The sequence below is a fragment of the Nicotiana tabacum genome, chromosome 11, assembly GCF_000715075.1.
Source record: "Nicotiana tabacum cultivar K326 chromosome 11, ASM71507v2, whole genome shotgun sequence".
NCBI lineage: Eukaryota > Viridiplantae > Streptophyta > Magnoliopsida > Solanales > Solanaceae > Nicotiana > Nicotiana tabacum.
This window is the reverse complement of record NC_134090.1, coordinates 166,641,603-166,713,691: the sequence shown is the minus strand read 5'-3', so window position 1 is coordinate 166,713,691 and position 72,089 is coordinate 166,641,603. Positions and strand designations below refer to the sequence as shown.

Here is a 72,089-nt window from a genome sequence, read left to right as displayed (position 1 = left end):
TCTTCCAAAAAAAATCCAAAAATATTTTCATTCTTCTTTCAAAATTGAAAAGAAAATTCAAAATTAAAAAATATTTTTTTTGGAAGCATTTCTTTCATAAATTGAAAGTAAAATTTAAAAAATATTTTCTTTCTTCTTTAGAAGTTTTTCTTTCGAAATTCCAAAAAAAAAAAATTTAAATCTTTCTTCTTTAGAAGTCCTTCTTTGCAATAATGCTGAAGAAAAATCAAAATCCAAAGATGTTCCCTTTCTTCTTTATAAGTCTTTCTTTCGAAAAATAAAATAAAATTCAAAAAAAAGTTAGTTTATTTACTTTATTCATGATCGCCCGAACTTGTGATATTATCTTGCTCCCTTGTTGGGATTACTTGTGATATTATGTTGGATTGAAATGGGAGCGGGTGGTACGCCTACCACAAATGTTATTGAAATGGGAGCGGATGGTACGCCTACCACAAATAATATTGAAATGGAAGCGAGTGGTATGCCTACCGCAAATGATATTGAAATGGGAGCGAGTGGTACGCCTACCACAAATGACGTTGAAATGGGAGCGAATGGTTCGCCTACCACAAGATATTGATTGAAATGGGAACGGGTGGTATGCCTACCACGAGTCATGATGAAATGGGATCGGATTGCATGCCTGCAACAAGATGAATTGAACATGAAAGTTGTCTTATTTCCTTTATTCTGTTTTAGAAGCTAGATTGTAGATGTTTACTCTTTTATCTATGATATTTTATTTTTATTTGCTATCCCCAGAGCATGTTTCCCCTCCCCAGTTTACTTGTTATTACCTGTTATCTCTTTGCCGTATATCATATAACTGCACAGGTTTATCTGGAGTCTGGTCCTAGCTTCGTCACTACCTCGTCGGGGTTAGGCCAGACACTTACCAGCACATGGGGTCAGTTGTGCAGATGCTATACTTTATGCTCTTTTTCAAAGATCACGGAGTTAGAGCAGCCTTTGGGCAGCAACAGTAGATCGGGAGCAGGCCTTCAGTCCAGAGACACCGAGGTAGCCTTGCTGACGTCCACGGGCCCGGAGTCTCTCTCTCTTTATTCAATTTGTTATTTTTTGTACCGACACAAACAGTTCATAATTTTCTTTCAAACGAATGTATTTAGTAATCTTAGAAGTTTGTGAGTATTGTGACACCAATCTTGGGTTGAGGATTTTGTTAAACTTTTCCGCAATTCTATTCAGTTTTTTATATAATTTAAGACTTTCGCTTGAAATTTTTAATCATGTTGCCTTTATTACATGTTGATAATTATGGAAAAAGAATATGTGTTAAATGGAAAGTAATTTAAGTTGGTTTGCCTAGCTCCTATTAGTAGGTGCCATCACGACCCCCGAGGGTGGAAAATCCGGGTCGTGACAATGAATCAACCCCAATGCATGAAAATGAGTTTTTCAAAGTTTTACCCCAAAAAGTCAAAATTTGCCCCCGGGCCCACATGGTCAAAACTCGAGTTTCAGACCAAAACCCGATTACCCATTTCCCCACGAGCTCAGATATGTAATTTGTTTTGAAATCGGACCTCAAATCAAGGTCCAAATCCCCAATTTTTGAAAATCCTAGGTTCTACCCAAAGCACCCAATTTCCCCCATTAAAATCATTGATATGAAGTTGAAATCATGTTAAAAGATGCTAATGATTGAAGAAAACTAGTTAAAAATAACTTACAATTGATTTGGAGAAGAAAGGTCGTTCGAAAAATCGCCTCTTATGTTTTTGGGGTTTTGACAAATGAAAAATGACTGAAAATCCCGTCTATTTATACCCCTCTCAGGCCCTCTGTGCGGACCGCACAAAGTCGACTGCGGTCGCACACCAGCGCCCTATGCGGACAGCACAAAGTCGACTGCGGCCGCACAACAGTGCCCTGTGCGAACCGCACAAAGTCGACCGCAGCCACACAGCCTTCACCGCGCACCGCACAAGGTCGACCGCACTAGTGGGGTTCAGAGACCTGCTGTGAGCACGTGATTTTTGCCCTATATGAGAATTACTCCCAAAAATTCAAAATAAAATGATTTTCCTTGGTGTGCAATTTTTAGAATTTTGTGACATTTTTGGATAATTATTTGTATTTGTTTGTGCATGTTTATTTGTTAAATTAATATAAAAAAATACAAAAAATATGTCGCATTTGCATTTAGGATTTGGTCCTACAATTGTTAGTAATTAAGTTTGTTTTACAAAAATTTAAAAATTACAAAAATAAGCATCTTTTGCATTTTTAGCATTTAATGTCCAAATATACAATTTTATGCTTAATTGCTACTTAATTATGCGTTAATTGTTATTGGGAATTAATTTGAGCTTTTATAACTTAACTTAGTTCTTAATAATAATTTAAGTATTTTATAATTTAGTTCTAGAAAAAATAAAAGAAGAAAGAGAGCAAAAATACAAAGAAAAATCGGATTGGGCCATTTCTTCAAATTTCAACCCCAAGCCCAAACAATTGTCCAATCTTCCCCACGACCCGGTCCATTTTAAACCGTGTCAACCCGGTCCATAACCCAACAACCTATTATCTTGCATTTCAAAAAATAAAACAAAAGAAAACAAAAAAAAAAAATGAAAAAACCCTAAAAACTATACTAACTACCCGCACCCCCCCCCCCCCTTTCTCTATCTCTCTTCTTCTTCTTCCTCAAGCAAAATACCCAAGACCCAACCATGGCCTCCCCTCCATCCTCACCTCCAAACAGACCCCTCCAGCCCTTCCCCCTCACCCCGTCACTCTCACGACACACACACACTGTTGCGTCATCTTCCTCCTTCAACCAAGCAACCTTCGACGAATTGCTTCATTGTTGCGTCGTTTTCTTCTCCATGTCGCTGCTGCCTTCATCGACCTCGTCCCAAGCTTCATCAACAACTTTATGACGAGCAGCTGCCCCCCCCCCCCCGACGTTGATGCAGCTACTATTTCATCGTCCAAACGGACCCAGCTACTTCTTCTTCATGTTCGTCGTCGCTGCGTCGCCGCTGTTGCTGCTCCATTTTGCTGCTGCTCACGTTTCAGCTTCTGCCCCATAGTCCATCGTCGCGTCCAGCTGCTACGAGCATCCATGGCTTCTCCAAATAATGTTGATGCATCACGTGTTGCAGTTTGTTTCAGCTGCGTCCAGCTGCTGATTTTGGTTCGTTGTCCGTCGACCTCACCTACTACTTCATGGAGCTTCTTCTTCCTCACTCGACGCACTGCTGTTGCTGCTCATCGCAACAGTTGTTTAGGCTTCACGTTGCTTCATCTTCTTCGAATCGTCAAAGTTCGAAGGTCTTTCGTTGAGTCGAGGCCCGGACACATTTGTTTACAATCGTTGCTCGTCGTTTTATTTCCGGTTAGTTGGGTTTTGAATCTCATTTATCGTCCATATTTTTGTTTGGTATTTTTCGGATCCAAAATCGATAAATGATTCAATTCTTGTTTGGTTTGTTCGTCGTTGAAATAATTTTCTAGTTTGTTCATATGTTAATTTTCAGATTTCAAATGGAAAATTAATTAATTTGTTTTTCATATTTATTTCATGTTTGTTTTTTTGTTTAGGTAAATATTTGTTAGTTTGATGTTTGTTAGATTCAAATTGAAATTTAATTGATTATTTCTTCAATTTGTTTCATGTTGTTATATATTTTCCAGAAATTATTAATGTTGTTTGAGCCGTTTAATCCGTCATGTTTGTTGTTTTAAAAAAATAGATTCATTCATGTTCATACTTTGTTTGGTTGATCTTGAATCCGAAATTTGTATAGTTTGATTTCTTGTTTATCATTTATGATTATTTCTTGAATTTGTCTCATAATCTTATTTAAATTTAATATAGGAATTGTTGGTTGTAATGTTGTTAGAGTTAATTTTAAGTTCAATATGATTGAATTTAGAAATCTAAATATACTTGTTTGTTGTTGTTGTTTGAATCCAAAAATAGGATTGTTTGTTGCTAAAATATTGTTCAATCAAATTTTAGTTGTTCTTTGTTGTTCAATCATGTTCATGTGATTTGTTGTTGAAATGTTGAAGAAATCATGTTCATGAGATTTGTTGTTTGAATTTATGTAGAAATTGGTCATATTGACTATATTTTGGTTGAGTTTGATTAATTGATTTGTTATAGCTGATGGGGTAATTTGGTAAATCGCAATACGTTTGGGGGTAAAATAGTAATTGCAATAAGGTCGGAGGGGTAGTTTAGGAATTGTACATTTTGTAATTTTTTATATGAAGCATGGGGGACAAAATGAAATAGGGTGGGTTGTGATATAGTTATTTAATATAAAGGGGGGACAAGACAAATATTAGTGTGGGGGAATCTTGTATTTGTTTATGTTAAGCATGGGGGACAAAATATAATGAGGTGGTGTGATATATTTATTAAATGTAATGGGGATGAGTGGGAACATAATGAGTTTGGTAGAGAAAATAGGTTGATTTTAATTGATTAAAAGATTTATGGGATGGAATATATATAGAGGTCTTGAATACAGATAAGGGAGAACAGAATACAGATAGGAGAGGAACGAATCTGAATATAGAGAAGAACAGAAAGAAAAATAAGAGAGAGAAAAAAGGGCTGAACATTTAAGAGAGAAAATTCCGAAAAATATTTAAACTTTCAAAAATAAAAAAAAAAAACTAAAAAAAAAATCTTCTGCTTTCTTTCATTGTTTGAAATCAGAATTAATTGTTGTTTCATCAAAGCTTGAAGCTTTTATTTTTTTTGGGGATTACTGCTCCACTGCTTTGCAAACTCTGTTCCTGAGTTGTTACTGCTATTAGACTTTTGTTGTTGTGCTGTATTGTTATTACTGCGTGGCTGACTTTCTTCTTCTTATATTGGCAATACCAGGTACACAACTGTATTTTTGGCATTTTGTACGCTGAAATGAAGAACGGAATGTTAAATTTTTAATTTAGTTTTAATTTTTTTTGTATTGTATTTAGATTATTCATGTATTATTATTCTGTAAATCACTGTCATTTGGCATAATTAGGCATGTTATAGCGATATATTAAATAACGCCTTAACCGGATTATTAGGAAATATATTTAAGCCTGATTACTAATTAAAACTGTTTAATAATCAAAATAGAAGAAATAACGTAAAAAATAGCGTTATTGAATCAGTTTGGCAAAAATTGACTGAGTTCCTTATTCATAAGGTTTTTTTTGTCAACGTAAGGTTTTTTTGTCAACGTTAAGTTAATCTGAATCATGTAGTTAATTTCAGTTAAAACATGAATTAGTTTGCCAATCAAGTATTAGGACATGATGTGAATTAAAACAAGGTTAGTTAAGGTTAAATTGTTTAATTTTTAGAAATATAGTTTAGTAACCAAGTTTTTTTTTTCAATTTTCAGTATTTGTAAATAATTAATTTCAATAAGCTTAAATCATACTAATAATATGAATTTTAATCCAACTATGGGATAATTAGTTTTTATTTATTTATTTATTATTTTTTGACAATTCCATGTTGTTTGTAATTATAATTTTAGTAATATTACTTTCCATTAATATTCGTTTTAAATTACTAATTAATATGTTATTTTTAAGTATGTAGAGATTGACTTCATAATTATATACAAACTTAGTAATAATAAATATGTAGTCATGAAAGGGTATTCATAAAAATAAGGGAGGATATCGCTAAAAAATAAATAAATATAAATAATACAAAAATTGCAGCCCTCCAATCTTATTTTTTTTAATATAAGAAAATACCTAGATTCCGAGATGGGCGATTTAGTAAAATTCACAGCCCTACATAATAGTATCATAACGCGTAGTATTTTGGCGCATATTTAATAAGGTTATTTTCTTAAAAACGGGTGTACATTTATGTAACCCAAATCACGATCTTGACGAAGTCAAAATGCGTCAAAAATCACGTGTGTACTGGTTGTGGCGTGGTTCGAGATGCGTTTTCACGACGTTGCAATTTTGTATAAAATAAATAATGATAAAAGCGGTTTTAAAAGTTAAATTTGCACATAAGTTCTTAATTGTTGAAAAATCAGACAAATGAACCAAATATGACAATTGAGTGACCGTGCTAAAACCACGGAATTCGGGAATGCCTAATAGCTTCTCCCGGGTTAACAGAATTCCTTATCCGGATTTCTGGTTCGCGGACTGTAATACAGAGTCATTCTTTTCCTCGATTCGGGATTAAAATTGGTGACTTGGGACACCCTAAATCTCCCAAGTGGCGACTCTGAAATAAATAAATAAATCCCGTTTCGATTGTCCTTTAATTGGAAAGAACTCCCTGCACCCCTCGCGGGGGCGGAAAAAAGGAGGTGTGATAGCTCTGGCGACTCTGCTGGGGATCGAACCCAGAATCTCTGGTTCAGGGTTCAGAATTCGAGCTTAGATAAATTGTTGTATTTAATTGTATCTGATTTTCCTACGTGTTTTGTGCTGAATGTGCTAAATGTTACCGTTTTGATATTATCTGAATTGTATATAAATTGTGCCGACACCCTTCTCTCTTCACCCCCGGGGATGTGCTTACTGGTTGAGACTCCCTATTCTGTTAGTGTCATACCTTGAAATAAGAAAGAGGCCGGACAAGTTACGAAGCCGGATGGCCTTTTGATTCCTGGTAAGTTGCCCCCTCCTCGATTCGAGTTGTCCGCTCGGGTACACAGTCTAGAACACCGACCCAGGTTTTGAACATAGAATAACGTGACTTCATGCCGGATCCCTAGTAGGAATGCTTATTTGCATCACATTGCATTTGACTTAGGGGACTCAACACAGGGGTTGGGTCCGTCTAGGACTAGCAACCTGAAATGAAAAGACCATCCTGATGCATTCTCTTGTGTTGTGCATTTATTTGTTCCGAACTTGCATGTTGACCGGTTTCTGGATCTCGAAAATGTTGGACAATTGAGGAAAAAAAAAGAAAAAGAAAAAAGAGAGAAAAAAAGAGAGAGATAACAGTTAGGGAGTTAAAAACCCAATGCCCAAACACTGTCGAAACTCTGCCGAAATTTTGAGAAAATGAAAAAGGAAAATGCTTCATTTCTAATAATCTGTTTTACTAAAAGCAAAAGAAAAAAAAAAGGAGGAGTCTTTTATTTTGGAAAGTGTTTGTTGAAAAAAAAAGTCTTTTATTCTTACTTTGGAAAATAGGTTGTTTATTGTTTGTTGAAAAATTGAAAATGAAAAAGAGTATTGTTTTAAAATAGTTCGGTTAATTTGCCCGAACTACGCATGGTTTGATTCTCACAGGGCGTGAGATACGTAGGCAACCCTCATCGGGTCCAACCTCCCCTTTACAAAAATAGCCCAAAAAATATCAAAGTTTTAATTTTTGTCATAAATAAACCAGGTGATGCCGTTTTTGTCAAAAATAGCCAAATGTTCCCAAACGGGGCGCCGGAAGGCTGACTTTGCATAAACAGCCACCTTTGGTCGTATTTTGATTTTTGACCGTCACAGCCTTAAAATCTTCGCCCCGAGGCGCAGGAAGGCCGTATTTGCAATACCGGGTCATTTATTTTAAATTTTGAAAAAAACAAGAAAAGAGTCAGTGGTCAAGTGAATACCGTTCGGATTTTTGGGTCGAAGTTGGCATATAGGGGAAGGAATCTGTCATTTCGTTTTTAGGTTGTATTTCTTTTGATTAGAGTATATGGGTCGTTTGATTTTCGAGTCTGTATTGCATCGTTAAGTTGGTCAGTTTTGTCGTTATTATGAAAATGGAAAATTCCAAAAAATATTTTATTGTCGTTTACCTTTTATTTGCAAGAACTACGCACGGTCTGATTCATGCGGGGTCATGATATGTAGGCAATCTCCATAAGATTCGACCGCAAAAAAAATGAAAAATGAAAAATGGAAAAGAAGAATTGAAAAAAATGGGAAAAGATGTTGTGAATAATGAGGACCGACCCAATCCATTCTAACATGTTTTGTTTTGAATTGTGAAAAAAGTTGAGGTGGTCGGTTGTGGTAAGCTGGAAACACAAGATCCAAAGAAAATGATAACCGACATCGAAGCTGTTACGAGTGCTCAAGAGACTCAGGGTCAGAGGGTTCAACAAGGGTCTACTGTGGTTGAGGAAAATAGAACACTGAAACAACAAATGACCAAAATGCGTCAAGCCTGTGCCAATGGCCAAGGACAGCCTTATCACGAGTCACAATTTGCTACACAGCAACAACAATACCACTATCCCGAGTACCACTCGTACTCGTTTGAGCTTCCTGTAAACATCGAGAAGCCTGCCCGAAAGAGGGTACAGGAAGAAATAACCCAAAGAGTGAAAAGATTATAACAACGGTTGAAAAACACGCAAGCAATGGCAGGTCAAAAGATCGTTGCCTTCAGAGATCTATGTATGTTTCCCGATGTCCACTTGCCGCCTGGTTTCAATGTTCCCAAATTTGAAAAGTACAATGGACATGGAGACCCCATAGCCCACCTGAAAAGGTATTGCAACCAATTGAGAGGTGTGGGAAGAAATGAGGAATTGCTTATAGCTTATTTTGGGGAAAGCCTCTCGGGAGTAGCATCTGAATGGTTTTTGATCAAGACACATCTTGTTGGTACGTCTGGGATGACATGGCACGAGCCTTTGTCAAACAGTTTCAATACAACATCGACATCGCCCCAGACCATATTTCCCTTTCTAACCTAAAAAAGATACCAACTGAAAGTTTCAGGGAATATGCCATCAAATGGAGAGAGCAGGCAGCTAGAGCTAAGCCACCCATGGATGACCACGAGTTAATCACTGTCTTTCTACAGGCTCAAAAGCCAGATTATTTTCAATACATGACGTCCGCAGTGGGTAAATCCTTCCCGGAAGCAATCAAAATGGGAAAAATGGTGGAGAACGGTCTTAAGACAGGCAGAATTATAAGTCAAACAACTCTCAAAGCTACAGTTCAAGCTGTCCAAATTGAATCTGGTAACACGACTGAGAGGGATGAAGAAATCATGGTGATATCAGTGTCGAGAAGAGGTCCAAGGAGAACATCCCGAAGGTATGTGCAGCCTCATCAAGTTTCCCATGACCCCCTTAAACATTACTATCCACCTCCAAACCCCCCATACTCTATTGATCCTTCCCAGTATGTTGCCCAGTCATCAAATCACCCAAGAAAGCGAGCACGAGTATCACAAAATCTCGACCAGCCTCCGCAAAATTTTCAATTACCTTGTAACCCACATCCAAGCCAGGGGTATAGAAGGGAACAAAAGTTGAAAGATAGTTTTACACAAATAGGAGAGTCCTATGCAAGCTTATTTGAGAAGTTAAAACAACATGACATGATTGCTCCCATTCCTCCAAATCAGGTGGACCGACGTGCGAGACGCTTTAACTCATATAAAATTTGTGAATACCACTCCAATGCTCTAGGGCACAATGTGGAAAATTGTCGGGATTTGAAAAGAGAAATAGAAAGGATGATCCAGGAAAATTTGATTCAAGACAGTGACACCCAAAATATCATGATGCATCCCTTACATGAGGAGGCACACTTGGTGGGGATGATGCCCCGTGACATGGGGTATGAGAATACTCTTGGGAACTTGTTGAATGAAGTTGAAGATACTGAAGCAGATAATGGTCATGGCAATATGGATGCGAAGCTTAGTGGCTAAAATGATGTGCTTGGTAATTGGAAAGATGCTCCATCCCTAAGTCAGCTGGGGAGGAGCTTTGGTGGTCCATTTGCTGTCATTTCTGTTGTCAGGGTTATTTGCAGGGTTGTAATTCGATATTGTCTTGTGATCAAACCCTCTTATCCTTTCATTGTTGTCTAGCTTGTTTAGTCGTAGTGGTTCGTTTAGTGTTGTCCATGGGTGTTTCAGGTTCATTCTAGGGTTGTACTCCAGTTTGTTTGCTTGTTTTGTTATTTGAGTTATTTCACCGTTGTCTAATGCAAATTCCGGTCTTTTGTTACTTCCAATCATTGTTCTTTGTTTAGTTCTTTTCTATCGTTTTGTTTTGCCTTTTGTCGGTTCTAGTGACATGACATGCATGCATAATTCTCAGTCTGATCTTCAAAAGTTGCGAAGCAATGAGACCATTTTGAAAACGATAAGGACACTTGAGGAAATGAGAACAGATTGAGGCATTTTGAGATTGTTTGACGCCCGAACCATGTGAAACTGGGGCAAGTAAAACATAAAAATCCCCGTAAAAGCAAGTTGGCCAAATTGACAGGGGGTCGGTCGTGGTAATAAGAGTAAGAGTATTGTCGAATGGCACATTATATCTGATAGATGTAGAAGGAAAATGTGTGGAAATGGCCGTCAATTCCGATGCGGTCAAGAGATGATGTGTATGGTTTTTTATTCTGATTGTACTTGTTTGTATTTGGCATATTTTGAAGTTTGAAATGATGAAGGCGTTTTGTTCTGCTATCTAAATACTTTACCCTTTTGTCAACCTCTTTGAGCCTTATTTGTTTTCTTTCATACCCCTCTTTCGGAATCAACGGCACAATTAAAGAAATGCAAGTGCCGGTGATACGCAAATGGAAAAAGAAGGAAAAAGAAAAGGAAAGAAAAAAAAGGGAAAAGGAAGAAAGGAAAAGGAGAAAGAAAGAAAGAAAGGAAGAAAGGGAAAGAAGAAGAAAAAAAGAAGAAAAGGAAAGAAAAGAAAAGAAAAGAAAAGAAAGAAAGAGAAGAAAGAAAAAGAAAAATGAAGAAAAGAAAGGAAAAAGAAAAAAAACAAAAAAAAAAGAAAGAGAGAGAAAGAAAATCGCAACAACGTAGTTTCTATGACGTGAACAATGTTTGACTTGATCCCGAAAGGGTACGTAGGCAGCCTCTCTGAGGTTCAGTCATACCAAACAAAAATCCAAAAGCCCTCAAGCAAGAAACTGGGGCAGAAATTGTGGTTGTTGTGAGAAGTTGGATTCCGAAAGTTGTAATTTTAACCCATTTTGAAATTGTTTTGAGCCTTTTATACCCTTTCTTTCTAACCGATCCAAAAGCCTACATTACGATCCAAAGAAAGACCTTCTGATCAGTCTTTGAGAAATGCCAAGTCAAGCAGGTAAGGTAATTCATGTCAGGGGTAACACTCCGGTCCAAACAAGGAAAATGAAAATGAGAAAATCTTATTGATAAAAATCCTCATGGGTATCGCAAGGTGATGAAAGCTGAGAAAAATAAAAAAATGAAAGAGTCTTATTGGTGAAAACCTTCACGGGCACCTTGAGGCGACAATAAGTTGAGAGAAAGAACGAAATGAGAGAGGTTTGATGGTGAAAACCCTTTGGGGCACTACAAGCCGAATAAGAAATGCGAATCAAATTGGATAAGTGGAGCAATGAAGCCCAGTTTCACGGCAAAAAGGAACAAGAGATGAACATCAGATTTGCTTAACAGAATAGGTCGCAAGTGCATGTCAAGGTCATTAGTGTCGGTATCCACATCCGATAGGTTTCTACTGTGTAGTTTTCTTGGTAGGAATCATCTCTTTCTATTGTCCTTTACTCTGTTCCTTTTGTTTTGTTTATTTCCCCTTTCTGAGTCTTTTGGTCGTAACAAGTGAATGACTTCAAAATTGGCCACCAGCTTTCCAATTGCACAAAATGGGGTCACAAGTCAGGAAAAATAACAAGAGCACTGAGCTGGTAATAATCCACATAGTTTGGGATCTTTATGAAACACAAAGTTTGGTAGATGTCGGTTCAGGAATAATGCAACAGATAGAGGGTATTGGGATTGAACGGGGAAAAAGGGTATTTCAGTGACACAGATGACGGGGAAAGTGGTTAATCGGTAAACATGCAAGACCTTCAAGAAGAATCAGTTGTCACAGAAAACATATGGGGTCAGATAAGAAGACTAGAAGTAATAATTGAGAGATAGCCATCAAGAAGGGCGGAAGTTATCAGCCAAGTTTCAAAGATGGTCGAACAATGCAAAGCATGGAAAGGAGAAAAGGAAAGTCATCCCAGCGGGAGTACCACAACCAACCACCGTACTTTTAAACTGACAGAGTTTTCTTTGATTTGAAACAGGGGCATGGAAATATTATTGATGGTACAAAGATATGCTACAGGAGGATTATCAAACTGGGGCAGAAAATTTTCTGTCGTGTTGAAAATTTTCTTGAAGTCGGGTACCCATCTGAAGAACATGAAGGTCAATACAAGTGTTTTAAAAAGATAAAAAAAGAGGGAAATAGTTTTCAGGAAAGAAACATCGGTTCTAAGAAAAGTAATTTTTGGAGGAATGAAACACTAGTTTTTAGGGAAGTGGTTTTTGAAGGAGGACAACACCAGTTTTTAGGGAAGCAGTTCTGAAGGAAGATAATTCAAGTTGGTGGGTAGATAAAACAAATTTTGAATGAAAATAGTTAAAAGAAATCTTAGTCTGATGAATTTTTCACCTAAGATAAAGAAATCTTAGTCTGTTGAATCTTTCACCTAAGATAAAGAAATCTTAGTCTGTTGAATTTTTCACCTAAGATACAAATCTTAGTCTGATAAATCTTTCACCTAAGATAAATGCAAAAGTTGGAAAAAGGAAAGGAAGGCATAATTTGGAAATAGATAAAGGCAGAAGTTGGAAAAGAAAGGAGGGCATAATTTAGATAAAGGCAGAAGTTGGAAAAAGAATGGAAGGCAGAATTTGGGAGCCCGCCCATATAACAGAGGAATACATTTCAGTCTTTTCTAATATATATATATATATATATATATATATATATATATATATATATATATATATATATATATATATATATATATATATATATATATATATATATATATATAATCTTGTGCTTTCTTTCATTGTTTGAAATCAGCATTAATTGTTGTTGTTTTATCAAAACTTGAAGCTTTTGTTTTTTGGGATTATTGCTCCACTGGTTTGCAAACTCTGTTCCTGGGTTGTTACTACTGCTGGACTGTTGTTGTTGTGCTGTATTGTTATTACTGCTGCCGATTCTCATCTTCTTTGGTTTCCAATACCAGGTACACGACTGTAATACTAGCTATCGCAAAGCTAATAATGTGGAAAGCATGAATACATATGAAGAATGAAATTTTGAAGTTTTAATATCATTTTTATTTCCTTTTATCGATTGTATTTAAACTATTTCATGTATTACTGAATAATAATTGAAATAAGAAAAAAATAACATAAGTTAGTCTTTAATGAATCGGTTTGGCAAAACGGGTTAATTCACTAGTTATGAAGGTTTCAAAATTATCAACAGTAGGTTAATCATGAATAAGTAGCTAAATTTAGTTAAGGCATGAATTTGAATTAATTTTCGAAAATTAGGCATTAAGGCATTTGAGTTCAGGCAAGATTAGAAACTTCGTTTAAGTCTAAAAGACTTTCTAAAAAGATTTAGTAATTATGGTAAAAATCTAGTTTCAAATGGTTGTGAATAATTAATCTCAATAGTTTTTTTATAACAATGCCGAGTTTTAATCTAGCTGTATTTGATTCTTTTGAATATTAGTTGTCAAATTTTTATTTTATTTATAATTTCGATTTTTTTTTTATTTTTTTTTAAATAAAATTCATTTTCATCAATATTTGTATTAATCTAGCAATTAGTATGTCATGTTTTCTTAAATAAATAAAATAAAAGATAGTAATTAATTAGGATTTTCTTTCTTTATTTTAGAGACTAATTTTTTATAGAAAAATGTAGTCGCTTTAAGATTTGTCCATTTAAAATAAATGAGATGAGCCTCGCTTAATAAAATGTATAGATTGCGGGGCCCTCAATAAATGTACATTTAATTGCTTAGAATTCGTGAGGAGCCGTTTAGCAAATTTCTCGGCCCTACCCAAACTAATGATATGCTAGTCGCTTTAGGCGCGTATTTAATAATATTATCTTCTTAAACTCGGGTGCGTATTTCATGCAACCCAAATCCAAATCCCAAAACATTGAATAAAAATGTGTTCCGGATTGCGGGAGCATTTCATGTGATATAATCCAAAGACATGTTTTAAACAATGTTCACATTCTGGTAATAATAATAATAATAATAATAATAAAAGCGGTAAAAAGATAAAAATTGCACATGAGCTCATAATTGTATAAAAATCAGATATTTAAGCCAAATATGACAGTTGAGCGACCGTGCTAGAACCACGGAACTCGGGAATGCCTAACACCTTCTCCCGGGTTAACAGAATTCCTTATCCAGATTTCTGGTGCGCAGACTGTAATACAGAGTCATTCTTTTCCTCGATTCGGGATTAAAATTGGTGACTTGGGACACCCTAAATCTCCCAAGTGGCGACTCTGAAATAAATAAATAAATCCCGTTTCGATTGTCCTTTAATCGGAAAAAACTCCCTTGTACCCTCGCGGGGGCGGAAAAAGGAGGTGTGATAGCTCTGCCACACCTCCTTCTTCCGCCCCCGCGGGGGTACAGGGAGTTTTTTCCGATTAAAGGACAATCAAAACGGGATTGTTTATTTATTTCAGAGTCGCCACTTGGGAGATTTAGGGTGTCCCAAGTCACCAATTTAATCCCGAATCGAGGAAAATATTCGACTTTCCAAATGAAGTCTGCGAACCAGAAATTCTAAGTAAGGAATTCTGTTGACCCGAGGGAAGGTGTTAGGCACCCCCGAATCCCGTGGTTCTAGCACGGTCGCTTAAACTGTTGTAATGGCTAAACTATCTGATTTTAATACGTGTTCAAAAACTATAGCGCAATTTTAACTTTTAACCGCTTTTATTGTTATTATTATTATTTTTACAAGAATGTGAACATTGTTTAAAATATGTCTTTGGATTACGTCACATGAAATGCACCCGCAATCCGGAACACATTTTATTCAATATTTTGGGATTTGGATTTGGGTCGCAAAAATGCGCACCCGTGTTTAAGAATGTATTATTATTAACATCGTGCCTAAAGCGATTAACGTATTATTATTTATGGGTAAGACCGTGGAATTCACTAAACAGTCTATCCCGAATTCTAAATACTCAATTAAACATTTATTGAGGGCCCCACAATTGGTGCATTTTATTGGGCGAGGCTCATCTCATTTATTTTTAAAAGATAATCCTAAAATGCCTACATTATTTTCTATTAAATCTGTCTCTACAAAATAAACTAAAAAAAAAAGTCTTAATTTATTTACATGCTGAAATTAACCAATAATATTTACTCTAAACAATATTTCTACCAAGTTCCTACTAGATGGCCTATTCGTTTGATTTTTGACTCGACGAAGTTACTACACCATTTATTTATTTAGGCAATATATGAAGATAGTTCAACTGTTAAGCTATCGTCGAATGTTCCACTATGTGTATTAAATAGCTACATGATTCTGATTTTTTGCAAACTAAATAATTTGTTTAAATAGCTACATGATTCTGATTTTTTGCAAACTAAATAATTTGTACATACAAATAAAAATCAGAATATAATTAAAGCTAATTCAGAATTTCAACTCTTCATTTTTCGTATTCATGCTTCATATTCGGATTACAATAACCAGCTTTTCAGTTGTGTACCTGATATTGGACGCAAAAGAAAATGAAGATGAGAATCAGCAGCAGTAATAACAGTACAACACAGCAACAACAATCCAGCAACAGTAACAACCCAGGAACAGAGTTTGCAAACCGGTGGAGTATTAATCCCAAAACAAAAGCTTCAAGCTTTGATGACACAACAACAATTAAAGGTAATTTCAAACAATGAAAGAAAGCAGAAGAGTTTTTTTTAGTTTTTTTTTATTTGAAAGTTTAAATATTTTTCGGAATTTTCTCTCTCCCTGCACCCCTCGCAGGGCGGAAAAAAGGAGGTGTGACAGCTCTGGCACAAGAAGGAGGAATACATTTCAACTTTCAAATGTATTCCTCTGTTATGTGAGAGGAAAAAATCTGACAGAAAGAGAATAAGAGAGAGAAAAAAAAGGGCTGAACATTTAAGATATCCGGATTTCTGGTTCGCGGACTGTAATACGTAGTCATTCTTTTCCTCGATTCGGGATTAAAATTTGTGACTTGGGACACCCTAAATCTCCCAAGTGGCGACTCTGAAATAAATAAATAAATCCCGTTTCGATTGTCCTTTAATTGGAAAGAATAAGGAATTCTGTTAACCCGGGAGAAGGTATTAGGCATTCCCGAATTCCGTGGTTTTAGCACGGTCGCTCAATTGTCATATTTGGCTCATTTGTCTGATTTTTAAACAATTAAGAACTTATGTGCAAATTAACTTTAAAAACCGTTTTTATCATTATTTATTTTATACAAAATTGCAACGTCGTGAAAACGCATCTCGAATCACACCACAACCAGTGCACACGTGATTTTTTGACGCATTTTGACTTCGTCAAGATCGTGATTTGGGTTACATAAATGTACACCCGTTATTTAAGAAAATAACCTTATTAAATATGCGCCAAAATACTACGCGTTATGATACTATTATGTAGGACTGTGAATTTTACTAAATCGCCCATCTCGGAATCTAGGTATTTTCTTATATTAAAAAAAATAAGATTGGAGGACTGCAATTTTTTGTATTATTTATATTTATTTATTTTTTAGCGAGATCCTCCCTTATTTTTATGAATACCCTTTCATGACTACATCTTTATTATTACTAAGTTTGTATAATTATGAAGTCAATCTCTACATACATAAAAATAAAATATTAATTACTAATTTAAAACGAATATTACTGGAGAGTAATATTACTAAAATTATAATTACAAACAACATGGAATTATCAAAAAATAATAAATAAATAAATAAAAACTAATTATCCCATAATTGGATTAAAATTCATATTATTAGTATGACTTAAGCTTATTGAAATTAATTATTTACAAATACTGAAAATTGAAAAAAAAAAACTTGGTTACTAAAATATATTTCTAAAAATTAAACAATTTAACCTTAACTAACCTTGTTTTAATTCACATCATGTCCTAATATTTGATTGGCAAACTAATTCATGTTTTAACTGAAATTAACTACATGATTCCGATTAACTTAACGTTGACAAAAAAACCTTATGTTGACAAAAAAACCTTATGAATAAGGAACTCAGTCAATTTTTGCCAAACTGATTCAATAATGCCATTTTTACGTTATTTCTTCTATTTTGATTATTAAATAGTTTTAATTAGTAATCAGGCTTAAATATATTTCCTAATAATCCGGTTAAGGCGTTATTTAATATATCGCTATAACATGCCTAATTATGCCAAATGACAGTGATTTACAGAATAATAATACATGAATAATCTAAATACAATACAAAAAAAATTAAAACTAAATTAAAAATTTAACATTCCGTTCTTCATTTCAGCTTACAAAATGCCAAAATTACAGTTGTGTACCTGGTATTGCCAATATAAGAAGAAGAAAGTCAGCCACGCAGTAATAACAATACAGCACAGCAACAAAAGTCCAATAGCAGTAACAACCCAGGAACAGAGTTTGCAAACCAGTGGAGCAGTAATCCCCCCAAAAAATAAAAGCTTCAAGCTTTGATGAAACAACAATTAATTCTGATTTCAAACAATGAAAGAAAGCAGAAGATTTTTTTTTTAGTTTTTATTTTTTATTTTTGAAAGTTTAAATATTTTTCGGAATTTTCTCTCTCTTAAATGTTCAGCCCTTTTTTCTCTCTCTTATTTTTCTTTCTGTTCTTCTCTATATTCAGATTCGTTCCTCCCCTATCTGTATTCTGTTCTCCCTTATCTGTATTCAAGACCTCTATATATATCCCATCCCATAAATCTTTTAATCAATTAAAATCAATCCATTTTTTCTACCAAACCCATTATCTTCCCACTCATCCCCATTATATTAAATAAATATATCACACCACCCCATTATATTTTATCCCCCATGCCTAACATAAACAAATACAAGATTCCCCCACACTAAAATTTGTCTTGTCCCCCTTTATATTAAATAACTATATCACAACCCACCCCATTTCATTTTGTCCCCCATGCTTCATATAAAAAATTACAAAATGTACAATTCCTAAACTACCCCTCCGACCTTATTGCAATTACTATTTTACCCCGAAACGTATTGCGATTTACCAAATTACCCCATCAGCTATAACAAATCAATTAATCAAACTCAACCAAAATATAGTCAATATGACCAATTTTTACATAAATTCAAATAACAAATCTCATGAACATGATTTCTTCAACATTTCAACAACAAATCACATGAACATGATTGAACAACAAAGAACAACTAAAATTTGATTGAACAATATTTTAGCAACAAATAATCCTATTTTTGGATTCAAACAACAACAACAAACAAATATATTTATATTTCTAAATTCAATCATATTGAACTTAAAATTAACTCTAACAACATTACAACCAACAATTCCTATATTAAACTTAAACAAGATTATGAGACAAATTCAAGAAATAATCATAAATGATAAACAAGAAATCAAACTATACAAATTTCGGATTCAAGATCAACCAAACAAAGTATGAACATGAATGAATCTATTTTTTAAAACAACAAACATGACGGATTAAACGGCTCAAACAACATTAATAATTTCTGGAAAATATATAACAACATGAAGCAAATTGAAGAAATAATCAATTAAATTTCAATTTGAATCTAACAAACATCAAACTAACAAATATTTACCTAAACAAAAAAACAAACATGAAATAAATATGAAAAACAAATTAATTAATTTCCATTTGAAATCTGAAAATTAACATATGAACAAACTATAAAATTATTTCAACGACGAACAAACTAAACAAGAATTGAATCATTTATCGATTTTGGATCCGAAAAATAACAAACAAAAATATGGACGATAAATGAGATTCAAAACCCAACTAACCGAAAATGAAACGACGAGCAACGATTGTAAACAAATGTGTCCGGGCCTCGACTCAACGAAAGACCTTCGAACTTTGACGATTCGAAGAAGATGAAGCAACATGAAGCCTAAACAACTGCTGCGACGAGAAGCAGCAGCAGTGCGTCGAGTGAGGAAGAAGAAGCTCCATGAAGCAGTAGGTGAGGTCGACGGACAACGAACCAAAATCAGCAGCTGGACGCAGCTGAAACAAACTGCGACACGTGATGCATCAACATTATTTGGAGAAGCCATGGCTGCTCGTAGCAGCTGGACGCGACGATGGACTATGGGGCAGAAGCTGAAACGTGAGCAGCAGAAAAACGGAGCAGCAGCAGCGGCGATGCAGCGGCAGCAGCAGCGGCGACACAGCGACGACGAACATGAAGAAGAAGTAGCTGGGTCCGTTTGGACGATGAAATAGTAGCTGCAGCAACGTCGGGGGGGCAGCGGGGCAACTGCTCGTCATAAAGTTGTTGATGAAGCTTGGGACAAGGTCGATGAAGGCAGCAACGACATGGAGAAGAAGACGATGCAACAATGAAGCAATTCGTCGAAGGTTGCTTGGTTGAAGGAGGAAGACGACGCAACAATGTGTGTGTGTAGTGAGAGTGACGGGGTGAGGGGGAAGGGCTGGAAGGGTCTGTTTGGAGGTGAGGATGGAGGGGAGGCCATGGTTGGGTCTTGGGTATTTTGCTTGAGGAAGAAGAAGAAGAGAGATAGAGAAAGGGGGGGGGGGTGCGGGTAGTTAGTATTGTTTTTAGGTTTTTTTCATTTATTTATTTTTTTGTTTTCTTTTGTTTTATTTTTTGAAATGCAAGATAATAGGTTGTTGGGTTATGGACCGGGTTGACCCGGTTTAAAATGGACCGGGTCGTGGGGAAGATTGGACAATTGTTTGGGCTTGGGGTTGAAATTTGTAGAAATGGCCCAATCCGATTTTTCTTTGTATTTTTGCTCTCTTTCTTCTTTTATTTTTTCTAGAACTAAATTATAAAATACTTAAATTATTATTAAGAACTAAGTTAAGTTATAAAAGCGCAAATTAAATCCCAATAACAATTAACGCATAATTAAGTAGCAATTAAGCATAAAATTGTATATTTGGACATTAAATGCTAAAAATGCAAAAGATGCCTATTTTTGTAATTTTTTAATTTTTGTAAAACAAACTTAATTACTAACAATTGTAGGACCAAATCCTAAATGTAAATGCGACATATTTTTTGTATTTTATTTTAATATTAATTTAACAAATAAACATGCACAAACAAATACAAATAATTATCCAAAAATGTCACAAAATTCTCGAAATTGCACACCAAGGAAAATCATTTTATTTTGAATTTTTGGGAGTAATTCTCATATAGGGCAAAAGTCACGTGCTCACAACTGCCCCTCTTTGTCCGAAAACCCGAAGGGTTTTCGTGCAAAGATAAAGTGAGCGAATACGAGCGATTTTTGCCCGTTCGAGTACTCCGTGTGAAGCATTTTTTTTGAAAGATTTTTGACCGAACCTTTGCTTCAGAGGTTTCCTACATATCCTGGGCTGAACAGGAATCAGGTCAACGTAGTTCGGGAAGTCTTGGTAGCTGGGACTACCGTGGGACTGCAATGTTACTGTTGTTGCATGCTATTACCACTGCTTACCGATCTCCTTGTTACACCGTGCTTAAAAGAAAACAAGAAGCTAGGCTAGACTGCAATTTGTTCTTGTTGCCTTGCTTTCTTGTCTGCTTGCGTTTCTTCCGGTGCTTTTCTTCCTTTTGACACATGCACTTGAGTTTGTGCTGGGACCTCTTGTTGCAACCTTCTGCTTCCCAGTGCTGGGGAGTTTTATTGTTTCCTGCTGGGGATTCCTGGTGTAACCCTCTGTTTTATTGTCCTCTGACTTGATCTTGAAATGTATGCCTCTGTTGTATGGGCGGGCTCCCAACTTCAATACTTGAAAATTAATACTGAAATGTATTCCTCTGTTATATGGGCGGGCTCCCAACTTCAACACTTGAAATGAAAAGACTGAAATGTATTCCTCTGTTCTATGGGCGGGCTCCCAACTTCAACACTTGAAATGAAAAGACTGAAATGTATTCCTCTGTTATATGGGCGGGCTCCCAACTTCAACACTTGAAATGAAAAGACTGAAATGTATTCCTCTGTTCTATGGGCGGGCTCCCAACTTCAACACTTGAAATGAAAAGACTGAATGTATGCCTCTGTTATCTGGGTGGGCTCCCAACTTCAATGCTTGAAATGTAAAGACTGAAATGTATGCCTCTGTTCTATGGGCGGGCTCACAACTTCAACACTTGAAATGAAAAGACTGAATGTATGCCTCTGTTCTATGGGCGGGCTCCCAATTTCAACAACAACTTTAAAAATGCCACTCCTTTCTTTATATTGACGAGATTTCAACCAATAAATCGCCATTCTATTCTTCAGGGGGGCTCCTGACTACTTAGAATTTGAATTGTATTCCCTTATTCTCCAGGTGGGCTCCTGATTTTTAAATTTGAAATTCAATGTCTCTATTCTCCAGGCGGACTCTAGACTTTTAAAATTTAAACTGTATGTCTCCGTTCTTCAGGCGGAATCCTGACATCAAACTTGAAAAGTATGTCTCTGTTCTCCAGGCGGACTCCTGATTGCTAAATTTGAAATTTGAATGTCTCTATTCTCCAGGCGGACTCCTAACATCAAACTTGAAAAGTATGTCTCTGTTCTCCAGGCGGACTCCTGACAACTTGCATTTATCCTGATTAGTGCTTGTTTTTCCCTCCTGGAGAATTCCTCTTCAACAACTAACTTTTCCCCCCTGCTCAATCAAAGAAAATTTCGTCAGTTTAAAACGGTGGTTAGTTGATAACATTCTTGCTGAAAAATCCTTCCACTGCCTTGCTTTGTGTTGACTAAATTCCACGCACTGACCCTGAACCGCTTGACTTTCTGACCAACTTTTAAATTTCTCAACCTCTGGCGACCTAAATGTTTTACACCCCTGCTGTTATTTCACTTTTCTGACCTTTTTTTTTGAGCTTTCGCCTTTCCCACGACATTCCCCAATCATTTCACCGATGAAATTTCCGTTAATTCCCTGTATTCTACTTGACATCAAGTTGTTTTTGACATGCTCTGACCACGTTTTGCTTTACAATTCTAGAAGCTGGTAGTGAACTTTGAAGTCCTTTCTGCTTGCATTGAACAAAACTGGCACTGAAACATCTCAGATAGATAAAACCCTCAAAATAAAAATGAAATGCAATGATTCTTGAGTTAAGGATAAGAAGAATCCAAAACCAGATGACTGTTTGAAAAGAGAAGGAAAAGAAACTTATCTGAGCGAGACAACTAGTACCAATGGTCATGACATTCATTTTGGATTAATCAGCCCAATCTGTCCAACCAAACAACTCTCACTTGTCGTACCTCATTGCCCAGAACTTCCATCATTTGTTTGATTTATCCAGACCTTAACCTTGTTTCCTTGCGGTACCGCGAAACGTTTTCTATCAACAGACCTTTCTCAGTTTTTCATTTCTTATCTCACCTTCGCCTTAAGGTGCCCATAAAGGTTTTCACCAACAAGACTCCATTTATTTTTCTCTCAGCTCCCGTCGCCTTATGGTGCCCATGAGAGTTTTCACCCATAAGACTCTCTCATTTATTTTTGTTCTTCTTGCTCGAACCAGAGTGTTGCCCCTGTCGTGGGTTATTCCTACCTGTTCATCTTGGTGTTTCTCAAAACTGATCATAAGGTCTTTCTTTGGACCGTAATGTAGGCTTTTGGATTGAGTTATAAAGAAAGGTATAAAAGGCTCAAAACAATTCAAATGGGTTCGAATTACAACTTTCGGAATCCAACTTTCATAAAAATCACCACTTCTGCCCCAGTTTCTTGCTTGGGGATTTTTGGATTTCTATTTGGTATGACTGAACCTCGGCGTAAGGCTGCCTACGTACCCTTTCGGGATCAAATCAAACGTAGTTCACTTCATAGAGACTACGTTGTTATGTTTCTCTTCTTTCTTTTTTTTTCTTCACTTTTCTTTCTTTTCTTTTTCTTCTTTTCTTTTTCTTTTTCTTTTCTTCTTCTTTTTTTTTTTCTTTTCTTTATGTTCGGCACTTGTGTTCTCTGATAGTGCCGCTGATTCCGAAAGAGGTGTATGAAAAATAAGTAAGGCTCGAAGGGGATAACAAGGGATGGGAGTGTTTGGATAGCAGAACAAAATGCCTTCATCATTTCAATCTTTAAGATATGCCAAATACGAACAGATACATTCAGAAAATAAAGAAATCATACATAATATCTCTTGACCGCATCGGAATTGATGGTAATTTCTACACATTTTCCTTCCACATCTGTCAAATACAATGCTCCATTAGACAACACTCTGGTTACTACAAATGGTCCCTGCCAGTTTGGGGCAAATTTTCCTTTTGCCTCAGCCTAATGAGGCAAGATCCGCCTCATTACTAATTGCCCGACTTCAAATTTCCTTGGACGTACCTTTTTATTGTATGCTCTTGCCATTCCTCGTTGGTACAGTCCATGACACACTGATTCCAATCTTTTCTCATCGATCAAACTCAACTGCTCAAGACGGCTTTTCACCCATTCATCATCATCGATCTCAGCCTCTGCAATGATTCGCAGAGATGGGATTTCCACTTCTGCGGGTATTACTGCCTCGGTACCGTATACCAATGAGTAAGGAGTTGCCCCTACCGAGGTACGCATGGTGGTGCGATATCCTAACAATGCAAAAGGCAATTTCTCGTGCCATTGTCTAGATCCTTCAACCATCTTCCGAAGTATTTTCTTTATGTTCTTATTGGCCGCTTCAAACGCACCATTTGCCTTGGGACGGTACGGAGTAGAGTGCCTGTGAGCAATCTTAAACTGCTCACATGTCTCCTTCATCAAATGACTATTAAGATTAGCCCCATTATCTGTGATGATTACCTTTGGGATCCCAAACCGACAGATGATATTTGCATGCACGAAGTCAACTACAGCCTTCTTGGTCACAGACTTGAATGTCTTCGCTTCCACCCATTTGGTAAAATAATCTATAGCTACCAAGATAAACCTGTGCCCATTTGACGCTGCTGGATCAATTGGCCCAATAACATCCATGCCCCATATAACAAAAGGCCATGGCGCGGACATCGCATGTAATTCTGATGGTGGAGCATGAATCAAATCTCCATGTATTTGGCATTGATGACACTTACACACAAAACTGATACAATCTCGCTCCATCATGAGCCAATAATAACCTGCTCGGAGAATCTTCTTTGCTAGAACATACCCACTCATATGCGGTCCGCAAACTCTGGAATGCACCTCAGTCATGATAGTTGTGGTCTGCCGTGCATCTATACATCTCAACAAACCGAGCTCTGGAGTTCTTTTGTACAGTACTCCTCCACTAAAGAAAAACCCACTTGCCAACCGTCGAATTGTTCTTTTCTGATCACCGGTGGCTTGCGTTGGATATACTCCCGCTTTGATGTACTCTTTGATATCATGGAACCACGGCTCTCCATCGATTTCCTCTTCTATCACATTACAGTAAGCATGCTGATCACAGACTTGAATCTGCAATGGATCAACATAGGCCTTATCTGGATGGTGCAACATTGATGCCAAAGTAGCCAAAGCGTCAGCAACCTCATTATGAATCCTTGGAATGTGTTTGAATTCTATGGCCTGAAAACGCTGGCAAAGCTCATGCAAACACTGCCGATACGGTACAAGCTTCAAGTCCCGTGTTTCCCATTCCCCTTGAATCTGGTGTACCAGTAAGTCCGAGTCACCCATGACCAAGACTTCCCGTACACCCATATCCACAGCTAATCTCAATCCCAATATACACGCCTCATATTCTGCCATGTTGTTTGTACAGTAGAAACGAAGCCGAGCTGTAACGGGGTAATGCTGACCTGTTTCCGAAATAAGTACCGCACCTATTCCTACGCCTTTCATATTGGCGGCCCCATCAAAGAAAAGTTTCCATCCCGACTTCTCAGCTTGTTCTAATTCTTCAATGTGCATTACCTCTTCATCAGGGAAATAAGTTTTCAAAGGCTCATAATCTTCATCAACGGGGTTCTCAGCCAAGTGATCGGCTAATGCCTGTGCTTTCATGGCAGTCCGTGTCACATAGACAATGTCGAACTCTGTAAGTAAGATCTGCCACTTTGCAAGCCTTCCTGTGGGCATGGGTTTCTGAAAAATATACTTCAACGGGTCCAAGCGAGATATAAGGTAAGTGGTGTAAGATGACAAGTAATGTTTCAATTTCTGTGCCACCCAAGTTAGGGCACAACATGTCCTTTCCAGATGAGTATACTTGACCTCGTAAGATGTGAACTTCTTACTGAGATAGTAGATAGCCTGCTCCTTTCTGCCCGTAACATCATGCTGCCCCAGTACACAGCCGAAAGAACTGTCCACAACTGTCAGATATAGAATCAAAGGCCTCTCTGGTCTGGTGGGACCAACACGGGTGGGTTTGACAAATACCCCTTTATCTTATCAAAAGCCTCCTGGCATTCATCAGTCAATTTGACCGCGACATCTTTCTTTAACAATTTGAAAATTGGTTCACACGTTGCCGTGAGCTGAGCAATGAACCTGCTGATATAGTTCAGTCTTCCCAACAAACTCATCACCTCGGTTTTGTTTCTTGGAGGTGGCAACTCCTGAATAGCTTTGATCTTTGACGGGTCTAATTCAATACCCCTCCGGCTAACTATAAATCCCAACAACTTCCCAGATGGCACCCCGAAAGCACATTTCGCAGGATTGAGCTTAAGATTGTACCTGCGAAGCCTTTGAAAGAATTTTCTCAAATCTCTGACATGGTCGGATTGCTGTCTAGACTTCACGATCACATCATCCACGTATACCTCGATTTCTTTATGTATCATATCATGGAAGATAGTTGTCACGACCCTCATATAAGTTGCCCCAGCATTTTTCAAACCAAACGGCATGACACGATAACAATACGTTCCCCACAGCATGATGAATGCCGTCTTTTCTGCATCTTCCTTGTCCATTAGAATCTGATGATAACCCGCATAACAATCCACAAAAGAGCCAATATCATGTTTGACACAATTGTCGATCAGTATATGGATGTTGGGCAGTGGGAAATTATCTTTTGGGCTTGCCTTGTTAAGGTCTCGATAATCGACGCACACCCTGGTCTTGCCATCTTTCTTTGGCACAGGCACGACATTGGCTAACCAAGTGGGGTACCATATAACCTGAATGACCCTTGCCTCAAACTGCTTGGTGATCTCTTCTTTGATCTTCACACTTATGTCTGTTTTGAACTTTCTCAACTTCTTCTTGACAGGGAGGAGTGCTGGATCAGTGGGCAATTTATGAACCACCAAATCGGTGCTTAGACCCGGCATATCATCATATGACCATGCAAAAACGTCTTTGTACTCATGCAATACTTTAATTATCTCCTCCTTGAGTTGTGGCTCCAAATGAACACTTATTTTAGTTTCCCGTACATTGTCTTGGTCCCCTACATTAACTGCTTCTATGTAATTTAGGTTAGGTTTGGGTTTTTCTTCAAAGTGACTTAATTCTTTACTAATTTCCTCATAAGCTTCATCATTATTACAATCCACTCCATCATCACACTCGATCTCTTGTATTATTACTTCTGAACTAGATTGGCTTTTAAAACTGGGCCGAAGATTCCTCATGCATGTCATGTCATTGATATCAGCATAAAAAGAACTGTACAAAGAAAAGAAAAGAAAATAGAAAGAGAATTAGGGACGAAGAAAATTGCATTTCATTAAACGTAAAGACAACAAGGTTTTAACTCATCCAAACGGACGGAACATAACAACTGGATTACAAACCCTGGAATAATCCAGGTGACAAAAAGGAAAACAAAACCCACTACCATGACTCCCTCCGAACTGGAAGAGGAGTAGCTTCCCAATTGTTGATGTTAGCATGTGGTCCGATGTACTGTATGTCTGCTCTGCTTGACCCTTACCCGGCCTCAACCATGTTTACTTCAGCAAATACTTTCTCAAACACCTTATCCAAATTCCCATCCGCCTCAATTAACGAACCTGACATCTTTGCCAATGACTGTTTCTTAATACTCGGTCTGACAAAGGACCTGGACAATCGAGGAATTGGTTTAGGGAGCACCCAAGCTTTCTTCTTCAATTTACGGGCCTTTCTGACATCTGCCGCTATTGGTTTGAACCCTAACCTGAAGGTGTCCAGATTTTTGGGCAAAGATACAGGTTGAGTAATGCCCTGCAGTTCAACCCCCAAACCCTTCCCGGGCACGAACCCGTTATTCAACATTTCTGACACTACCATGACAGTTGCAGCTGACACCCTGGGACATGGCATACTTTTACCTTCAGGCACCCTGCTCACCAGAACCGTCTCGAGGATCTGATACACCCATGGCCCCTTATCATCTTCGGTCTCTATAAAGGGTACAATGGCATCATTCATGGCGGATGTGGGATCTTCCCCATGTAACACAATTTCTTGTCTGTCCCACTCGAATTTGATCATTTGGTGCAGTGTGGAGGGCACGACTTTTGCCGCATGAATCCACGGTCGACCCAACAAAAGATTATAGGATACTGCAGCATCCAACACCTGAAATTCCATCGTGAACTCGACTGGGCCAATAGTCAATTCGAGTACAATATCCCCTACCGTGTTTGTTCCCCCTCCATCGAACCCTCGAACACAAATGCTATTTTTGCGGATTCTATCCTCATCAATTTTAACTTGTTCAATGTGGATAACATGCAAATATTAGCGCTCGACCCATTATCGATTAGTGCCCGAGTAACCATTGAACCTTCACATTTGACCGTCAAATAGAGAGCCTTGTTGTGTTCTGTGCCTTCCATAGGCAATTCATCATCAGAAAATGCTACCTTGTTCACTTCAAAGATCTTGTTAGCAATTGTCTCTAAATGGTTTACTGAAATTTTGTCAGGCACATGAGCCTCATTCAATATCTTCATTAAAGCTCGGCAATGCTCATCAGAGTGAATTAATAATGACAACAACGAGATTTGGGCCGGTGTTTTTCTCAGTTGCTCAACAATGGAATAATCTTGTCCTTTCATCTTTTTCAGAAACTCTTCTGCCTCTTCTTCTGTTACAGCTTTTTTAACTGGCACTGGATTGTCTTTTGCGCCTTTAGCTTTTCTCAACTCTTCGGGGGCGAAACAACGTCCCGACCGGGTCAGTCCCTGTGCTTCACAACTTTCTTCCTCAATTTCCTTTCCTTTGTATGTCACCACTACCTTGTCATATTTCCAGGGTACGGCTTTGCTATCAACCATGGGTAACTGGACTACCGGTTTTATGACAACCGGTTCTACATAGGCTCCCTTCACAACCACCACGGGCGCGAATACTGACCTTGGTACCACTATCTTAACTGGCTCCTGCTTTTTCTCGGCCGTAAATGGTCCCTCTCCCATTACTAGCACTGGCTTGTCTTTTATTGCTTTTAACTGAACCACTGGACTTGCACTCACTATCTTTTCTTTGGTTTCCGTAGAATGAATCACCATAACCACTTGCGAAGGTTTCTTAGGCTCTGCCCCCTTATGTATCAGTTCGATCATGTTGGCCTCATAATGCGCTGGTAACAGATTTTGATTGATGTTCGGGGCCTCGGGAGCCTGTACCTCAATACGGCGATTATCAATGAGCTCTTGGATTGCGTTTTTCAACTTCCAACATTTTTCAGTATCGTGCACCGACATCCCTGAGCAATACACACAGCTAACAGAGTGGTCCAGGTTTCTGGGAAGAGGATTTGGTGCTTTGGATTCAACTGGGGTCAGCATCCCCAATTGTTTCAATATGTTGAAGAGAGAAGTGTAAGATTCTCCCAGCGGAGTAAATGTTTTTCTGTTTGGGGCCTTCTCGTTTCTAAAAGCTTGGTTTGGGCGGAAGCTGGTTCCTGGTCTGTTAGCCCTGGGAGGTGGATAGGTGTTTTGTGGGTGTGGCTGTGTATTTTGGGGACTTGGTGTACGCCATTGCGAGTGCACTGGGGGTTGAGTGTAGGTCTGGGCGTGGTGAATAGAAAAGTGTGGTTCTGGTGGTGGATAATAGTGTTGCGGTGGACCATATGGGGTGTATTGATAGTTTGGGTGGTGGGGTCTGGGTTGGTTGTAGTAGAGTGGACGATTATTGTGCCTGGACCAAATATTAGCTTCAACTGTAGCAACGTCTTCTTTCTTTTTCTTCCCTAGCACACCACCAGTACCGCTTTGGATGGCCTGGGTGGTTGCTTTCAACGCAGAGTAGCTCAAGATCTTGTTAGATTTCAATCCTTCTTCAATCATGGCTCCCATCTTTACCACTTCATTAAACGACTTCCCGACAGATGTCACTAGATGACCAAAATAGGTAGGTTCCAATGTTTGCAAGAAGTAATCTACCATGTCACTCTCCCGCATGGGAGGATCAACCCTTGCAGCTTGTTCCCTCCAGCGGAAACCAAACTCTCTAAAACTTTCCCCAGGCTTCTTTTCTAGTTTCAACAATGACAGACGATCAGGGACTATCTCGAGGTTATATTGGAAATGGCCAATGAATGCCTGGGCCAAATCATCCCATGTATACCATCGGCCGGGGTCTTGCCTCGTGTACCATTCTAGTGCTGACCCGCTCAGGCTTTGCCCGAAATATGCTATCAACAACTCATCTTTTCCCCCGGCCCCTCTCATTTTGCTACAGAAACCACGCAAATGGGCTACTGGGTCACTGTGCCCCTCATATAAGTCAAACTTCGGCATTTTAAACCCCGCAGGCAACTGTACATCAGGAAAATGGCACAAATCTTTGTATGCGACACTAACTTGGTTTCCTAAACCATGCATGTTCCTGAAGGATTGCTCCAGGCTTTTGACTTTACGAATCACCTCCTCTTGTTCTGCATTCTTAATTGGTTTCTCAACTTCTCCCGGGATTTCAAAATGGGGAGAGGAGGTATATGGCTCAGGCGCTTTGAAAGTGGGTTCGGGAGGGTAATATTGGGTGTCGTGAGCTTGGAATAGCGGCTCACTGGATGATCTATGTAGTGGAGCTGGGGGAGGTGCCACAAAGACGGGAACCATGGGTGGTGGAGGGTTTTGTTTGGAGGGTGGAGCTGGGGGAGCGTATGACGTGGTACCATAACCCTGGCCTGATAAGGGAAAGCTGAAGATGCGTGGGGAGTGATAGGCTCCTGAGCTTGAGCCAAGGGTGGGATGTAAGATGGGTTGGCAGGATATAGTGGTGCTGGGTGTCCCTGCGACCATGCCTGATGCATTTCAGCCATTTGTGCTTTTAATTTCCTCATCTCTTCTTTCATAGCACCCACATCTGTTACCTCAACCTCATTCGAAGGGTCTACGATGCTGATTTCCGAATCCTGCCCTGCCATTTTTACTTGATCTTTCGACCGGGTGTTGTATGGATGAGTTGCCAGAATTGCCAATCAATTAACCACCTGCCTGGTATCACACATTTAGACAACCACTTTGTTAGCGATTAGGTCTTAACAGATTTAACAACCACATGTTGTCATGAATGCACTTATACAGTTATTCCTTTCTATTATGCGTTTGCCCGATTGCATGTGTCATCCCGGCATTTCATTCCTTGTTTCATTTTTCTTCTCCTTGCCTTATCCCTCCCTTGTGCTTTTTCTTTTTCTCTCTCTTGTTTTTCCGCTCTTTTCTTTCTTTCTATTTTTCTTATATTTTCCTTTTCATTCTTTTTGTTTTCTTTTCGGTTATGGTCGAATCCTATTGAGATTGCCTACGTATCGTGACCCCGCATGAATCAAACCAAGCGTAGTTCGTGAAGATAAATGTAAAAATAAGGGTGGAAATAAAATGCTCAACTTTCATTAATAAACAGACTCTTACAAACTCGACATCTTTTGTTTTAGAAAGAAACTAACAAACGCAATCTGAAAGCAAACAAAAAAAAACTCTAAGCTTGCAAACATACTCAATCTAGAAAGATAACAGACGTACAAAAGAATAACTCGAAATGGTAGACACTCACAGACACGGACTATGCATATTCTAGTGCTTCAAACTTAGGTATCCGCGGAGCGTCGTTCGGCCTCGCCGCGGGTCTAGGATCCAAATCCCTTTCAAGCTGCTCTAACTCATTCATGGTTCGCTTCACATAGATCATCACTGCTGAGATAAAAGTAGTACGGGTCATGTCTTCACAAACCCGACATCTCCTGACAATAGCATGAGCAATGGCTCTAATCCTGTCTTTTGTTTGCTTCTTTTCTATGAGCAAGCGTCTTATCTGATCTCTGCACGTCTTTAAAGCTCGGGAGTCTTGCAAGTGTTGGTCTTGCAGATGTTGCACTTCTACCTCCATTTGGGCTAACAAGTTGTAACAATGTCCGCTTTCAGTTTCAAAGTCTCTAGCCTGCCTAACCGCTCTACCTTCAAGGGTAACTACTTTTCTCTTTAAATTGGCAACAATTTTCTCATGGTCCCTTTTCAACTGATTCAAGTATTAGCGACGCTCTTCGGTTCTTGTCGCCCACTGTGCTTTAAGTTCTGCCATGACATTTTCAGCTTTTCCTAGCTCATCCCTCCATTCTCTGACTTCGCTTTCCAATCTTTTTACCAATTGTTCATCGGATCGGCTCCTCGGTTGCTTATCGATGGTTATCTTCAACTGTTGGATTTGGGCCTTAAGAGCGTCATTTTCTCTGGCTAGTCTATTCTTTTCACCTTGATCCTCGGCAACCTGTACACTGTTCTCGAATTTCAGACTCTCGACTTGTTGCTTTAATTTACCAATCTCAACTCGATAGCTTTTTTCCGTTGCTAACCAATCCCACTGCTCTTGGGACGACTTGGCGAAATCTTCGAGATGAGGTCTTTTAGCCGGTCTCCCATATGCCACGTCACCTCTGAACCATTCGTGATACCCTGGAGCAATTTCCCCTCTGACCCTATCAGACACACAAGTGTTTGCTATCAGATATTGACACTCGCTCCAAATTTGACGAACCTATTCCTCGGGGAATCGACCGTTAGGACTAATTTCGACCATTTGGGTACTCAAATCTTCATCTCTCGGTATTACTTGATATCTACCGAGTTGCCTCAGAACCCGATACGGTGCATAAGGTTGTATGCTTTTGAGTCCCATTAACAAAAAATGCGGTCGTGCTGCTGGCATATATATGACTTCCTCGACAGACAACCATCCAAGCACCCACTGTATCTGGCTAGCCTTGAAGTTCCGAAATAATAATGCCCAAGCCGTGACTCCTTCAGGTAGACTAGCCCCTTTGATTCTCGTACAAAATTCCTCTATACAAGTTTTCTCAGCCGAGCCATAACTCAATAACTGAGAGCGCGGGCACAAATGCTCAATCATCCACATTTGTAACAATAAGTTACATCCCTCAAAAAAATTTCCCCCGGCTTTGCACGCAGTGAGAGCTCTGAAGATATCAACCACAATCATATGTGCTAAAGTGCTTTTCCCCATGGTTTGCAAAGTACTGACGATGCCTGCTACTTTCAAATCAATATTACCATCTTTCCTTGGGAATATTACGAGACCCAAAAAAGCTACCATAAATGCCACTCGCCTGTGTTCCTCCCATTTTTGTCGGCTATTTCTGCTGCAAAGCTTAAAGTCTGGATTATTGAACCCGCCCACATGGCCATATCTATCATACACGAAGCGGAAACTGCAGAAACCCTTTGCAAAATCTGGGTGATGAACTGTCCGGGTTACTTTCAAGGAATTTAGGAATCGATGTATGGTAATGGCCCTAGGAGCAATCAAGTATTTGAATCTCAATGGATCTTGGTCACTTCCAATGTACCCCGCTATTTCTTCTATTGTTGGGGTGAGTTCAAAGTCTGAAAAATGAAACACATTATGTGCCGAATCCCAATGGGCGACCAATGCCCTGATGATATCCCCCCGAGGCTGAATGTATAATAAATCCGGAAGGTCTTTCAAATATTTTCTCACTTCGTCTTGCCCTTCTTTGCCCAAATCATTCCACCACAATTGCAGCTCAAAAGGGATTTTGGTCATTATTGAAAAAGGCTCATTTATTGTCGTGCTCATCCTGCACATTTATTAAAGCGTTTAAGCAAAAGAAAATTTTTATTTAACTCCAAAAACTACTATCTATATTATCGACTCAAAATTACCCCTATATTTCAGATGAAGAACTCAATTCTTAATTCTAATATTTTTTAGATAAAAGACCCGATATTGCGACACGGTCTTCCTGCGCCTTAGGGGCGAAAATTTTAAGGCTGTGAGGGTCAAAAATCAAAATACGACCAAAGGTGGCTGTTTATGCAAAGTCAGCCCTCCGGTGCCCCGTTTGGGAATATTTGGCTATTTTTGACAAAAACAGCATCACCTGGTTTATGACAAAAATTAAAATTTTGATATTTTTTGGTTATCTTTGCAAAGGGGAGGTTGGACCCGATGAGGGTTGCCTACGTATCTCACACCCTGTGAGAATCAAACCATGCGTAGTTCGGGCCAATTAACCGAACTATTTTAAAACATGACTCTTTTCCATTTTTATTTTTTCCTGGCAAGACAAACTATTTTCCTTTTCTATTTTTGAAAAAGACAAAATAACGATTTTTTTTTCCATTTTCAACAAACAATAAAACAATCTATTTTTCCAAAAAAAATAAAAGACTCTTTTTTTCTATATTTTTAGTAAAACAAAATAAAATATTTTCCTTTTTTTTTTCAAAATTTCGGCAGAGTTTCGCCAGTAATTGGTCATTGATTTTTTTTAGAATAATCAATTAACTCCCTAACTGATATATTCTTTTTCCCTTTTTTTTTCTTTTTTTTTCCAATTTTCCAACATTCCCGAGATTCAGAAACCGGTCAACATGCAAGTTCAAAACAAATATATGTACAGAGCAAGTATGATGCATCAGAATGGTCTTTTCATTTCAGGTTGCTAGACCTAGATGGACCCAACCCCTGTGTTGAGTCCCCTAAGTCAAATGCAACGTGATGCAAATAAGCGTTCCTACTAGGGATCCCGCATGAAGTCACGTTATTCTATATTCAAAACCTGGGTCAGTGTACTAGACTGTGTACCCGAGCGGACAACTCGAGTCGAGGAGGGGGCAACTTACCGGGAACCAAAAGGCCATCCGGCTTTGTAACTTGTCCGATCTCTTTCTTATTTCAGGGTATAACTCTAACAGAATAGGGAGTTTCAACCAGTAAGCACATCCCCAGAGATGAAGAGAGAAGGGTTCAGCACAATTTATATATACAGTCAAATAATATCAAAGCGGTAAAAGCAGCATTTAGCACATTAGGCTCAAACATGTAAAAATCAGATAAAGCCAAATATAACAATTTATCTAAGCTCGAATCTCTAACCCCGAACCAGTGGTTCTGGGTTACCATAAATGTCCCCAGCAGAGTCGCCAGAGCTGTCACACCTCCTTTTTCACACTACTCCCCAGAAGAAGGGCGTAAAAGAGTTTTTCCAATTAAAGGACAATCAAAACGGGATTTAGTTATTAATTATTCAGAGTCGCCACTTGGGAGATTAATGGTGTCCCAAGTCACCATTTGAATCCCGAACCGAGGAAAAACATGACTCTGTTACAGTCTGCGAACCAGAAATCCAGGTAAGGAGTTCTGTTAATCCGGGAGAAGGTGTTAGGCATTCCTGGGTTCTGTGGTTCTAGCACGGTCGCTTAACTGTTGTATTTGATTTTATCTAATTTTAATACATGTTTTAATCTATAGTACAATTTTAACTTTATAACCGCTTTTATTTAACTATTTTTTAAGAGAAAGATTCAACGTCATCTAAAACACATCTTGAACCATGTCACATAAATGCACCCACGATCCACGACACATTTTATCTAACGTTGTTGAGATTTGTATTTGGGTCACATAAATGCACACCCTAGTTTAGGAAGGTAATTTTCTTTTTTAAAATAGCGTGCCTATAACAACTACGTACTTTTGAATTATTTCCTCGCTACATTTGGGCTTGTTGAGACCATTTATGAGGATTATTATGGAAGGGTATGGACCAGCTATTTAAAATAAAACAAATTCTATATGAAATCATTTGACTAAATTAATGTATAAAGTTGTCCATCGTATGAACAATTGATAACTATACCAGTTAAATTAGTTTGACAAAGTAGATCTTTTCGCCCATGAATTATTAAAAGCATCCCAAAACCAACTATTCACCATATTAATGGAACGTGATCATGACCCATTTTACATACCAAGCCTTATAACCCATTAAATAAAATATTTACAGAATTAAGTGAGCTAGATACTGAACCTTCCATAAACCAGAGCAAAAGATCACGACACATAACTAAGAAACGAAATTAGAACAACTCTCCAAATTTCTTGAGCTAAATTAGCTAATTCAATGACTTGCATCAGATTGTTATTTAAACATGCTACCACAAAGTTAAACAACACAAACATATCAGCAAGAAGGAAAATATCAGGTGCTAGAAAAATAATCTCATCTTCAGCATTGTCGTGATGCTTATGAATCAACCTCAAAAAAGTAACACCGTTTCATAAAAGGCTTAATTTCACTGTTCCGATTCGTCGCAAATGCCATCGCCGATCGATGCAAATCGGGGTATGAACTGAATGACACATGAACAGAGATTCACGAGCAAACACAATATAAACAAAATCAACCAAAAATATAAACCGAAAGAAGCAAGAACGGACCTCAATCAGCCGTAAATTCATTTGCAATGGGAGCTATCAAAATCCAAGTACAACAGAGAGTTTCGATTTAATAATTTTGCTTGAGATCTGAACCAAGATCGGTGACTTCTAAAGGCGATATCACCAGAACCTCGAATCGGCGAACTCGAGCATCACCTCACTTTATCTATTGTCACGTAGCTGATTTTGGACTGATTTTGAAGCTATTTTCGCAACTGGTTTCTGCTGCGTTCTGGGATGCTTTTTGCGGCTGTTTAACCGGTGAATTTGGACTGATTTTCAACTGGAGTTTTGGTTGGTGATGAAGCATAACCGGTGGGGAGAGGAGTTCAAGAAGACGGGATTTCAAAGGGGAAGGGGTCGTCGATTGCGGCACAGCTTTTCCAATTCCCCTTTTCTTTTTAGCTGATCTTTTAGCCTTTTTCTTAGGTTCTAGATTTGTTTCCTTTCTTGTTTCTTTTTTTTATTCTCCTTTTCTTTAGTGTTAGCCTTCTTTTTATAGTGTAGAGTCTAGGTTGTAGGGTTTTAGGTTAAGGGTTATGAGCCTAGGAATTATGGGCTTGGCAATTGTGGGCTAGGTCCAAAATTAGGCCTAAAGATGGGTTGCTCGAGCCCAAGCTCTATTCTTTTGCCGCGAATGAGATTAAAAATAAATCTATTTTTGGTATTTTCAAAATATCATATTAAAATAAAAATACGATACTATTGTTGTATATATTTTTAAGATTTATTTTTAATTAAAAATGACTACAAAACATAAATGAACCTATTTTTGTGATTTTTGTTTTCTTGTACTAAAATAAAGTAAAAGAGTCAAAATTACTTAAAATATCTATATTATGCCTAAATTAAATATTTTACGCTAATATATAAAAGATCTTGGGGAGGGTCAAAAATCACATGTCTACACCTGCAACTTCTGGTTTTAAGCCTAAAACATTTCGAAACCTACCCAAAACTCATCCGAGCCCTCGGGGCTCCAAACCAAATGTCATACTAACTCAAAAACATCATATGGACTTACTCATGTAATCAAATCATCAAAATAACCTCACGAACATCAAATTAAATCTCAAGATCAATGAAATTTTCTCAAAACTTCTTTAAACATAAATTTTGCAATTCAAGTCCGAATCACGTCAAATGACATCCGTTGTTTTACCAAATTCCACAGACACGTCTTAAATCATATATAAGACCTGTACCAGATGCCGGAACCAAAATACGGGCCCGATACCATCATGTTCTAATCAAATTTCATTTCAAATTTCCTTGAACAATTTCAAAAAACAATTTTCTTTAAAATTCATTTCTCGGGCTTGGGACTTCGTAACTCGATTCCGGGCATACGCCCAAGTCCCATTTTTTCCTACGGACCGTCCTGGACCATCAAATCACGGGTCCGAGTCCGTTTACTCGAAACATTGACCGAAGTCAAATTAACTCATTTTATAACCAAATTTTACCATTTTTCACAGAATTTCATATTTAAGCTTTCCAGCTATGCGCCCGGATTGCACACGCAAATTGAGGTGACTCTAAATGAGGTTTTAAGGCCTCAGAACACAATTTTATTTTTAAACAAGTGATGACCTTTTGGGTCATCACATAATGATAATAGTAGTAGTAGTAGTAGCAATAATAATAATAATAATAATAGTAATAGTAATAGTAATAGTAATAGTAATAGTAATAGTAATAGTAATAATAATAATAATAATAATAATATAATAATAATAATAATAATAATAATAATAATAATAATAATAATAATAATAATAATAATAATAATAATAATAATAATAATAATAATAATATAAACAAATAGCAATGATGGCAACAAGAATCAATCAATGATATAAACAATAAGGCAACAAGAACACCATAAATATTGCTCAATCGTATAAGGAACACAAATACAACCAATCAATCAAGTCCCTCAAATATACGTCTTTCAAATGTAAGCACTTCAAGTATAATATTTCAAATATTTGAAATAAATTTTTTAGAATACGATACTTTCAAATAAATATATATTTTGAATATACTCCATTCAAATAAATATCTTTCGAATATAATTATTTCACATAAATACCTTTCAACTATAATTCTTTCAAATAATATTTTTGAATAAAATTCTTTTAAATAAAAGTCACCTTGTGACACCTCATTTCGAAATCATAAAACATGGGTCTCAGCCAACTTCCATATTTTAGTAACACGGGTCTTAACCCACTTTCATATTTTACGGCACCTCGTGCATATATATAATATCACATTTGCACGGACAACTCACGTGCCAATAACATCATTCGCCCGGCAATAGCCACGGGCTCACAATTTTAACATGGATCAAATAATTATCAAGTTTATCAGATAGCTTACCAAAACAATAAAGCAAGTTGTGTAAGGTATAAAAATAACAACCACAACAACAATACATCAAATAGAGAAAATCAACAGGGGCACTCTTGAGTTACCGCTTCGTAGTCCCAAAAGTAAATATAAATAAACAGGGGCACTCCCGAGGTATCGCCTCATAGTCCCGAAAGTAAATATGCATCAATAGGGGCACTCTCGATGTCATGACCCAAATTATACTTTAAGTCGTGATGGCGCCCAACACCGTAGTTAGGCAAGCCAATCCTAACAACTAGCGAGTTTTCAATTATTGTATTAAACATTCCCAACATTTCCCTTAACTTATAATTAAATCAGTCGATAATTGTAAATTTCATAACAATATAAATACAACCCAAAAATGATAGTCTATTAATGTATGTGCCAGGAACTAGTATCACAAGTACTAGGGCAACTAGTAAAATGTGCAAAAGAATACACTATCCTACTCCCTAAAACAGAATAGACAGTACGTAATAATGGCAAAAGAAGAGAAACTCTGGTATGCTGCTGAACGGCTCAGAAGGGGGAAACTCACCGTGAGATCTCGATCAAGTATCAAAAACACGCGCTGGACTGATAGCTAGATGCACATGCCTCAGATCTTGTATATTTAAGTACAAAGGTGTAGTATGAGTACACAAACAACATGTACCCAGTAAGTATCCAGTCTAACCTTGAAGAAGTAGCGACGAGGGGTCAACTTGACACATACTAGGGTTAATAATAACATAATTTAAGTGTTACACTAAGCATGGATGTCATAAATTAATAATAGTTGATGACAGGAAGTGACAAGCTTTTTCATAAATAACATTTCAGTTAACAATCCATATTCCAATGCATTTTAGACAGTTCAAATCACAGAAAGTACCAGGCAAGTAGCATGCGCAAATAATGCCGAGGTCGTACAGCCCGATCTAACATAAAATAAAATATAAACTGTCGGAGGGTCGAACGGCACGAACCATAGATGCATCTATTACCCCGCTCACGAATCGTAAATGCGACGCGGTAAATCACAGTTAAACACATCAAACAATCAATCAATAATCTTATCAGAAGGCAAATTATCCAAAAAAGTGTAAAGTTTATCTTTAACGGTCAAGAAAACGATGTTTGACTTCCTAGAAATCCATTTGCCAAGTTCAATATGATTTACAAATTTTGAATTCACAATAGAGTTACAAATACAACAAATAAAGCATGTTTTTGGGTCCTAGACTACCCGGACTTATACATAATAGTAGCTACGCACGGACTCTCGTCACCTCGTGCGTACGTAGCCCTTGGAATTAGTGGAAAATATTCAATTATCTCTCCTATGGGGATAATTCCCTCATACATGATTATAAAGAAGACTCACCTTGACCCAAAACTTACTTCCAATAGCAAAAACACGCTCAAATCCTCAATTCGGAGCCAAACGATCCGAAACTAATCAAACAGGGTAAGAACTAATCGATACATACTCAAGAGTTCATATTCTATCTATTAAACTAATTTTCCAACACTAAATACAAGTTTCCTAAAATCCATCCGAGGGCCCACCTCCCCCCATTTCGGAAATTCTTGACGGAAGTTGTTACCCATAACCTAAGGATTAAGAATATTTGATTTTTACTTCACTCCATAAAATATTTCGTGGTAAAGTCTCATTTTTATCAAAACCCTAGGTTTTACTCTAATCCCATGATTCCTAAAAATATTTAGGTGCTAATCTACCCAAAACCAAGTATTAAACTCATATCAAGTAGGAGTAACTTACCTCACAATTGCTAGGTTGAAATCCCATCTTGGAAGCTCCCAAATCTCCTAAATAATGAGTGAAATGTGTCAAAAATGACACATTCTCGTATTAAATGAAGGCACTATCTTTAAGAAGTGTCCGCATCTGCGAACTTTGCTTAGGATAGCTGGGGGACGCTTCTACGGTACCGCTCCTCCGAAAAGGGAGCCACTTCTGCGGTTTCTGGTCTCCCCTAGGACCGCACATGTGATGGATGGACCACTCCTGCGGTCTCGCACCTGCGGTTATTCAGCAGCAGGTGAGATTATGACAGCAAACTGTAGCTTTAACTCTCTTTCAAGTTTTCTAACTCAACTCGAGCCTTGTCCAATTGACGCTCGTGGCCCCTACCCAAACATACTGACAAGTTTGAATTCATAAAATGGACTCACTCGAACCCTAGGAACGCCGGAAACAATGCTAAATCTATGAATTACCTCCTAAAACAATTGGATCAAACTTATGAACTTCAAGTTCTTCAATTCACATCCAATGCGTGCAAATCTTAAATGACAATACAGAACTATTCCCGGTGTTGGAATTCTATTCGGACGTCAATAACATAAAAACCCGCTCCAAACCAAATATTTAAGAACTTAGAAATCCTCAAGGAATCAACTTTCACTCTTAGGCGCCAAAACTCTCCCGGGTCATTCAAAACTCGATATGGGCATACGCCCAAGTCCGAAATCATCATACGAACCTGTTGTGACCTTCAAATTTGGATTCCCGAGGTCGTTTTCTCAAAATGTTGACCAAAGTTAAACTTGGCCTCTTAAGCCAACCATAAGGAACCAAGTATTCTGATTTCAACTCAAAATCTTCCAAATCCCGAACCAACCATCCTTGAAAGTCATAAATCAGTAAAAGCAAGTACGGAAAGTCTTATTTAGGGAAACAGGGTTCTAGAAAGCAAAACGAGCAGTTGTGTCATTATATTCTCCACCTCTTAAACAAACGTTCGTCCTCGAAGGGGTTTTGATTCATACCTAAAGTGCTGAATAAGTGCGGATATATGCTCTGCATGTCCTCTTCGGACTTCCTGGTTGCCTCTTCGATTGGTTGGCCCCTCCATTGGACCTTTACTACAAAAATCTTCTTGGATCTTAACTAGCGATCCTGTCTATCAATAATGGCAACTGGCTCCATCCTCATAGCCCAAGCTCTCATCTAGCTGAACAGTACTGAAGTCTAATACATAAGACAAGTCGGCGTGATACCTCCGAAACATAGATACGTGAAAAACTGGATGAACTCCCGATAAGCTGGGAGGTAAAGCAAGCTCATAGGCAACCTCTCTAACTCGCTACAACACCTCAAAAGGGCCTATAAAGATGGGGCTCAACTTGCCTTTCTTCCCGAATCTCATAATACCCTTCATCGGCGAGACTTTCAAAAGAACCTTCTCGCTGACCCTGAATGATACATCCAGCGTCTTCTAATTTGCATAACTCTTTTGTCTGGACTGAGCTATGTGAAGTCTCTCCTGAATCAAATTTATCTTCTCCAAGGCATCTCTCACCAAATTTGTACCATTAGCCTTTCCAGTCTCAAAAAACCTGATAGGAGAACGACATCACCGACTGTATAAAGCCTTAAATGGGGCCATCTCGATGCTGGATTGGTAAGCTGTTGTTGTATGCAAACTCCACTAAAGGCAAGAACTGATCCCACTGCCATCCAAAGTCAATCACACATGATCTAGGCATGTCCTACAGAATATGAACTGTATGCTCCAACTGCCCATCGGTCTGCGGGTGAAATGCTGTGCTGAGCTCTACCTGGATCCCCAACTCACTCTGTACAGCTCTCCAGAAATGGGAAGTGAACTGAGGGCCTCTATTTGTTATGATGGAAATAGGCACACCGTGCAACCGAACTATCTACCGAATGTAGATCTGAGCCAATCTCTCTGAAGTATAAGTAGTCATTATCGGAATGAAGTGTGACGACTTAGTCAACCTATCGACAATGACCCAAACTGCATCAAACTTATACAATGTCTGTGGAAACCCAACAACAAAGTCCATAGTAATGCGCTCCTACTTCCACTCTGGTATAGGCATCTACTGAAGTAGGCCACCTACCCTCTAGTGCTCATACTTAATCTGCTGGCAATTCAAGCACCTAGCCACGTACTCAACTATGTCTTTCTTCATTCGCCGCCACCAATAATGTTGCCTTAGGTCACGATACATCTTCGTAGCACCTAGATGAATGGAATACATCGAACTGTGTGGCTCCTCTAGAATCCTCTCCCTCAAGCCATCAAAATTAGGAATTCATAGGCGACCCTGGAGTCATATTGTACCATCCTCGCAAATAGAAATCTCCTTGGTACCACCCTGCAACATCGTCTCTCTAATAATTGCCAAATGCGGATCATCGAACTACCGAGCCTTGATCTGCCCCAATAATAAAGACTGAGCAACAACACATGCAAGGAATCGACTGGGCTCTGAAATATCCAACCTCACAAGTCTGTTAGCCAAGTACTGAATGCCCAAAGCTAGTGGCCTCTCCTCTGCTAGAATGAATGCCAAACTACCCATACTCTTTACTTTCCGAATTAAGGCATATGCGGCCACATTTACCTTGCCCGGATGATAAATAATGGTGATGTTATAATCCTTCAGTAACTCAAGCAATCTATTCTGCCTCAAATTGAGATCCCTCTGCTTGAACAAATGTTGTAGGCTGCGATGATCAGTATAAACCTCATAGGATACCCCATACAGATAATGCCTCCATATCTTAAGAGCATGAACAAACGCGACCAACTCTAGATCGTGCACATGGTAATTCTTCTCATGAATCTTTAGCTGACGTGAAGCATATGCAATACTCTCCCCTCCTGCATCAATACACATCCCGAGCCAATACATTTATCGTCGCAATACACCATATACATCCCCAAAACAGAAGTCAACACTAGAAGCGGTGTTGTAGTCAAGGTCTGTCTTGAGCCTTTGGATGCTCTTCTCATAATCATCAGACCGGCGAAAAGGAGTACCCTTCTAGGTCAATCTAGTCAAAGGTGATGCAATGGATGAAAGCCCTACATTAATCAGCGATAATAACCTACCAACCCGAGGAAGCTCTGGATCTCGATCACTGAAGTAAGGCGTGGCCAACTCTAAACCGCCTCAATCTTCTTGGATCCACCTTAATACCCTCTCCTGACACAACATGCCCCAAGAATGCCACTGACTCAAGCCAAAACTCACACTTGGAGAACTTAGCATATAGCTTCTGCTCTTGCAAGGTCTGAAGCACTACTCTCAAATATTGCTCATGCTCCCCCAGGCTACGTGAGTATATAAAGATGTCATCAATGAAGGCTATAACAAAGGAATCAATATAAGTCCTGAATAGGGGTGTGCATTCAAATCAGTTTATCGATAAATCGAATCGATTATTTGTTATCGGAATCGAAATAAAAAAAATCGAAAAATCGAAACCTTATTGAAACGATAACGATAAGCATATGTACAAATCGATAATCAATAAGTAATTATCGATAAGGGTCAAAATCGAATCGATAAATCGAATGCACACCCCTAGTGTAGACACTTGTAAAATGAGTAATTACCTATTTGTATAGATTAATTAATTTATCACAAATATCTTATAGCTAATCTATAGGGGTATTATCACTTTTAGCCTACGCCAGATATTTCGTAGCAAAAAAAGTGTATAAAATTTATACTATAATTTTTTAATATAACATACATAATGTATATATATTCCGCTACTATTTTGAAAGCGGCTATACAATATCATTTTCCCTAATCTATATAGAATGCGTCACCAATAAGATATACTAAAAAGACAAAGAAATATATTTTTTCTTTTTACCCTTATTCTATAATACCCTTTCCTTTATCCTAAGTTCCTAATAAGGAATGATCATATTTAAAGATCAAGAGAATGAAGTTCAAATTAATGGAAAATAGAATTAGCCGTGATGATGTATTTTGTTTTGTTTTGTTTTTTTATACCGTTGGAGTGTTGGTGGCATACATTTGATCTATTATTTTAGTTTTGTTGCATGTGCTTGTTGACACAATTTTTATGTTATAAACGGTGTTTGTCTTATTTTAGCTTCTTTTTGTCCATATTAGTTAGGCGCGTTTATAGCGATTTACTTTCCGTGGGATCCCGCAAATTTTCTTATTGGTGTAATCGAGAACCGAATCGATAAGCCCCCAAAATCGATAAATCGAAATCGAAAAAATCGAAACCTTATTGAAACGATAATGATAAGCATATGTATAAATCGATAATCGATAAGTAATTATCGATAAGGATCAAAATCGAATCGATAAATTGAATGCACACCCCTAGTCCTAAACACCCTATTTATCAAGTCCATAAACGCCGCTGGGGCATTAGTCAAGCTGAAGGACATCACCAGGAACTCATAATGGTCATATCTACTACGGAAGGCAGTCTTTGGGACATCTGAGTCCCGAATCCTCAGCTTGTGATACCCTGATCTCAAGTAGATCTTAGAAAACACCCTAGCACCCTGCAACTGGTCGAACAAATCATCAATGCGCGGCAACGGGTACTTGTTCTTGATAGTAACCGTGTTCAACTGGTGGTAGTCAATGCAGATCCATATGGCCCATCGTAGTCGAACTCCGGAATCAACCTCGAGGCCACGATAATTGGCCCATCGGTTTGATTATAGTTTTCACCTTAACTCTATTTCGTTTCTAAACCTCACACGCTTAGCACCAACTACTTAACAAACTAGCATAAAAATAGATCACGTATTTTTAGTGTCCCATCAACAAATTTAGTTGTTATTACCATTTTCATAGTAAACAGTTTGGCGACCACCGTGGGGCTAAAGTTAATAGTGATTATTTTCTTGCTGGTTTTACTGCATAATGCAAGTTACCTTTCACGCTTTTTCTTGTCCAAGATCTTCGATTTTAGGTCAAAATGTCCAACTCGGTAAATAGAAATGAAAACAACAATCTTGAGGACCATGGGGAAAACGGCATGGCTATTCCAGGTGTTGTTGTGCCACCACAAAACCCTAGGAATGTGCCAGGGCCAATCCCCATGAACGCGGTCTCACACGATGCCCAGCACATCGATATAAGCTCCCACACTGATAGGAGCATGCACCGAGGGGATCAACAAGAAGCACAGGAAACCCCAATTAGGGAAGAACTTGAGGTTAGCCTTCATGTTATTTTTGAAATGTTGCAGGCACAACCACTAGCTATTGCTCAGCTGCAAAGTCACCAGAAAATTCCTAGCATGGTAGCACGGGGACAACTCCCCCAGCCGAACAGGTACTTGATAGGTCGAGTAATAACGGGTCGATAGCTGACCTTGTCATCGTAAAACTGCTCGAGGATCTCACCAAAAGGATCGAATCAGGCGAAAAAATGATAGAAGCTAATGACAAAAGGTCAAAACTTACAACTCCCGGGTCGACCAGATTTCGGGCGCACCCCCAGTCCTGAAAGGTGTAGATTCAAAGAAGTTCACACAAAGACCGTTCCCTGAGGAAGCGACCCCAAAACCCATTCTGAAGAAGTTATGAATGAAGCAACTCCCAAAGTACAACGGGACCTTGGATCCCAATGAACACGTTACTGCCTATACCTACGCAGCAAATGACAATGGAATAAAAAACAACGAGATCAAATCTGTATTACTAAAGAAGTTTGGGGAAACACTCTCGAAGGGGGCCATGATGTGGTATTACAACTTAGCTCCTAACTCCATAGACTTATTCTCCATGCTATAAGACTCCTTCATAAAGGCACACACCGGTGCCATCAAAGTAGCAATGAGGAAATCCGATGTTTTCAAGATTAAGCAAAGAGGGAACGAGATGCTGCGAGAATTCGTATCTCACTTCTAAATGGAATGGATGGAGCTACCTCCAGTATTTGATGACTAGGAGGTGCAGGATTTCACTCAAGGTCTAAATGAACGAAGCTCGGTGGATTCAAAACAATTGAAATAGAATTTGATCAAGTATCCAGCTGTGACTTGGTCGGACGTCCACAACCGGTATCAGTCAAAAATCAGGGCCGAAGATGACCAATTGAGATCCCCCTAGGGCTTATTATACCCAAGCAGGCTCCTAGCAAAGGAGCCAAAACCAAACAAAGAAAGATATCAGTTGTACATCGAAGAAAGAAGGAACGCCCCGAGGCACAACCCACATCGCAATGTTCGGAGGATACACCAAGGACAGGATCCTCAGGGACTCATCAATAAAGCTAGATTCGATAGGAACATGGGCCAACCGAAGTACCTCACTTATCAGAATACAACTTCAACGTCGATGTGTCGGACATCGTATTCGCCTTCAGCAAAATCATAGATGTCAAGCGGCCCAGACCAGTACAATTGGATCCTTCACAAAGAAATCATAATTTAGTGTGCGAGTTTCATAACACGCACGGACATAGGACTGAGGATTGCCACCAACTCCGGGAAGAGGTAGGCAGACTACTCATAAAGGTCACCTCGGAGAATTCCTTAGCGACCGGGCCAGGAATTAGTTCCGAGAAAGAGAGGCAGCCAGGAAGAATGAAACAAACGAGCCACAACATGTCATCCACATGATCTTGGGAGGCATCGACGCCCCACAGGAACCCATGATGAGAAAGACAAAAATATCCATCACTAGAGAAAAGTGAACCCGGGGTTGTATACCCGAGGACACCCTCACATTCAGCGAAAAGGACACCGAGACCTTGTTTCAATCGTACAATGACGCACTGGTAATCTCTTTCCTTGTAAATTATTTCTAAATAAAACGTGTACTCGTGGATCTAGGTAGCTCGACCAACATTATTAGGTCTAGGGTGATAGAGCAGCTTGGACTTCTTGACCAAATCATGCCCGCCACTCGAGTTCTCAACGAATTCAACATGGTAAGTGAAGCAACAAAAGGAGAAATCACCCTCCCGGTGACCGTGGTCGGCACGACCCAAAATGCCAAATTCCATGTCATCGAAGGAGACATGAGATATAACGCCCTATTCAGACAGTCGTGGATACACTGTATAAGGGCTCTCTACACCAAATAATGAAATTCCCAACAAAGGAGGGGATTAAAACCATCTACGGGGAACAACATGTGGCAAAAGAAATGTTAACGATGCACGACGTGGCACCAACACTCACTTCTCCGTTCTCAAAAGAGCCACACCTTCTGTTAAGCCCAAGTAAGCAAAGTGGAGGACCGTACCGCATCCTCTTCTCGAGTGATTAGGACATATCGGTCCTCAAAATATCGCCAGTGCATCTCACACTAAGGTATGGCCATCTCCCTTTTCATTTCATATTTTAGACTAACCCTTATGCAGACGCCCGATCGAAGCAGTCAGAGCATTAACCTAGTTCAAAGACCTTAGGGTTTTAAAGAGTCCATTGCACTCTTTTCCTTCGACCGAGTTTTTGTCCCAGAAGGGTTTTACAAGAAAGGTTTTTAACGAGGAAACAACTGCATGCTACGTAAGGGAAACTCAACAAGTGATCGAGGCTTCTTTTGCAACCAACCTCGAACACAGGGGGGCATCCCACCCCGAAGGTCATCCACTCGGAAAAGTCAAGAGACGCCGAGTTGGGTCCCCGTAGGAAAATGATATACTGGGCCAAACGGTCAAATAAACCACGTCCGTATAGCCGGTCCCCCGACGACAAAAACGTGTACACTTGCACCAAATAATTGAAGAATATTTTTAATCGAAGCATCTCACACTCCAAAAGAGGCTCTACACCTTCACAAAAACAACTCCTCCGCCGAAAATGTCCCGAACACTCGGGGACTGGCGTCAACAATTCAACACCTAAACGGCCTTCGGGTCGGGACTCTAAAATCATAAGACCTCAGATAAGGCAACACAGAAATTGCAAAACATATCCAACGCCGAAAGTACCCCGAATACTCGGGGACTGGCGTTAAAATCTCAAAAAATGCCCAACCTAAGGGTCGGGATCTCCAAAATCGTATGCCCTCGATGTGGAAATGCAAAGTCTGCAAAAAATGGCTCCCGAGTCAAGAAACTCTCGACGACTCGGGGCTGCCGTCAAGTGCCACCTCCATTGACTTGTCAAACCCCAAGGCCATAAGACCCCGAGCGGGCAGCTCAGTCTTGTAAGACCTATATAAGGCAGCGATCACATCTGTAAGACCTCAAGCAAGGCATGAACAATACTTGTACCAAGCATCCGAAAACTATAAGACCTCAAAGGCATGAAAAATTTGTAAGACCTTACTAAAGGCATAAACCCGATCTCAAAGTTTCGCCTATATATCGAACTTGTAGACCCTTTAAAAGGCATACCCTCAATATAGATGCTGAAACTATCTCATTCGGGACCAAAATAGCTCCGGCCAAGACACAACACGGCTGTACCAGCCAAACTAATGCAACTCGGGGATGCTCGACTATCATTACAAAATCACAGGCCATTACATTAAATCTATTTCAGAAAGAACCAGTTAGACAGGCTACTCTCGGCATAGGCAAATGAGCTTCAACTATGTAAGCTCCAAATCACAAGGCTTCGAGCTACTCAGCTTCCAAGCCAAACCTCCCGAGGTGCTCAAACATCGCCGCAAGTTTCTCAAAATCGAGGTTCTCCCCGAACCGACGACGAGCCATGCAAAAATCACTTCAAAATCCCTTAATGGGAGGAAAATAAAGCCTATATAAAAGGTCGCATCAACCAAGCGCGTAAGAGCCGTAGTCGCTTGCTTAATGAGCCTTATGGCCTCATACACAAAAGGTCGCATCGACCAAGCGCATAAGAGCCACTGTCGCCAGCCTAAAAATCTGGAAACTTGAGGGTCAAAACGAGCTCGAGTCATAACCCAATTAGGAGAAGAAACCCAAAATAGTTAACTATATATGCCTAAGGGCAAATCGTAAGAGAAATTGTTGTCAACTTACATCTAAAGGCCGCAGCGGCCCAAAGCGTAAGAGCCATTGTTGCCAGCTTACATCGAAAGGTCGCACCAGCCCAAAGCGTAAGAGCTTTTATCGCCAGCTTACATCACAAGGTCGCATTGACCAAAAGCGTAAGAGCCACTATCGCCAACTTAAAATTTAGCCATTCGAAAGTCAAATAAGCCCGAGTCGATGCTCGACCAGAGGACTGAGCCCAGAACAGGTGGCCTAAAATATGCCCGAGAGCGAAAGTACGTGAGAGCCTACGGGCCAGTCTAGTAAGCCCTGGGGCCACATCACGACTCTAAAGATTCCTACCAATGTAAAAACTAGCTCTCCTGGTGGAAATCAAGACAGAAAAAGATACAAGAGAAATAAAGACGTGAGGTTTTCCTTCATACTCATACGTGAAAAAAAATGCAACCTCCAGCTACAAACACACTTTGAAAATGCTACATACAAGTGGAAAAATTTATGCCCCAAGGGTTATGGCCCGCCGACCTCATCCTCGCTCTCTTCACCATCAGGCAAAAGCAACCCAGCATCATGCTCGTCCGCACTGGCTAGCGCCAATTCATCCGAGAGGGCAAAAAACCTATCGCGAATCTCCTCGAGGGTCTTTCTTAGAGACTTGTAAAGAGCATATTCTTCAATCCTCCCTTCACGGTTGAGGATCCTTCTAAGCTCGGCTTGATCATCAATAGCATCCTTTAAATTGATCACCATCTCCGGGTTAGCCTTAGTCCGGCTCATTGCAGCTTCTGCCCGGGCTCCAACGATCTCAGCCCTAACTTTCGAGAGCTCGGACTCGAGATTTGCAATCATTTCTGTCTAAACCAAAGCATTGTCACGATCTAGGAAAAGCTGAACTTCAAAAGCATGAACTCTGGAAAGAGCATCCTTTCCCTCTAAAGTCTGAGCCTCCGTCTGGGCTTTTAGCTCATCATGCTCGCGCCTGTCCCGACCAACTTCATCTCAAAGGTGCTCCAATGCCTCCGTCTTTTCTTGCAACTAAACAAACTAAGCATTAGCCTCTGGAACCAGAAGGCAGAATGTACGCTCACCCAGGATGAAAAACTACTTGCTCCTTCTGGTGGTTCTCGTAATTCAAGCTCTAGCCCACCTCATAGTGCAAATGTACCAACTCGACTTCATTTTCATCATAAAGGAGCCTAAGGAACCTTTCCTCATCCAGAGCTTTCTGTAGCCTGGCTTTACAACAAAGCAGCCCGGACTTAAGCTTGTCAAATGCCTTCAAAAGAAATCTAATAAGGAAGGGAAGGCGCAAAACTCAAAAGGCTTGTGCTGAAACTCACCGCAAAGTAAAGTCGTTGGGCTTCCTCGAAGGCCTAGCGCACGCCTGCCAATATAGTCCCTATGGCCCTGAAAGAGCCAACTTCGGTTAAAGCTCGGTCGCTCGGTATATGCGACCCAGAGTTTCTAGTGTCTCCCGAAGTACTATCTGTGGGAAAAGAAGGTGACAACAATGGAGAACCCCTCTTTCCAAAACTAGAAGCTGCAGATGTGACAAGCTCGGATGATGTTTCCGCTTTGAAGCCCCGATCCCACTCCGCCTTACTATGAATTCCATCCCCCTGTGAAAGCACCTCTCGTTCATTATTCCCGTTCTTCAGCCCGGGAATTAGCAACCCTTCCCCCTCTTCGAAGGAGCACGACCTCGCCTCGAGGGAATCCCCAGTGCCTGCAACAACAAGACTAATACGCGTAAAGGGGATATGCTTCTCCATATAAAATAAGGGACATGAAATAATAGCACAACACTCACCATGGTATTTTGCTTCACATTTGCCCCTGGGAAAAGCTTTCCGCTTGTGATCATCACAGTTCGAGCGGACTGCCAATTTTCGGACCCAATGTGTCAGAGCAAGAATGTCACTTGGTGCCCATGAAACCACTGCAGAGGAAGAATGGAAGGTACAGTTACGAAATAAGTTCTCGCTATAGGAAAATTTGAGGAAGCATGAAATGCACCACTTATGTGTATAATTCTATTCCTTAGGGAATGGCATGAGCTCTACGGTAATAATGTCAGCGGTCCACACTCAGATGAAATGAATCATCCATCCCCAACCTCTACCTTCCTCATCATTAATAACAAAGGGCGTGGTCGATCGACATCACAAGGTTAGCAGACCTCGATGGTGAAAGGGCCGGTACAACCTAATAATATGATTGAGCAAAAATTCAAGCCCCGCCTTCTCAATGAAAAATCTCACCATCAACACCGTTCGCCAAAACAACAGATGGACCTACGCAAGGTAACCCGATACGCTAAGTAGAAGTTGAGCAGAACCCTATCCAGGGTGCCCAATGTGAAAGGATACGTGTACACATTCAAAAACCCATCGGCATGGTTCGTGATGCCCTCACCCGGGGAAAATGCCGGTAACTTCAATTTCTCCCCCCATCCACATTATTTTTTCACTAACTCAAGATGTTTTTCCCCTATCAATGAAGTGGTCTTCAAGGCTTACTCTCGTTGATCCTGAAGGCTAGAGGCGGAGCTATCCTCTCCCTGTCAAACAAGCCTCGACATATCAGCCGTGGCGGTGATGAAATTAGAGAACTAAAAAGCAGGAGTATGTGTAGATGCGTTAGTGCTAAAGTGCCGAAAGGATGGCGCAGAAAAGGAAGGGAAATTGCTTAAAATGGTGGAACCCCCGAAAAGGCAGAAACAACCCTTTTTATATATAGAAAAAAACGGTAATGATTCGCCTGCCTCAAAGCCGGTTAAAAGCACTAACCGATGCCGCCTTTGCCAGTACCGAGGTGGTACCCGACCTCGAGGACCTCCATCAGAAAAAGGTCAGGCTCCAAGAAGCAAATAACACCTTCTCCAGTCCTGAGGTGGTTGCTGACCTCGAGGACCTCCATCAGAACAAGGTCAGGCTCTAAGAAGCCAATAACACATTCTCTAGTCCCGAGGTGGTACCCGACCCCGAGGACCTCCATCAGAATAAGGTCAGGCTCCAAGAAGCCAATAACACCTTCTCCAATCCCGAGGTGGTACCCGGCCTTGAGGACCTCCATCAGAATAAGGTTAGGCTCTAGGAAACCAATAACACCTTCTCTAGTCCCGAGGTGGTACCTGACCTCGAGGACCTCCATCAGAAAAAAAGACCTAGGATTTAAAAGGCCAACGATGTCATCGCCAGCCCCGAGGCAATATCCGACCTCGAGGATCTCCATCCAAAATATGTTAAGCTCTAAGAAGCCTTGAATAACATTACAGATATCGTCCTGAACCGGGCAGTCCCTCATCCGGGACCTATCTACAATGCCTTAAGAATTCATACATTAAGGTAATGACAAGTCTCCAAATGCCTCGGATCAACCCTCACTCGGGGACTGTTCTCGAAGGTCTAAAAGTTGAGTCTCAGTTTAGGGGGTCAAAACCTACTTCTTTTCGACTCAAAGTAGGGGTCCCAACGTCCCGAGGTTATCGGATCAATCAAGTTTGGCCTGAGGAATGGAAAAAGATCCATCGGGAAGACATTTTTATCAGCCAAAGGCCGGAAGGAATACTTGCATCTGGGTTCGGTATTAGCAACAATAAACAGAGTTGTGCACATAGAGTCTCCACAAACGCAACAGAATATGTCAAGCATCAAAGATAAAACTTGAGGAAATATCTTTGTATTCATGAATATTCAATTACAAAAGCCCACGAGGGGTCCTTACATAGAAACAAAAAAACGAGAAGATACATATGTAGTAAAAGCCTGGAACCAAGTCTACTATTGAAGGTTCATTACCAGTAGCAGCATCTCCGAGCAACGCCCCTTCGAGCATGTACCCTCGGTAGTGATACCTTCCATCGTCACTTTTTCTAGGTTCCCAGCTCAATCCCACGGAGAAATATCTCCAAGGGCGAAGATGAAGAAGAGGAAAGCGGGCCCAAAACTTACCCCTCAATCCCAATCGGGCCCAAAACTTACCCAGTCCAAATCTATAACACCCAACCCAGCCTCAAATCCTATCAATCTTGGTCGTTGATCACATAGATCAATGGCCACTATTGCCCCTTAATTTTTTTTTTAGTTCCAAATGACCCCTAAACCCGGCCATTCTCACCCAAACAGCCGCCCTAAAATCCCTTTCCCCTCCAATGCTCTCAAAACATTAGGGTGATGAAATTTGAATGGTTTTCCATTGTTTCTAAACTAGGGTTTCCTAAATTTTTTTTCAAAACATTTGTTAAGTTTGAGTGTTTAATCTTTTATTTGTCATGTGTTTTAACCGATTTTATATGATGCTCTAACCCTAACTCGTTTATGCTAAAAACTATTTTTCAACATTTTGTTTGGCTTCTGAGTTACTTGTGTACCGACTTTGTCTTATGCTTTGGTTCCTATGATTTTTCTTTAGCCTAATTAGATGTCTTGTGATTTTTATCCTAATATGCATCTACTAGGGTTCTTGGTTCGATTCCTTACTGATCCTATGTGTCTATAGTCATTTTTGCCTATTCATGGTAAACCTATATTTTCACCCTTTAATCAGTGTTGATTTGAATTCCTGATTTATCAATCTGTTTCCTGATTGTTCCTTTCTTGCCTTATTTAAAAATTATCTGCGATACTTGCTGACTCTTTGCATGATTCTTTCCTTAATTAAACCCTTGACTCTCTATTCTGAAGTTCTTTGTTTTAAATTCAACTTCTTTCCTTAATAAGATCTCTGATTCTTACTTCTTTACTCGGTCTGATTGAACATGTTGCCTTAATTAGTTCATGTCATTACCGTTGGTTGATTATCCTTAATTAAGGGAGAAAACTATACTGAATCTTCGTGTAATTGATTATGAAATTCCTTAATTACTGATTGTTGATTGCTTTACCTTATTTGCTCTACTCTTGAGCTACTATATAAACTCCCTTTATTTTAACCTCTAGACACGAACACTAGTTCCTCCACACTCTTACATTCTCAAAAACTCTCTATTCTCTTCTGTTACTTGTAGTTTTCACTAATCTAACCGGCTGTAAGCCAAGGCTGGCTATTTGCACCATCTCCACTCTATACTCTGTATTCCCTCCTTGACTAGTATGTCTGATTCAATTCGCATTCCAAAACTATGTGTTTTCTTTGTTGCTGCAGTTCATTAGTTGTTATTTCCAGTTCTATTTGCAATTCTACTGTCATATGCTCAATGTGTAACCAGCATGTTTAGATTACACTGTATAATTAGTGTATCACTTAGCATGTTTAAGTTTGTTTTGCTAAATGCTATAACTAGTATACTGTTTAGCATGCCTAATCCTGCTTTAGATAATTGCATGAATCCTATTTGTTCACTAGTATGTCCAAGCTGCATTGTTTGTTTACTGTCTCACCCAGCATGTCTAAATTCTTCTTATTCTGTATGTAATTAGTATTTCTAAAACTTTGAATGCTTCATGAAGTGCTTGTCTAGTTTGTTCACCTAAGTCTTACCTACTCTACTTCACTAATGAAATCCTGTTAAGACATTTAGCCCTTTCAAAGGTACTCTAGTTGTGTGTATTGGTCATGTCTAAGACCTACGTGTTCTCAACATATCGTTGTAAATAACTTGACAATTCCACAACTTCTTGAGGAATCTGTGTATTTGTTTGTTATCACTAAGGTGCATTCTAGTGTCCCCTACCCCTTTCTCCTTATGTGAAGTCTGTTCCTAAAGTGTTTTCTGAAGTTGTTCTACGACTGATATTCTGATTTCAAGATGTTCTTTTTAATGCTTTCCCAACTACTATTTTCCTCAAACTAGTACTGGTTTCAAAAAATCTTCTCACTTCTAAGACCCTTCTCTACACTATTAAAAATTATGCAGTCCGACTTACTCTTACTTCATTAAGTCCTGCTCCTTTGGTATGTGTACTACTTAGAGGTCCCTGAGATCTCTTTGAACTCTGGCATATCAGGGCTGACACTTCCACACTACACATAAATCAATTCTTATTTGAGAAAGGTCTGGGTGTGAGCACTGCCCGGGATCCTTGAGGTCCTGAAGAAACTCTGAAACACCTAGACATGAGATTGACTAGGGAACTTTGAGTACTTGAGACTACTAAAGGCTTGGAAATTACTTTGGTCCTACTTCAGACTCCCTATATATTAATTTATATTTATGATTATGTAATCCATTCAATTCTTGGTCTGTAATAATTAATTGTAAACAAATATTGGGTTGACTAGTGAAAATGGAGGGTAGTTGTATATTGTGGGTAAAGTTGGGTAGATAACATGCCTATAGGATTTATTTTGATTTACATGTGTTGTGTTAGACAACCTGCCTATAGGATTCTTGGTTGAAATGAACTCTACCTGCTCCATTTTATATAATTAGATATCATGCCTATAAGGTGTAAAGTAAGTGAGGTTCAGTTTCTATTACAGCATGTATTCAAATTCAATCTCCTTAGAAATCATGCCAATAGGATTTAAAATCAGCTTTAATAGAAATCATGCCTATAGGATTTAAAATCAGCTTTAATAGAAATCATGCCTATAGGGATTTCGCTTTGGTCAAATAAGTTCTGCTTGCTTCACCTTATGTTTAATTAGAAATCATGCCTATAGGATCTAAAACTAGTTTAGTTAGACCTAAAATCAGTTTAACTTTTAACTCATGTTTGTAGATTCTGAATCGGTTTAATTAACTAATCTATTTGTTTCTTTAATAAGTTTTTAACACAGCATTAATTAATATTACTAAAGAGCATGCCTATAGGATCCAAATTACCCATTTAAAATTATTTACTGTCTCATTGCATTCCTGATTAATGATTAGATACCATGCTCATAGGACATCACTATTATATGCCTAGGAAAGCCTGTAGGGCGACTAAAATTCTGTAATTGTAAAACTACGCCTTGTATTTGTAACTGCTCATGTTTCAATACGTTTAAAAAGAATCAGTAGGCAAATGGATTAAGTTCTTTTACACTGTGGTACTAACTCAATACTACATATTCACTGCTCACCTAGATATCCTGTTCTAGAGTTCCTCTTAAATATCTGAACACTGTTGTTTGAGACGTGCACTTACTTGTTCTGTTTGTAGAGGAAAAATGTGAGCCTTTAATTGTTCTCTCTTTAATGCAGTCCTAATTATTTTTTGGTTGACGCCTAGATTTTCCTCCTTTAAGTACCTTAGGATGGTCTGGAACTACCTAAATTAGAGGGCCTAAATACCTCCAGGGCCACAAGGAAGGGACGAGCAGTGCACGCATAGGATATCATTCAAGATTGCTCGAACGCTTTAGGCTATGACCAAGGAAAGGGAATTGGGTAGTAAGGATATGATGACTACGCGCTAATGTCACATGTATCACCTCATTGAGGAGTGATTAGCGGGAATTGCATGGGTATGATCCTATAGGCTAACCAACCTAGGACCCCTCTTTCCCAATTCCTATGTGTTTTAAATGAACTTCTTTTTCTTTACGTATATATAGGCAAGTTGTTCAAACCTCTCCCTTTCTTCCCTTATCTGAATCGTACATATGTTTAGAATGTGAAAAACTGCCTTTATTTGCTTCCATTACCTGAATCATACATGTGTTTAGAATGTGAAAACATACCTTTATTTGAGAATATGTGTCGAAATTTTTTACTTGTAAAAGGACGAATTTACATTGTTTAAGTTCAGCCGGGACCCACCGTTGTGGACCGCGAGGGATGTCTAACACCTTACCCTCAAGGTTATTTTGAGCCCTTACCCTACTCTCTGGTGATGCAAACTAGTTACATGAGTTAACCGCTCTAGGTGCCCCAACGCACCATAACCCGTTAGGTGGCGACTTTTCAATTGCCCAAATCCAAAAGGAAACGAGTTCTTCCCAATATCGACGCCCCCTTTTTCCTAAAGAGAGAAATCGGGTTTACGACAATATGGACAAAACAACTCTTATTCCCCTTTCGAGGAATCAGTTTATAGAATTTAAAGAGTCGCCACCTAATGATTATAGTGCATTAGGACACTTTAAAGAAGATAAGATTTTTTGAAAAATAAACCAGAGTTCGGGTAAGGGCTTGAGATTATTTCGAGGGGAAGGTGTTAGGCACCCCTCAAGATCCACTGGTGTGGTTCCTGGCCATGCTTAATTATGACTTTAAGAAGAGTAGGAATAAATAAGCAAAGTTTGCACATAACACATTGAAAAATTTTGAAAGAAGAAAGACACAAGTGATTTTGAAAGGAGAAAGCTTAGTTGAAGAAAACATTAATTTAAGAAAACATCAATATCTAAAGAAGGAGAAAAGGGGTCCTAGGTTTAAATATAATATGGATCACTTCAATGCAATATCCAGCAATCACTCCTCAGAAGAGGGGTCGCACATGATATTAGCGCATCGGTCATCATCTCCATATTCTACCCTTCCCACCTCGTCAAGGTATTAAACGCGATTAGTCTCATTTGCTTATTGCATGCTAATATCCGTCCCGACCTATTAGTCCCGGGGTATTTGGACTTCTAATCCTAAAAGGAGAGAAGGGGGTAAGGGCATATATGGAGTTTAAAGGTAAAAATGCTAAGGCGTCAATCGAAAAACAAATAGCACATAAGGGGAGTAAAACAAACATACAAAGGCTGCACATAAAACCCCTTAAGCCATACAACAATTAGTTTAGCATGACTTGCAATTACTGATTTGGTCTTAAGATTAAAACTGACAGTGGACAGATTAGTTTAACACATAGAGTTGGATAATAAGTCTACTTTGATCCCCTCGGGTCCGGTTTGTTAGAAGTCAAAGTATTTTAGGCGAATGATTTAGAAACTACTAATTTCAAAAAAGGTAATCAGATGCAGAAGAATTTTAGAGGAAAGTACAGATTTCGAAAGCATCAAACTGTTTGAGTGAAAAAGCAAAAGAGTTATGCAAGAATTTTGAAGGCAGAAGTATTTTTGAGAAAAGGATTTGGTTGCAGAATGTTTTAAAGGCAGTTTCAAGGACTGATTAAAATGCTTAGGCTGAACTATTTAAGACAAATTGTTCATGGAAAAGAATGCAGATTTGTAGAGTCTGAAAGCACACATGGTTTACAAAAGAATTTTGTTGAGAACATTACTTAAAAACGTCAAGAACCAATTGACAGACTGTTGTTACTTAAACGGATCAAGCGAGTTGTGATTAATACTATAGGCATGACATCTACGTTTCGATTTTTAAAGGGGGTTGTTAAAGTATTGGTAAAAGATAAGCGTAATTATCCAACAGTTTGTCTTAAGCATATGAAGTTTCTATAGACATGATTTCTATTATGCTTGCCATACAAAATCCTATAGGCATGGTTTCTGAATGGTATGCAATATTAAACCATATAGGCATGGTTTCTAAGTGATTTGCAATGTTAAGGTCCTATAGGCATCATTCCTAGATGATTTGCAATATTGAAGTCCTATAGGCATGATTTCTACCCATTGACTGATGCAAACAACATAAACCCCTCCCACACCCTTTTACTAATATTCCCCAAGTTGTTTACAAAGTTATTACAAAAGTGGAAGGGAAAGACTGAAAAAATAAATACATCAAAACTGAAACGGACCCGAGGAAGCCCAAAGCAACCTTAATGTCCAACACATGTATTTTACCAAATCCGGGCTCCAGATTCCAAGGCCTTCTCATAGAGTGTTTCAAAGTTTCAAGGACTTTCAGGAAGCCCAGGTAATGCTTACACCCTAAAGATTGAGTAGAATAGTGCAATGTGTGGAATTACCAGCCCTTAGGCATCCAAGTTCAGAGGGAACTCTAGGGTCCCTAAGCATGGCTTACCATAGGGGGTAGGACTTAAAGAACTAAGAATAAGTGTAAAAGTAAGGGGATTAAAAGAGACCAAAGAAAAGGATGGTCATACCTAGCCATGGATGGGACTGGCACACCGCTAATCCTTTACTTGGTTCAAGCAAATAAGAGAGCAGACTTTAGAAAGTCAGACTTAGGCCTGTATGGTGATTAGGACACCACCAGACTTTAGTCAAACTCAACACATAACAGGGGTTAAGGGAATGGGATTGATTTGAGTATAGGTTTAGAGCAACCTAGTTCTAAACTAGGGATGGCAATAGAGTGTCACCCTAGTCTAAAACAATACTCACACACAAAGGGGTCAAGGAAAGGGATTGATATGAAAACATTTGTACCAACAAACAGAGTTAAGCCACGGGGACTTAGGGAAAGGGATATACAGGAAAGTACTTATACAATCATAAGAGAATCAAAGACATGGGAATATGGGGTAGGGATGTAACATGCTGAAGTTTAACTGCATAATGTAAGAAAGTCGAACATAAACAGACATATGAAAAGGGTAAATAAACACGTAGTTTGGAGATGTAATTTAAATCATGGACATACCAGTTGCAAACTCAAACAATAAAGCAAGTAGGACAGATAGAATCCTATAGTTTAGCCTTGGCTTTCAGCCGGCTAAACCCAAGCAGCAGAACAAGTAGCAGAGAAGAGAAAAAAGAGTTTAGTCAGTGTGAACTTGCAATTGTTCATCTCTTTGAAATAAAAGGGGTGGGGTTTTTTATAGTTTGAAAGTAAGCAGTAAGTAAGGCAAGAAAATAACTTAGTATCAAGTCATAATCAATTAGGGAAAGGACTCCCTTTAATTAAGGAATCGGACTCAAGGTAATAAAACAGAGTTTCATTTATGGAAAGAAGAATCAAGAATAAATCGTAAAATAAAGGGTAAATACATATAAAATTTTGAAAGATACATAGTTTTAAGCAAATAAGGCAAGAATAGAATCATTAATCACATAGTAAATCAAGGAATTAGGGACTCGAGCTCAGTATTGAATTCATTCAGAAAATAGGTCCAAATCAGTCAAAAAGAGAGAATCAAAATAGATTCATAGGAAATCAACCCCCAAAATTAGGGTTATTTTGAAAGGGAAAATATGACTATAAAAGAGATGCACAAATTCAGACATGCAAGGCTAGGATAAATAGAGTAGTCATGCAATCAAAGTAGAAAAATGTAGCCATGTTTGAAATCAAAAGGTTTTGCGGAGCTTAGAAGAAAAAAATCAGAAGCATGAGATGAACTTAGAAAAATTAGGGTTTTGAGACTTAAGTAGGAAACAGACAATCGCACACAAGTGGTGTGAAACCCCAGAATCTAGGGTTTCCTCCACAAGTCAAGAGTAAAGAAGAATACATAGAAAGTCTGGCAAGCATTAACTTAAAAAGAACATAAACATTCATGAAAGCATAAGGAAAGCAAATAAATACAGTAAGGAAGTCACTCGAAAACCCTAGAAACAACATGGTAAAGAAAAAAGATCTAGAAATTATAGTAGAAACACTCAGGAGTTACAACAAAGTAAAAGAAATCACCGTAGAGCAAATAAAAAAGAAAAATCGGAGAAACCCTAAGTTTTAAGATGATGAATAGTTCTGAAAGCAAAATATCAGAAAAGATGTGAGAAACACTTAAAAATCTTAGAAAACAACACGGATCGACAGTAGATCTTAGAGAGAAACAAAGAAACCCTCGAAGGCTTAGGGTTTCAGAGAAAACCCTAGAAAAATGAGAAAGGCCTGGAACAGGCTGGCCTTGAGTCGGAGATGGACTCATAGGGCTAGGATTCGCCGAAGATGAGCCAGAAATGGCCATAGAACTTGAATCGGAGAGCTTTTGAGCCGGGGTCTTCAAGGTCAGACCTTGAATCTTCAATGCAAAAGGAGGATAAGGGTGAGTGGGGGTAGATATATGTTACACAGGGCCTGGGAAGCCATGATTTCCGGTGGAACGAGGTCAGAGATCAGCGGAGAAAGCTAGGGTTTCAGAGGGTGGTTGAGAGCGTTTTGAGAGACTGGGGGATACAAGGGTGGCTCATTTGTGTAAATGATTTAGGGTTGGGGGGTCGTTGGTTTAATTAATGAAGGGGAAATGAGGGCCGTTGATTGAAATAATCAACGGCCACGATTAAAGAGGGAATCCGGGCGGGTTAGTTCCATAGGTCTGGGTCGGGTAATTAATGAAATTGGGTCAGAATTGGGTTGGATTGGGGTTGAAATTGAGGGTGCAATTTGGGCTACAATTGAAATAAAAAGGGGCTGCAATTTAAATAGCCCATTTGCCCGTTTTGATTTTATAAAAATAGTAAATAGTGTTTAAAATCAAATTAAAAATACTTATTTAATAAGAAATGCATAAGTATTAATTTAAAAATATTAGAAATGATTTTTTGATTACGAATGCTATTAAATCGAGAAATAGGCTAAAATTGCAATTTCATGCAATTTTAGTTTAAAAATACCAAATGGACTTGTAAAATTATGTAAAAATCATGTAAATTATATTTTGTGTAAATGTGAGAATAAAATAAATTATTCGCCAAAATGACAAGTTTTGGGAATAATTATTGGTTTTTATAGTGCAAAATAGGCCATAAATTGGTTTTAAAAATCTTTAAAAATCTGAGAAAAAATACCAAAGCCTTTGGGCGTGCTTGTATATTCATACATATGCTATTTTGAAAGTAATTTGAGTATAAAAATATATAGGGAAAAATTGGGTATCGACAGCTGCCCCTCTTTACCCCGAGGAGGATGAAAGAGTTGTCGGGTAAAGACAAGATGGCCAATTTTGACCGGAAACGGCGATTGTAAAAGAATTTTGACCGTGCTCTGGTTTCTAAGCTGCCTACATATCCCTGGTTTTACAGGAATCAGGCCTTATGTAGTTCGGGAACTATTAACATAATGTGTCAATGGAGATTCGAAAAGACAGACACAATGGTTAAGTATGAGAGGGTGCTTGGAATCGGACGAACTGCGGAGAACTGGAGTGGGATCGCTCCTGCTGAGACGGCTGTGAGCCAGCCGAAATACCTGCAAATGCATGATGTGCGTATATATTTGTATAATTTAAACGTGATGCAAGTTCCCATTGGATCATGAATACTGTCTTTGGATGGTTAGGATGACGTCCTCAGACTATGATGTCTTGGGCCATGAAGCGCATAAAATAAAGATTCGCAGGCCATGAAATGATGTTCTCGGGCTATGCAGATGGTTCCTTCGAACTATGACGCCTTTGAATAAGTTGTCGATTTTTCAGCCCATGAGAAGGTGGCAATCTTTCACCCAAATGAATGCAAAGAGTGGCGAGCCAAGGCGTGAATTTGAATGCAGGTGGCGATATTTAAGCCGAAGCGAGAATCTAAATAGAGTGGCGATATTTTAGCCATGCAGGATGGAGACAGAGCTTAGTCTTGAAAGGCAGATAGATAGCCCTATGCAATATGGAGGTAGACCTTAACCTCGAAAGGCAGAGAGTAGCCTTATGCAAAATGCGGATGGAGACAGAGCTTAGTCTCGGAACGCAGATAGATAGCCTTATGCAGGATGGAGGTAGGGCTTAACCTCGGAAGGCAGAGAGTAGCCTTATGCAGAAATGCAAATGGAGACAAAGCTTAGTCTCGGATGGCATATAGATAGCCTTATGCAGGATGGAGTGAGAGCTTAACCTCGGAAGGCGGAGAGTAGCCTTATGCAGAAATGCAAATGGAGATAGAGCTTAGTCTCGGAAGGCAGGTAGATAGCCTTATGCAATATGGAGATAAAGCTTAACCTCGAAAAACAGAGAATAGCCTTATGCAGAAAATGCAGATGGAGACAGAGCTTAGTCTCGAAAGGCAGAAAGTAGCCTTATGCAATGTAGAAATGTAAAGAAAAGAACAGTAGTAAGTTCTCTTAGCTGATAGATGATTGCGCTATCATGAGTGCTGGGGAATTCTGGGTGTAGATAGTAGAATTTTGTGAAATGAGTGATTGCTTTGAGAGTCTCGACTCTGAAGAGTGGTTGCATTTTGCTTTTGCGGCCTGAATTCTGGTAGGTAGTTTGCGATATTAAGACTGCTGGGGAGTGTCGAGTGCGGATAGTGATCCTCTGGAGGGTTTTTGATTCTGAAGAGCAAATATACTTTGATTCGTTGCCTGAATTCCTACATCCAAAGAAAAATTGTGAGTTTTATAGGGGGGAGGTTAGTTCGTATCCTCTGGCTCTTGCTGTTGCGTATCATTGGGGTAGCGTTGTGCGATCCATGCGATCCAAATGATATTCATGCATGACTTAGTGAATATAAGGCAAGTGCATGTATATATAGGTAAAAAGAATAATTTTATTTTGGGATGAACCAACAACTGCAACGTGGTTCAAGACACGACAACCTTGCTTTCTCCAGAATTTTGAGGGTCCTCAAAATTCTGCCCCAGTTTACTTGGTTGGGGCTATTGACGGCTGTGCTGCACGATCGAACGCGGATTGGCTCCAGAATTTTGAGGGTCCTCCTCAAAATTTTGCCCCAATTTACTAGGTTGGTACTGATGCGAAAACTGACAAACTGACTTCGGAATTTTGAGGGTCCTCCTCAAAATTCTGCCCCAGTTCCAATAGCGGGGAAAAATGGGATTTTTATTAAAGTGTGACCGAACCCATAGGGCTGCCTACGTATCCCCCCTCAAACAAGAATTAGGTCAAGCGTAGTTCGAATTACATCATGAAAGAAAGCATATGATCAAATGTAGTATCTCTTCACTGCGTCTGCGTTGATAGGCTTCGGCCAGACTTCTCCGTCCATTTCTGCGAGAATAAGGGCTCCTCCAATTAGAACCCGATGCACCATATACTGACCCTGCCAATTGGGAGAGAATTTCCCTTTGGCTTCATCTTGATGCAGAAGTATCTTCTTCAATACTATCTGCCCTGGCGCGAACTTCCTTGGATTGACTCTCTTGTTGAAGGCTCTGGACATTCTGTTCTGATATAATTGACCATGACAGACACCATTCATTCTTTTTCCGTTTGTGAGGGCTAATTGCTCGTAACGACTCTTGACCCAATCTGCATCATCTAATTCTGCTTCTTGTATGCCCCTTAAAGAGGGAATTTCTACCTCGGTGGGGATGACCGCCTCTGTACCATAAACTAGAATGTAGGGAGTGGCCCCGGTTGATGTGCGGACCGTGGTAAGGTAACCCAATAAGGTAAATGACAACTTCTCATGCCACTATTTGTGCTTTTCGATCATCTTCCTTAGTATCTTCGTGATGTTCTTATTGGCTGCTTCTATAGCCCCATTCATTTGAGGTCTGTAAGCCGTAGAGTTCTTGTGTTTAATCTTGAATGTTTCGCACATTGCCTTTATCAGACCACTGTTGAGATTAGAGCCGTTGTCGGTGATGATTGATTCCGGAACCCCAAACCGACAAACCATACGATCTCAGACAAAATCTGCTACTACTTTCTTGGTGACTGCCTTGTATGATGCTGCTTCAACCCATTTGGTAAAGTAATTAATTGCCACTAGGATGAACCTATGCCCATTTGACGCGGCTGGTTCAATTGTTCCAACGACATTCATTCCCCAAGCGGCGAACGACCATGGTGAGCTTGTTGCGGTAAGCTCGTTTGGAGGTACATTTATCATATCTGCATGTATTTGACAATGGTGGCATCTCCGGACGTACTGTATGTAGTCTGATTCCATAGTCATCCAAAAATATCCTGCTCGGAGTATCTTTTTTGCCAAGACGAAACCATTCATATGCGGTCCACAGGTCCCTGCGTGCACTTCCTCCAATAGTTTGGTTGCTTCTCTTGCCTCGACACATCTTAATAATCCCATATCGGGAGTCCTCCTATACAGGATTCCCCCGCTGTGAAAGAAGTTGTTGGATAATCTCCGAAGTGTCCGTTTCTGAGTAGCATTGGCAAGCTCTGGGTACTCTCCTATTGTCAGGTATTTTCTGATATCGTGGAACCAAGGTTTCATGTCGGCTTCTTCTTCGACGTGAGCACAATAAGCTGGTTGGTCGTGAATCTTGACCTGGATGGGGTCAATTAAGTTTGTATCTGGATGCTGAATCATAGATGACAAAGTGGCCAGTGCATCGGCGAACTCATTCTGTACCCTGGGAATATGCTGGAATTCCGTCTTCCTGAACCTCTTTCTCAATTCCTGTATGTGATGCAGATAAGGGAGTATCTTGGGATTCTTGGTTGCCCATTCTTCTCGAACATGATGTATGAGTAGGTCCGAGTCTCCGATTACTAGTAACTTCTAAACGTTCATATCAATGGCCAGTTTAATCCCTAGAATGCAGGCTTCATATTCGTCCATGTTGTTGGTGCACGGGAACCTGAGCTTGGCGGATACCGGGTAATGCTGACCGGTTTCTGATACCAGGACTGCTCCTATGCCAACTCCTTTGAAATTTGTGGCTCCGTCGAAAAACATCCTCCAGCCGTCATAGGATTCTACAATGTCTTCTCCTATGAAGGCTATCTCCTCATCAGGAAAATACGTCTTTAGAGGTTCGTATTCTCCTCTTACAGAATTATCGGCGAGGAGATCTGCCAAGGCTTGTCCTTTGACTAAATGATGTCAAATTCACTTAACATTATCTGCCACTTGGCGAGCTTACCGGTAGGCATGGGCTTCTGAAAGATATACTTCAATGGATCCATCCTAGATATGAGATAAGTGGTGTAAGCAAAGAAATAGTGTCTCAATTTCTGAGCCACCCACGTTAGGGCGCAATAGGTGCGCTCTAATAAGGAATACCGAGCCTCGTACGGGGTAAACTTCTTGCTGAGGTAATAGATGGCTTGCTCCTTTCTTCCCATCTCGTCATGTTGTCCCAAAACACAACCAAATGCCCCATCCAACACTACAAGATAAAGCAATAGGGGTCTCCCTGGCTCGGGTGGAACCAAGACTGGCGGTGTCGACAAGTATTCCTTGATTCTGTCGAAGGCCTTTTGATAATCATCAGTCCATTTAGTGGCGGCATCCTTCTTTAGCATCTTGAAGATGGGTTCACAAATGACAGTGGACTGAGCTATGAATCGGCTGATATAGTTGAGCCTTCCCAGAAAACTCATTACATCTTTCTTGTCCTTTGGTGGTGGAAACTCTTGAATGGATTTGACCTTTGACGGGTCCAATTCTATTCCCCGGCGACTCACAACGAAACCCAATAACTTTCTGGCTGGGACCCCGAACGCACACTTGGTGGGATTCAGTTTTAAGTTATATCTCCTCAGTCTGTTGAAGACTTTTCTCAAATCTCCCATGTGATCTGCAACTTTCTTGGATTTAATGATGATGTCGTCCACATACACCTCGATTTCTTTATGTATCATATCATGAAAGATTGTGGTCATGGCTCTCATGTAGGTAGCACTAGCATTCTTTAAACCGAACGGCATCATTCTGTAACAGTACATTCCCCACGGCATGATGAATGCTATTTTCTCTGCATCTTCTTCATCCATCCATATATGGTGGTATCCAGCAAAACAATCTACGAATGACTGGAGCTCATGTTTGGCACAGTTATCAATCAGTATGTGTATATTTGGTAAAGGGAAATCATCTTTAGGACTGGCCCAGTTGAGATCCCGGTAGTCGACACAGACTCTAACCTTCCCATCCTTCTTTGGTACCGGCACAACGTTGGCTAACCATGTTGGATACTCCACTACTCTGAGAACCCCGACTTTGACTTTCTTGGTGACCTCTTCTTTGATTTTCAAACTCATGTCTGGCTTGAATTTTCTGAGTTTCTATTTGACCGGTTGGCACGCCGGATCTGTCGGCAGCTTGTGATCCACGATGGATGTGCTGAGACCGGTCATATCATCATACGACCAAGCAAATATATCCTCATATTCTTTCAAAAACTCTGTGTATTCTTCCTTTTCTGATGGTGACAAGTGTACGCTGATACGTGTTTCCTTGACATTTTCTGCGTTCCCCAAATTAATGACCTTAGTTTCGTCAAAGATAGACTTAGGCCTGTTCTCGAAATTCTTGACCTCCCTGACAATATCTTCTGGTATTTCGTCCTCTTCTGAATCTATGTCCGTTTGTCGCACTGTCTCGTTGCAAGTCACAGTCGTTGGTTCATCATCAAGATATGTGATAGTAATACCCGAGGCTCTCCGGGCACTGGTGGTCCTGATTGACCAATTGGCGAGGTGCTCTCCTTGGTTCATAGCTTGAATGAAAGGGCCTTCCTCCCCTTCCTCCTCGAAGATAACACAACAATCCATATCATCTTCCAGAAACAGGTTCTTTATTGCTGCTAGTGCCTCGTCTTCCTCTGATCCGTACAAAGTGCTGGCTGGCTGAAAAATTTGCTCCATCTGAGGTATAGGGTGCTCCAGCGGATGGTATGGTCCGCGCCATGGGGGTGACCAGTGGTTGAACTCCTTCCAAGTGTACTCATACCCTAAGACAAAAGTGGTACCGTGCTTCTTCAGCTTGATAGGTTTGGTGATACCCTGCAGGTTCTTGCCAAGTCCTTTTACGGGTTCATACCCGCTCCAATTCAGGATGCTCTCAATTTTGTTATCCCACCACTTGTCTTTGTTAATGGCGTTGACTCGCTCGATGTGATGGTATGTTTCTTCACCGATTTTCCTTCTACCTCCGATCATCGGGATGGCTTGACGACTATATATAGGGTTGCTACCGTCGCCATGAATGATTACTTCCTGGTGATTCCATTCAAATTTTACAGCTTGATGCAAAGTTGATGCCACAGCCCCATCGGCGTGGATCCAGGGTCGTCCTAGCAACAAATTGTAGGACGATGGTACGTCAATGACTTGGAACTCAACATCAAACCGGGTGGGTCCCATCTGCAGGCATAAGCTAATTTCTCCAATGGTGGACCTCTGAGATCCATCAAAAGCTTTGACACTGATAGCCCCGTCTTTGATCTTGTGCAATTACTTACCCAATGTCCTGAGAGTTACCAACGGACAAATGTTGAGGCTGGAACCCCCGTCGACTAGAATCCTGGTGACAAAGTGATCCTCGCATTGCACACTGATGTGCAACGCTTTGTTGTGACCAAGCCCTTATGGCGGTAATTCATCTTCGTGGAAGGTGATCTTATGGCTTTCCAGTACCTGGCCCACCATGTTTGCTATTTCGCCTCCTGTTATGTTACTAGGAACATAAGCTTCACTCAGTACTTTTATTAAGGCGTTTTTATGTGCCTCTGAGCTTTGTAGAAGAGCCAGAATAGAAATCTTTGCTGGCGTTTTGTTCAGTTGCTCGAGACCGAGTACTCTTTGGCCTGTACCTTCTTCCAAAGGTCATCGAGTCCAGTTGCAACAGCCTACCCGGAGGCCTGTTTGCTAGACTCAGCCAAGTGTTCCGGGGTGTATACCCTGCCTATCCTGGTCATGCCCTGTGCGGCAATCGCTTCCCCAGTATATGTCTTTCCCTTCCTTCTAGCCTCAGCGGTGTAATCCCAAGGTATAACATTTGTTTTGAATGGGGTTACGTCTATCATAGAGACTGGAATTGGTGCCTTGGGAGGTAACACAGTAACTTCAAACGGTGTAGGCGCCCTTGGATCTCCGAACTCAACCTCAATTGGTTTTGGCGCCTTTGTAGGGGGTGTTTCGAACTCGAGTGGTACGGACACATTTACCGCATCGCCCTCAGAGGGATGAATCTGGACAACAACGGGATTGAGAGTAACTGTTGGCTTCTTAGGTTCGTCTCCTTCAACTATCAACCCGATTGACCCCTTGGGGTCCCAATCATCTTCGATCTCGATCATGTGGATGCCTCCACCCTTATGGTCAGGTAGAGGGTTGTTGCGAACATTAGGAGCGGGCTCCTTTGCTATAATGATCTTGTTGTCAATCAGGTTCTGAATATTGTCTTTCAACGAGCGACACTCGTCGATGGTATGGCCCTTCATCCCGGAATGGTGTGCGCAAATCTTGTTTGGGTTGATCCATTGGGAAGGGTTTTCTGGAGTTATGGCTGGGATAGGGGTAACGTAACCAGCTGTCTTGAGTTTTTGATATAATTGGTCAATTGGCTCGGCTATGGCGGTATATTGTCTAGGAGGTTTGCCGTCGAAGTTTGGTCTAGGTCGAGGGAAGTTTTGGCGGGTAGGAGGTGATGGGTAGTGAGAAGGCTGGGAGATATATGCTTGGTATATAGGTTCGGGTTGGGAATATCTGTGTGAAGCGGGTTCATACGTAGGTGGTGGAGCAGGTGATGGAATTTGGTAGGTGGGTGATGGTGCTTGGTAATTTAGGGTAGGTTGATATGTGAGTGGAGCTGAGGGATAGGTTTTGTACTTCATAGGGGAGTTGTTCCTTTGCGCAGCCATCACAGAATTCACATCCTTTCTCTTTGATGAGCCACCAGACTGTAAATCCTTGTTGGTAGCTTGCAATGCCTCGAGGTTAGTGACCATACCATTTTTGATTCCTTCTTCAATTCTTTCTCCCAACTTGATGATGTCGGAGAACTTTTGGCCCTCTATTAGCATCAGCCTCTCGTAGTACTGCGGATCTTGAGCACTGATGAAGAACCTGTTCATTTGTTCTTCCTCCAAGGCCGGTCTGACCTTAGCAGCTTCTGACCTCCACCGAGTAGCATACTCGCGAAAGGTCTCTGTGGGCTTCTTCCTGAGATTCTGGATATAGAACACATCTGGTGTGTTCTCAGTGTTGAACCTAAACCGATCCATAAAGTCAGACGCCATACTCACCCAACTAGTCCATTTTTTGCATCCTGGCTAATATACCATGATAAAGCATCACCCTTCAAACTCCTCAAGAACAGCTTCATGCGAATCTTCTCGTCCCTTCCGACTCCTACCAGCTTATCACAATACATTCTGAGGTAGACCCTAGGATCACCTGTACCGTCGAATAGTTCGAACTTGGGAGGTTTGTACCCCTCCGGGAGCTCAACATCTGGCTGAACACAGAGATCTTCGTAATTTAATCCTTCAACATCTTTGTTACCTTCGAAATCTTGGACCCGGCTAGTCAACTTCCTGATCTCAACGGCCAAATTCTGAATGAGGGAGCTCTTGTCATCTGTCTCGATTGCACTAGCGATTGGCTAACTATAATGTGGCATGGTGTCCACAAAGATTCGAGTGTTATGGTCTTTTGTCTTATTTTGTGTTTCGGGAACGTGTAGTAGAGTGTTGTTGCAGGGGTTGCAGGCTTGGGCATGAGCGGGTTGTGCTGCTGGTGTAGTATGGTTCTGGTTGTTAGCATCAGCAGCGACAGGAGTGATTGACAGACTTGCCAGGTTTTAAACTTGTTCCAATTCTTCTCGAAATCTCAGCAAAGTTTGCTCAAGATGAGCAGCAGTTTCCTCAGTGATTGAAGCGTTCCGAGAGGTTTCCTCAATTTCCTTTCTAGCACTGGTATCTCCCATTTTTGCCTTTGTTCCTGTTTCTGGTAGGACTTGGAGGTGGAGGACCCTTAGATCTTGTTGAGTACGCTGATGGTGCCAGAATGCACGAAATAACCTTTGGGGAGGGGAATAAAAATAAAAGAAAAACAAAAAGGTAAAAAGTTAGTGCGGATTCTGATAAATAATATTGCAATATTCAAACACATTATGCTGAAATATAAATCACTTCCTAATTTGGGTGCCTCATTGTGCCCGAGGTAAGCCTAGCAACAAATTAAATTTGGGGAACTTATAATGCTAAATACCTCATTTTATTGATAAAAACAAGACGAGTCTTAAAACAACTTAATGATAAAAATATCACCCATGGCCAGTGGCCTTATTACATTATAAAAGCAAAAAATAAGAGTCCGACTACTTGGTCCTAGAAGGACCTTCCCCAGATTCTGTACTCTTGCCTCCCTCGTACAGCTGCACCAGCTCGCACAGTCCCAGCAGCAAGTAAGCTCGGGCCAGGTGCCCACCTTCATTACCCTCATCATTTTGACAATCGTCGATCCTCTTCAGAAATTTACCTTCCAATTCCACTAAGCCTCGTTCCAGATACACTAGCCGGTTGTTGGCATTGACAACCATATCCTTCCAATCATTGATCAGCTTCTTGTGGGCTTCCTATATTTCCCGGTGCTCGTTCTCGCATTCTCGCATCCTTTTGCGCAGTTGATTATATTTAACCTTTGCTGCAGTCTTTTCATCAATAAGCCTATGATCATGGACAAACCCTGGGTGACCCAAACCAATGTGATCATCTTCCAACCAACCTGTGTAGTGCAGCACACACCCGGCATGATACCTGTCTGGTTCGATAGACTCCCTCCCTAAAACGAGCTTGCAGTGCCACATATGCTAAGCATGACACCTGTGCGGGCTATCATCATCCTGGAAGTCAGCCCTGAAATGACTCATTTTCTCTATCCTAGGTATGATTTGTTTCCTTCCGGCTTGCCTCATGACTCGGAGGGGGACGTAAGGATGAGTTTCCCTCAGGCCAATGAGTATGAGGAATGGTGCATCTCGGGAACGGATAATGAACTCCCCTGTTGGGAACCACTCGAACATCCACTAAATCTGCTCTTCTTTTAGATTCTCGAACAACTCTACCCATCCACTGGCGTCCTCTGGCTGAGAGAACATGTTGGGCGTGAAGTTCATTCACTTTGGGTGATAAAAAACGATGCGGTCATCCCAATCCCTGCGTATGATTTCCTGTCTGTAGTCGCCTTTCTGAAGGTGTTCTATAAGCCAAAGTTGAAGTAACAGATTACAACCCTCGAAGTGCGGAGCCCCTTGTTGACATTTTCCCAAGGCTCGATAGATTTCAGCGATGATCATAGGTACTATGCTAAAAGACTGCCCGTCGATTCCTTCCATTAAGGTCTTGGTCTCCATGGCCAGTCTGGTGTGGATCCTAGCTTTCTTCATAGGGAAAATTATCATGCCCAAGAAGCAAAACATGAACACGAACACCTTTCTATATATATGCCCCAAAGAGGTGAGAGCGAATTCATCCATGTAGGTGTGATAGGACTTGCTGTGGCCATATCTCTCGTATAAGAAGTTGAAGGGTATGTAGGAGTCCTTCAAGCAAGAAAGGTCGGGATTTTTCTTGAGTCCCATCATCTTAAGAAAGCCTCTACTTTTGCGATTCTCCGGCATAAGCAAACCCGGAGTTTCCCAAGGGATACCAGCTAGGCCCCCTATCTCTTCTAGCAGAGGGGTCATTTCCAAGTCTCCGAAACAGAACACTGATCGATCACCATCCCAAAACAAAGTGGCAGCCTCAATGATCTTGTTGTTGGGTTAGATTTCCAGAAGTGAGGGCAAATTCCTAAGTACTTGCGGACGAGGGTTTTATCACTACCATGAAGATCTTCCCACCAGCTTAGCAACCTTGGGAGGATGTTGGATACCATACCGAATCAGGGGACCTCGTGCCTCATTTTCTGCAAAACAAAATGTTAGGCCCTTAACCCCCACCGGACTCGACTATTTAAATCGATAATTAGCAAAA

At 39.8% G+C, this 72,089-nt stretch overlaps 1 protein-coding gene across 2 annotated transcripts; it reads right to left on the bottom strand.

Annotated features, from left to right (window-relative positions):
- Positions 1 to 30,779: 30,779 nt before the first annotated feature.
- On the bottom strand, positions 30,780 to 36,296 carry LOC107807295 (uncharacterized). 2 transcript variants are annotated; one of them, XM_075225694.1, is made up of 2 exons: positions 35,669 to 36,156; positions 30,780 to 33,023 (listed from the first exon to the last, which is right to left on the bottom strand). In XM_075225694.1, exon 2 carries the CDS (start codon positions 33,020 to 33,022, stop codon positions 31,943 to 31,945), a length of 1,080 nt encoding a protein of 359 aa, XP_075081795.1. In that variant the 5' UTR covers position 33,023; positions 35,669 to 36,156; the 3' UTR covers positions 30,780 to 31,942. The 2 variants fall into 2 exon arrangements, 1 of the variants encoding a protein (XP_075081795.1); XR_001652856.2 differs by lacking the exon at positions 30,780 to 33,023 and adding an exon at positions 35,242 to 35,580 and having other exon boundaries at positions 35,669 to 36,296.
- Between the last annotated feature and the right edge of the window lie 35,793 nt (positions 36,297 to 72,089).

What these genes read in the sequence shown, in the direction of transcription:
- LOC107807295 (XM_075225694.1), bottom strand. Translation starts at nt 33,022, where the DNA reads ATGAGCACGACAATAAATGAGCCTTTTTCAATAATGACCAAAATCCCT.